This window comes from Papio anubis, chromosome 19, assembly GCF_008728515.1.
Source record: "Papio anubis isolate 15944 chromosome 19, Panubis1.0, whole genome shotgun sequence".
NCBI classification, from domain to species: Eukaryota; Metazoa; Chordata; class Mammalia; order Primates; family Cercopithecidae; genus Papio; species Papio anubis.
This window is the reverse complement of record NC_044994.1, coordinates 48,727,557-48,799,645: the sequence shown is the minus strand read 5'-3', so window position 1 is coordinate 48,799,645 and position 72,089 is coordinate 48,727,557. Positions and strand designations below refer to the sequence as shown.

The window sequence follows — 72,089 nt, the reverse complement described above, 5'->3', positions numbered from 1 at the left end:
TCAAACTTCCTCTTCTTAGGACACCAGTCAGTCCTATTGGATTAGGGACCACCCTCATTTCAACTGAATCACTTCTGTAAAGACCCTATCTCAAATAAAGTCACATTCTGAGGTACTTGGATTAAGAATTCATGAATTTTTTGAGAGGATATAATTCAATCCCTGCAGGAGCTTCTAAGGTAATCATTTCTATACTCTAAGTTAGAGTGCTTATGTTTCACTTGTTGGTCCTGCTGTTTCTTTCTTTTTTTTTGAGACAGAGTCTGGCTCTGTTGCCCAGGCTGGAGTGCAGTGGTGCAATCTTGGCTCACTTCAAGCTCCACCTCCAGCGTTCACGCCATTCTCCCGCCTTAGCCTCCCGAGTAGCTGGGACTATGGTCGCCTGTCACCACACCCGGCTGGTTTTGTTTTTGTATTTTTAGTAGAGACAGGATTTCACCGTGTTAGCCAGGATGGTCTTGATCTCCTGACCTTGTGATCCACCCACCTCGGCCTCCCAAAGTGCCAGGATTACAGGTGTGAGCCACCGTGTCTGGCCAGTCCTGCTGTTTCTACTGGCAAAGGCATCTGTCTTTCACTGTTGCTAATGACCATCTCATCTATTCCTAAGTTGTGCTGGCCTAAGAAATTTTAGAAGCTGATAAGCCTAGCTTGACTCTGCAGACACAAAATTTCAGGAGCTGAACATGGAATGGAGATACAAATGAAAGGGCCTTGATTTCAGGTGTACCTGTTTGTAACCTGAAGGCTCAGCTTATGGCCAGGAGTGGAAATAAAAGATCCCTGTAGTGTTTTCTAGTAGGATAAGATGCCATGAAATGTGGGTGGACAGAGAGAGAAGAGCCAGTGAAGATAAGTTCTAGGCCAGTTAGACAGAAACATTCTGAGAAGTAAAAATCTTGGTAACACAGAGACTGTAACAAACATGACCCATGTAACTCTTCATGTGCAAGAACAAAGGCAGAAAGAAGCAAAGAGCAGCCAGAGATCTAGGACCGACTGGTGGGGTTTGTGGAGAATGTGCTCTGAGGCATGAGTAGGGGGTATACAGTTAGGAAGTCTTGGCGGACATCCTTAGACAAGATCATGCCAGAGCCCAGGAAGAGACTCTTGTGGGGCCCAACTCTGAGCAAATCTGTGAAGTAGGGGCCCCATTCATTATACCCTTTTCCCAAACCTTTTCCTCTCTTGACCTTTTCATTCTGGCATCTTCCTTGTTTCATTTTTCTGGTATCCTCAGCTGACCCAGGGTACAATGAGAGTTGACAAATCTCTTTCAACAGCATGTTAATCACCTGGGCATCTTGTTAAGATGCAGATTCTGATTCAGAGGGTCTGGAGGTGGGCCCAGCCTGGTCCGCTAGCCACACTTTGAGTCACAAGGGTTTATGGAATGATGGAGTCCAACAAGGTTCAGCAAAAGCCTTGATCTCTCCTTTAGGAGCTCAAGGCTCAGTGGGTTCCCTGGGTTAAGAACAGAAGATGCCCCTCTTGGCTACTGCCATCACCTTAACTTTTACTAGCTGTATTCATTAGTAAGGGTTAGAGAGAAAAGAAAAATAACAATAGCGTTCTTAATTGGATCCCTGAAAAAGATACTGCATTTCCACTGATTAAGGCAATTAAAGGTGCAAACATTGCTGCTCAAAAGCTGACATCTTCAGGTGTCTCATAACAAAAATTAATATCACTGCTAGCTGTGCCACCTAGTCATGCTGTAAAGTAAATTAATTACTGCAACCAAACTAATAATAACAGTGCAGGCAGAGTTGTAGCAATCTTGTGGCTTACCATTGGAGACTGAGCAGGGACTTTTGCCTCTCTGCTACCCATGAGCGCAACCCAGCAATTGCTGACTGTAACATTTCTATTGTATGGTTTATGCTAAATATGCATATCTTAATTGCATTAGTCAAAATAATTAGCTAATATATTTTTGCATAATGACGAGGTAAGCAAATATCACCATAGCTCAGTGGTTCTTGCATGAGTAAATTTGGAAAATTAATAGACTCCCAATTTCCTAATTATCTGTCTTTTATTCCATGCTCAAACAAAGAAATGCTACTGCACACTCTTGGGCATCGTGTAATTTAGTTTGCACCTTGAAAATTTTAAAGCACCTGTGTTTGTTTTCTCCCCGTTTCACAGGAAAGTGATATAAAAGAAAAAATACAGCTCCTTCTTTTAATCACTCTTAAATTGAAATATGAAGAAAGTTGTGGATCAATACATTTTAATTTCTATATGCAAGTGGTGTGTTGAATTATAAGGTGGTTTTAATGCATCAGAAAACTACTATAAAATTAGTACAATTGCCAAGATTCTTTCCAAAGTGATAGTCCACAGCAAGCACCCAAGTTCTAGAGGAATGGTGGCATTTCTTCCTACTGTCCTTCCCCTTGAATCTAGCAATCTTCCCAGTTTTGCCTAGATGTCTCCCCATTTTCTCACACTTGCAGGACAATGGTGCATCATGGTCTCTACCTGAGGACAGTGTGGCTGAAAAATAAAGCTTGCTGCCTTGACAAACTGCTTGGCAGACAATAGCTGAATTCCTCTGGGTTCCATCTTATTTATTTGGGCCTGTGATTGGTAACCAGGCTAATACGCTGAGCTACCTCATGAAACATCTTTCTTTAACAGAGCCTGGCCATTCCTGTCTACGGTGTCAGCTCTTCCTCAGTCTTCATGAGAAAGCATATTCTTAGCATGCTAATCTAATGCATAAGGAACACAGAAATCTGCCCAAAAGGACATTTGAACAATACGCTAATATCTTCTGAAGAGCTTGGAAACATTCTTGCCTCATGCCTTCCAATGGCAGGTTTCAGGCCACCACTTAAAGGGAAGAATGTGCTGGGACCCGAAGCCACCACATCTGGATGAAATCCTCATGCCAAGCCCTAAGCCATCAGGCTAACAGTAGACAAGTCATTTAGGAGAGAAAGCAGCTGGGTGAGAATTTCCCTTAAGTTTCTGATGAGTCTTTAGATTTCCGGTGGCTTATGGGAGAGCAATCTGTAACCTGAGAAGAGAAGAGATCTTCATTGATGTCACTTTGCCTCTAAACAAGCTCTGATCGAATCAATTCCCTTAGCAGGTGCGGTACTTGTCAGGATTCCAGCCTTGAGACCACTTGGGCTGCCTGTCAGCAAACTCCATGTAGGTGTCTGGAGCAGGTAGCAGCTGCAGGATGTAACGTCCTCTGTTACAGCATTCACTTCCAGGCTCACATGAAAATCGCCAGCAACTATGAAGAGAATGTATGTAAAATTCATTTTAATTTGTGCATGTGAGTGTAACAGGCTTTAATTAAGATGGAGAAAGAGATAAAGACATGCTCAATGGTGTGCATGGGGGAGGCCATGAAATTGCAAAATCCAATTTCATAGAATGCTAGCTGGTACAAGGGGAATAAACCCAAATTGTAAGAACACACGTTGGCCCGTCAGCAAAGGGAAGCTGGACTTTGTCAACCCACGCGCCAGATTACCACAAGGGCAGTTGCACACAGGAGGCAAAAGGAAAGCCACTTACAAGAGGTGCGAACGGAAATCTTAAAAGAGAAAGTAATGCAGGAAGAGAAACAAAGGCCAAAAATGGATATGCTGAGAGAAAACCCAAAATTATTGAAGATGAAAACATACGGGGAGAAAAGTAATAGAAATTAGACCACAGGTTGGAAGAACATACCCAAAGCAGAAATCAGTGGGCACACAGATGAAGCAAATTGGGGAAGAGAGAATAAAAGACCTCAAGAATGGGGAAAATGCCTACCCACTCCTCACGGTTCAGGGCTCATCTTCCCATTGCTTCTGAGGCTTAGAGAGGTCGTGCCTGTGTCTCAGTTGTAGATACCCCTTTATCCAGACTAGAAGCTGAGGGCAAAGAAAGGAAATTGGGCATATTTTCCATCCTTCCTGTAACTCCTCAGAGTCCTAGATGAGCCATATCTTGCATAATTGTCACTCACTCACCCCGGAGCCCCCATCTGAATGAGAGAGTCTCCCACATATGATGGCAGGGACACAGGGCTGGACGTGGGCGTGCAGCAGGAGGTCAGGCTGGAGGGGGAACAGGTTCAGATTTTCAGCATGATCATGTTTGGCATGATCTAAGGTTTTTGCACTAAATTCTGAGGATAGCTGAGAGCCAGTAAAGGGATTAAAAATAGCATGGAGCACATGGTCAGCAAATCAACTGGAATAAACTATCAGTTACTGAGTAGCTAACCTTTACATGGAGATGCAAGAGTGTGAAAGACATATTATTTGCTTTCAAAGAGCTAATATTCTGAAATTATGTAAGTAAATAATTTTTTTTAATTCCCCAAATAATACAGAAGCTCTGTCTCAGGAGAGATAGAACATGATAGCATGCAAATCCCTGCCACTCAACATGTGATCCATGGACCAGCAGCATTGGTATCAGCTGGGGGCTTGCTACAAATAAATGCTGAAGCTCAGGCCCATTGAATTAGACTCGGAATTTAACAAGATCCCCAGGTGATGAATATCCTAAGTGTTGGCCCAGAAGCCTTGCAAAAATACTAAGTGCAAAGCCTTCAGTGGAGGGCAAGATTCTATGAAGGAAGAGTAATGCTATAATTTTGTTTAGTAGAGATCAGTTTTACTGTCTGCTATGAGTCTGGTGCTTTAGGAGATCCATAAAGGCACAGAATAGGTTCCTTACAAAAGTGGGGAGCAGGCAAAATGTAAAAACTGTCAGAGTTTTCAGGTACTCACCCTGTAGAACCTTAGAAACTTAGGAAAAAGGGAGGGAAACCCAGGATTCCCTAAGAAAAGGGGCTTGTATGAAAATTTAGACAGGCCTGTTTCTTGCATACCTGGACTGGAGAAACAGTTCCTACTTGCTGCATTAATTGAACTAGAGTAAGTTTTGGAAAAGGCAGAATGGTAGGAAATGAGGGAGATGGAATCCCTTAGGTATATATTCGATGTTGCAGACTCTACATGAGTGATTTTACAAAAATACAAGTTAACTAGAATCTTCTCTAGATTAACAAGATCTAGAATCAACTAAAATTAGTGGTCTACCAAACCATCAATGTAAACTTCCTAGAAGAGCTCTCCTGGCCTCATGTGGACTGCCTGCTGCCCATCTTTCTACTCTCCTGTACATTAATCTGGTACCATTGCTCCACCTGTCATGGGCCCTGCCATATTGAAATGCCAGCTATTCCCACCTGCCCCCTTTTCCTTTTGTACCCAGTGACTTTACTCACATTGTTTCCTCTTCTTGTTATAGCCCCTCTCGCCTCATTTTGCATATCCTTTGGTAAATTCGTACTTGGACTTTGAACCTTAGCTCCACATTGCTTCTCTTTTACCGCAGAGTTAGGCACAATGCTCCCTGTCATTCCATGGTGTCATGCGTACTGCTCTATCCTCCCCCTTATTGTAATTAATCGTTATTGTGTGTGCTTCATGCTAGACTCCAAGATCCTTGATGCAGTTAGGGTATCTTATTCATGTATTTCTAATCCCTATCATTATACTTTGGACTTAAGGAATACTAATTTAATGAAAAGATAAATGAACATGTGAATGGATGAATACATGTATAATGAATGGATGACATCAGATTATAGAGGGTCTCGAACGCCAGGCTAGGGAAATTGGAATTCATCGTGCAGCTGTTGGAAGAAAAATGCAGTAGTAGGGTGTGGGTAAGATGCACTGATTCAACTCACATGTTAAGAAGTAAAATAAGAAAAAAAAATGCGGAAGGAAAAAGCACATGAACAGAGAGAAAAAGAAACCTCAGTGAGAAAAGCAGCGACAAAAATCTGCAAACTTATTTTGTCATAAAAATGTCTTATCTTCACATCTGGAGACTTGGGCAATTTTAGGTGACAGAAGTGCTACATGCTTTTGTGCGTGCGTATACCCCTTGGCAGGCTCTCCAATAAGCCCAGTCAATGGCAAAAATCATTCAGTGAGGGTAGGGTGGCCTTACCTTCAAGATTACCTGCTCAAGTGTGTCCTGATGATTTATGGGTGTGATTTCGGATTGCTGCACATTTCCTCTATCATTTCCAAGATTGTTTTTACTTAGGCTATGGGATACATGGAGCACAGCCAAAGGAGGCGCCATGGTGTGGAATGCTAACAAAGGTGCGCATTGGCTCCTGTGTTGTCACCTGTTGGCCACTTGCTTACGGGTGGCCTTTTTCTTTTGTGGTTATGTGAACAGAACCTTTGAATTGCTTTTGCTTCATTGGCTCATTGCTATTTCAGAGATGAGTAAATGCACACATTTAGCAGACTTTAAATTGCCTCGGTTCTACTTTGAGCTGGCCTTCAAAGTATTATTTATTACAATACAATTATTAGAGCAAGGAATAAAGTCAGGGACTTTCATTATCGATTCCAAATTTTAGGAACCATGCTGTGAATTTGGCAAAAGAATTCTGTCTGGGGGAAGCTTGGAGAGCTCTCAAGACAGCATTCCTAATATAGGACCTCAGTTCCCACTGCAGCTTTGACTGGATGTGAGATTCTTAATTCAGGTCCCAATTTTTTCAGAATGTTATACTGGGCTGTTAAACAGCTGCTGTGTTTAACCACAGATGTGGGTGCATTTTATGGATGTGATTCCTGTGTGTATGTGTGTGCGCGCCAATAAACAAACATGTATATATTTAAAACCAATATTGACACAGTGTTAAGACTGAAATCTTTGCCGTCAAATCAGGAAATTCCAAAGTTACATTTCCTATAACAGTATCCTCTTAGTCCCTTGCACATCCTGTATATTGCACCACAGCCATTTAACTCCCAAAACACAGGGGGATAGACTACTCCAGGCCTAAGCTGGCCAACGTAAAGCCACTATGTGAATTATTTGGTTTTTGAAGTGCTTTAATTTTATGTCTTAACTTCATATTAACAAATTAAACTTTGACTTAGAAAGGCAGAAGAGAAACAAAAGGAATCAAGAAAGGTGTTTTCACTTGTAAGTCAAAAAGAGACACATCTAGTTTTATTCTTCAGTTAATCATCTTTATCCAAATGGAAGCTAAAACAGCAGAGTAAATGTTCCTCATCTTAGGCTCAACACTCATTGTTTAAACCTTCTACACTCAAAAATAGGAAACCATTTTCCTTCAAAATTGGCTTCCATTCCCTTCCTTAATGAGGACTACAATCTTGCCAAATTTGAAGTTCACAGCTTCAGTCATTTTTGAATTGCAGAAGCACAGATAAAACATTTTGATATTTTTTTGATGGAAAATATGCAATTTTCCCTATCTAGGTGTATGGTAATATTCGCAGATATATCACATCTAAGTTTAGATTTGAATGAGTACTCTGGTGTCTAAGTGCCGGGCAACTAACATAAATGACTTTTGTTGGATTATTGTGTGTTGTCTTCTGGTTACCCTTCCATCTGGTTCCGTTTTATGGCCATTATCTACTTGGAGTGGTTTGTCAACAGGTGTGGATTTGCCTGGAGACCACAGTCTGACTATTATCTGACTCTTAACTTGGTGCCCCCTATGTTCTTACTTTTTAATCTTAATGCTTATTATGTTTCTGCCTTCTTTTTTTCCTGCTTCCAAAATCTTCTGAGAGTTGCCAGATAATAAGAGACAAATTGTGCAAATTAAATGTCAGGAAGTGGTGCATTAGTAACTGAGCTTTTTGCCATCAATGGTACAGCCGATTCCTCTCTCTCTAAGCCAAATACTTCTCCAAATTGGAGTAGGCTTGATGAATTTCTTTCTTTCTTTTTTTTTTAAGTTAAAGTATGACAGCTGCTTATTTTCATTTTTGTTCATCTGGTGAAACCAGAAGGGGCCCAAAGAAGTCATTAATGTCCACTGTGTGAAGGCTCTAGGAAATGCATTGAGGGTAGAATGCATGAACAGTATTGTTCACCATATGTAGACTAGAAACATCCTTATGTTCAGGGTCCATGGGTAAGAGAGGGAGTGTGTTATAATTAACTGTATAGTACATATGGTGGACTAGAAAGTTTACTCCTTGGAGACTAGTCGAGCTATAAAATCAAACAAACAATGAAAACAGAGTCAATTAACAATGGCTCTATCAAATGTTGTCATATAGCTCCTATGGTTTGGGTGGAAGACTTGGGGTCAGAAAGCACAGGCATGTCCTGACCCTAGGCCCCCACTTTTCTGGACAAGGCAGAACAGACTGTGTCAGATGAAGTTAACAGAGCCAGTTTACAAGAGGATGGCTGAGAGACAGAGAGAGAGAGAGACTGAGAGAAAAAGAGAAAGAGAGAGAAAGAGAGAGAGAAAGAGAGAGAAGGTGCATCTGCCACTAAACCTTTCACTGTGGTTTCACTAAGGACCACTAGAAAGTCCGGAAGTGAGTCCTTCCCTCAGAGCCCATGTTCCGATGGCTATCTGGGCTCGTCTGTCAACATTGCACTTTGTCCAACAATAGGATCACTAAGAATTTCATGATCTGTTTCTGTAGCCCCATTTCCAGCGATCATGCAGCTATGAGTCTTACTGACTGAATGGAAAAATATTGGTCTGACCGGTGGCTTATGTTATGCAGGACAATGAGTATTTTAAACCAGATTAATCTGAACTTCCTCAAATCTAGACACGCTTCTGTGCTTCTAAATTATGTCCCTTGCCAAGAGAGAAGTCAGATGATGACAGAACGCCATGCCTCTCAACTCTCCAACTGCAGAAGAGTCTGGCTTTTCTTTTGAGGTAGCCTAGCAGGCTCTTTTGCATCTGATGCCTTCCAGATATTCCTTGAGATAATTTTAACAACCTCGAGAGCTCCATATATGTTAACGGATATATATGCAAAATGTAGGCTCTCCTTTTGCACTGATTGTAATGCATTCACAGTTACATCTCATCACGTTAATAGCTTGCTCCAAAGCCTTCAATGGCTCCCTGTGGCCCTTAGGATAAAGTCAAAACTTCTAACAGAGGATAGATGACCCCTTTCTCTCTGGCTCTTTTGCTTTTTCACCCTCATATTTCTTCACTCTACCCACTTTGCACTCAAGATGTTAACCTCTACTGAAGCTTTCAGTTCCCAGAGATTCTTGAAAGCCTTCCTTGACCCATCTGTTTATCCTTCCCCACCTTCATGTTTGAATTTAGAGTTCCCTGCCACATCTTAATACATCTTGAGTAGCTTGTTGCACATCTATTATAAGATTTACCACACTTCTTGTATTTGCTTGGTTGCCTTTCCTGCTAGATAATAATAACCTCTGTGAGATCTGAGACCACTGTGTCTGTCTTGTTTGCCTTGAGAACTTTATACCTAGCACCATGCTTGGCACATGGCAATCAGTGAACATTTGTTAAGTGTTGAACAAGTCATTTTTATTATAGTCATTAAGATGACATTGTATCTTTATTATAGATATTAAGATAAAGATGATGTGCATTAACCTAATGTTTCTTCTTTTTTTAAAAGAAATTTAACTGTAAAAATGTATCTAATTTATCTTAACTTTGTTCTGCTTTGAACTTTGTTGCTTTCTTCTAGCAACAAAGTTCTTCTAGAAAGTTCTTCCAGAACTTTCTTCTAGAAGTTTCAGAATGGCCTCGAGGCTCAAGATATTCAAGCTGCAATCTAAAAAGTTATGAAAGAAAAAGTCACTGGGCGTCCTAGAGAATGCTGTTGATGGTACCCAAGCCCTGGGGTTGTTTTTCAGGTAATACAAAACCTTTTAACAAAACCTTTGGAGCACTTGAATCTTTTAAGCTGCTACTAAGATGTGTTTGCTTCAAGTAAAATTCTGTGGTATAATGAACGTCTGCATGGTTAAGTTCTGGTGCACAAAGATTTGTGCCCCTAACTGAGAGACTGGCAGCTAGGAGCACACATATGAGACTTGTGTATCTCAATCGACATATGATGAAGTGGAGAAATTTAACAAGAAGAGCATAGAACCTCAAGGCTCATCCAAACTTAGCCGTTCAAGAAAGAGTAGACAGCTACTCTGCCCTCAAAGATTCTGCTCTCTGACAATTATGATATTAAAATGCCCACTGCTAGATACCCTTAGAATTCTATTACTAATTATTTCATTATTGCATTGAACAAAAGCCTTTTTAGAAGAGAAACACATTAACTCACTAAACTCATTTTTATGGATTAATTTCAGTCCAGATGAACTAGACTAACTCTTAGAAGAGAGAGAACAGGACACTGAAGAAGTGAAATTCCAATAATATATAGCCACTGTCAAGAAGGAGAGAGGGCAGGATTCAAAAGAAATGTTAAGCTTGTATGGGTATTGTTTGGCCAGAGACCTGCAATTGGAAAGTGGAGTGGCAAAAGGAACAGGATACTATGTCTCTCTCTCTCTCTCTCTCTCTCTCTCTGTGTGTGTGTGTGTGTGTGTGTGTGTGTGGTGTGGTGTGTGTAAGATCTGGAGTCCCAAAGCTGATGAGAATGGTGCCACTAGCAAGCTTCATCTCTTAGATTTTATCCAGATCCATCAGTGGTCAGCCTCATGGTTCTCCCAGTCAGGAGGTGAAAAGGGCACGATATTTAACGGTGCCTCAATTTCTCTAGCTGCCCAGCTTGCTTTTGAGCAAAGACCAGAGACCAGACTGGTATAAATTCTCAGGCTAGATTATGAGTACCAACAGGTTAATGTCACATTCTTTGATCTCTTTGCCAAAAGATTCACACAAATATCAGCTATTTCTCTGTATTTGTGGAGCACATGTTTACTCAGGTACCACCAAGTCAGGACTAGCAATATTCTGCTGATCTGTTTGCTTGCTTTTAATGCAGATAAAGTGTGCATTTCTGAGCCACATTTGTCCATTTCCTCCTTCCTCCCTTCCTCATCCCAGTTTGGTGCAGTATTTTTCCTCCTCTGATGGATGTATCAAGTATGAAGGTGAAGAAAATCCAGGGGAATAAATGGATGAAAGACTGGCTAATGACCAGTGGATTTAACCCATATTTAAAGTCTCACTTTCAGTAACTGGCGAGGGTGATACTTCTGGAGTATATGAACCAGCTGGTATTAGCAAACGTGTGAAGATCTGCTGATGGAGGAGGGGGCAGAGAAGGTTTGTGGGTGTGTTTCGAAGTCTGTTGGATGCAACTGGTTTAATTTCCTTTGTTCATCTGCTTCAGTGTTTGCAGTGATTTGAGAAGGTCGTTTTCTCCCCACTCTGACACATTCGGTAAAGTCTGCGGATACTGTGTGACTCATTAGGCTGTCAGCAGCATTAAATGTTGCATATTCCATTTACATCAGGAAAACTTCTCTTGGAGGACAATGTGGGATACAGACTCTGGTTGCATCAGAGACAAAGAGAGTCAGAGAGATGAGAAAAAAAGAAACACATGGGAAGAGGTAGATAGAGAGATACAAGAAAGAGTCAGGAGAACCAGAGAAAAAGAGGGACAAGAATCAAATAGATAGACAGAGATACCTAAGAAGAAGAAAGACATGCCAAAGACAGAGATAGAGAGCCAGACCTAGAGAAATGAGAGAGACGGGAACTGGGGTCATAATCCCGAAAGACACAATCCTGAAGACTAGAATTCCTCATGTTGAAATCCAGAAACAACAAAATCCCAAAAACGTAACTCTGGAAAAAAGATAATACTTTATTTAAAATACATGTAGTTACATTCTTTAAAGAGGATTTATTTGAGATGGATAAAAACGTGACAGAACACTGCATAGGTGACTTTGCACAATAAAGTAGGCAATGATATCATACATATTGTTGCAAACATCAACATTCAGGTATACTTACACTAAGGACTGTCACACCAGTATAACAGTTATGAGCAGACAAACCATATTCAGAAAGAAATATGTCAAAAAGTGAAATGTATAAATGCGTATCACTATGGTTGGTAATTGTGTGCACCCAGCTTTATAATTGCCGTCATCTGAAATATCATGATGGACAACCTAAGTCTTTTGACAAGATTGATCAAAAACTGTGATGGGCCATCATCGCATATGCAGTGGTCCAAAGAGCCAAGATCTTGAGACATTTTATCTTTTATAAATGCAGATGTACAAAGAGATTATCTCCTCATTCGTTGAAAAATTTCAATGTGTTTACAAACAGGCACAATACTTACACACAAAATCAACATTGTGATAATGCATTTTCATGGAGTCAAATTTGCAAAAAAAGTACGTGTACAATGAATTAGAACCCTCTAAAAGTATTAACACGATTTATACTCCCAGAGCTAAATGATGTGAAGATGAAATACATGTCGTAGCAAATTGGTGCAATGTGTGAAGGGGCAGAAGTTCTACATGATTAATTTGGCAGGAAAGATTTCTTGCATTTTTTTGCCTGTGTTTTCACTTCTGTGATCTCCAAAACACTCACTGCACTTGTATTTGGAGAATGGTTGTGGTCTACAAATGTTGTAAGTATATGCTGTCCAGTTGAAAGTCTGGTTGTTGCTCAGACATTGCAATTAAGTGATGTTCTGCTTTCACAGAACCAATAATAATTAGCTTTTAAGCTTTTATCTTTCACCATTAGGTAACCTTGTATACTGAACTTAATACAGCATTTTTGCAAGGGAACAATTTCACAGATCTCTTCCATGATGTGGCAAGGAATACAGTAAGAAGGAATGCTATCCGGCTTCCCTGGTAATGAATCTGTATTGATCAGGGTTCTCCAGAGAGACAGAACCAATAGGATGTGTATATAGATACACAGGAGAGGATTTATTAGGGGGATTGACTCATGAGATTATGGTGGCTAAGGAGTTCTATGACTGGCCATCTGCGAGCTGGAGACCGTGGGATGCGGATAGCATGTCTTGGTCCAAGTCCACAGGCTCCAGAACCAGGGTAGCCAATGGCATAACTCTCAGTCCAAGGATGAAAGCCTCAGGGCCCGGGGGCTGGGGGACTGTGTGTAAGTCACAGGGTCCAAAGACCGGTGAGCCTGGAGTTCTGATGTCCAAGGCAGCCAATTAAAAGTCTGTCCCAGCTCTCAGAAAGACCAATTCACCTCTGTATTTGTTCTCTCTGGGGCCCCTGATCAATTGGATGGTGTCTGCCAGCACTGAGGATGGTGTCTGCCTCTTCCCTTCCTAGTCCACTAAGATCCACAAGCTAGTCTCCTCTGAAGCACCCTCACAGATACACACAAAATAATGCCTTACTAGATGCCTAGGTATCCCTGAATTCAATCCAGTTGATATCTAAAATTAAGTCTACTTGTCCACCTTTTTTCAAATTGGCACTCATACACATCTTCTTAAACCACACTTAATTTCCAAATAAAGACAATAACAAGGTGATAATGCCACCTAACATGATGCAAGTGATGTAATGCAACTCTCCAGCATGCAACCAAAAACACACTAATCCCTTCCCCAGGATTTGGCGTTTGGGATTTTAACATTTGGATTGTGTCCTTTGGGATTATGATCAGCACTGGAGAGGGACTGAGAGACAATCTGAGCAACATGCACAGAGAATTGGAGAGAATGAAAACATGAGGAAAAGAGAAGAAGGGAAAAAAGGAGAGAGAAAGAAAGAAGGGAAGAGGGAAGGGGGAACCAGAGGGGAGAAGGGAAAGAGAAGGTGGGAAAGGAAGGAGAAAGAAAATATTCTATGAAGATCCAATCTTATGTATTCAAATGCTTCATGATATTTTGATATTAGGGATGACTTATATGTGCATAAGATTTTATTAGCAAGCCAAACCCAGGCACTGACTCATCATCCTTTAGAGCAATTACATGCATTTAAGCAAGTAGGCAAGTGAAAAAAAAAATGTCATAAAAAATCCCACAAAGCTCTGAAAAAAATTCATATAAAAATCTATCTCTTTGCAACAATTTCTATTCTGAAAGCTATTCGTAGGGTCAGTTTCATGTATTAAATTCAGATTTCCCAAAGGGATCTCAATGGCAACAATTCCCCCTGGAAGAATATCAAGTTGTCTCTTTCAGAACTTGTCTGTGTTGCATCTGGCTCATCTAGGCATTATATGGACATTGTGAGGTGCCAAATTTGTGGGTGTGTTCTAGTCAAGGTGGTCTTAGACCCAGGGGAGAGAAATCTACTAAAGGTAAAAGGGAGCCAAGTAATGATGTTACTGCTGCTAATCGTGGTAGTAATCATAGGCACAGCTACAATTTGTTGAGCTCTTGCTATGGGCCAGAAATCACACTAAGCCTTTAAATGCATTATTTCATTGGATCCTCACAGTAGCCTTACCAAGTAAATATATTGGGGATGAGGCACAGAAAGGTAAAGTGATTCACCCAAGATTCCCTAGGATTTGAATCCAGGCAAGGTTGTATTCATAATAACAGCTGACCAGTTAAATATTCTCTCGGAGAACAAACTGATCATTTTCTCTTCAAGGCAGTGAGAGTTCTAAAGAATTGATCAACTATGTGTTACGTTCTCCTTATTGTTCCCAGGGATTTAAATAGCGTTATAGTTGTTTAAAAGGTATACATCCACCCTGGCATCACGCAGAAAAACTCAAATATTTTGGAAGACTGCTCAGTCTATCTGCTTCATCCAAACTGGCTTGAAGTGATGAGTTACTTCATATCTAAATTGGCCAGTGGGGTTGAAAGTGGAAAACCCCTGGGCTAAATGGAGGAAGGCATTGGATTCTGGAGCTAGTCGCTGGAACTTGATTTCCAAGGCAGCATTTCCCAAAGTGCATTCCTTTGAGCGTTCATTTTATAAGATGTTACATGAAGAAAAGTTTCCAGGATCAGAAATGTTTGGGAAATACCAGATTAATCATATTTTAATAGATTTCTCTATTTCAGAATTTCTCAGAGACCGTACATATCTCTGCATCCAACAGAATTGTCCTTCCTCTTCCAACTCATCCACTCAAATTTATGCATTTCCCATTTTCGCTTGGCTAGCTCATTTTGTACTCATTATGTACCTCCTGCTTTTATTATTTAATGTTCATTGAACCCATGTTTTAATTGCCCACATGAGTTCCTTGCAATTGAGGACCTAAACTTTATTATAGTTTAAGTCTAGTACTGTGTTATTTAGATAATAGATACTCAATAAATATTTGTTCATTGACACATCAGTATATGAAAAAGTGATGTGTCTTATTCTTGTCTTCTGCCCACATTCCTCCAAACAAGCAGTTCCTGAGACAACCATTTGGGTACAAGTAGTTTATTTTGGAGGTGATACCAGGGACCCCAGAGAGGGAGTGCAAGATTGAGACAGAGAGTCAGGAAAGCCAACAAAAGTCATACTAATGAATGAGCTATGGCTGTGGCAAACTAAAACTCAGTCCTGCTGGGGACTGTCTGACAGATGTAGAATTCATGCCAGGGTTGTACCACTGAGAGGAGATGAATATGGGTTATTTTCTACCAAATCAGGTCTCTGATTGGTTGAGACTTGGTCCTGGGGTGTTAGTGATTCGTACTTCCAGCCTATGGAACAGTATGACTAGAGAACCCCTCAGGCAGGGAGACACTGGAAGCCATCAGCATGCCCCAGAAACCTTATCTGACCCCTGGGAATATGGGCAGGGCACTAGCAATGACCTCACACCTTATCCAAGAACAGCAATATTGAACCAGCTTTGCCTCTTCCCAGCAGTTAAAAACATGTACTCATTCAACCTTGTAACAATAAATGAGCAGAGTTTTCTTGCCTGGGCTAACACATTAACTCAGGTTTTCCCTGCTTTCAGAACCAGCTGTTACATTTCTCCCCATTTCCTTCGTGGAAAGTTGTCCTGTCAGCAATGTCACAATGTGATTTCTTTATCAAAGGTCATTACCGATTATTTTATAAATAACTGATGCTTCAGCAATTATCTGATTTTTTACCTTTTTAATATGAGTTTTTCATATTTTATTATTGTCATATGGTGGCCTATTTGTCTACAAAGAGGCGTATACTAAAGCCAGCAACTTTGCCTTCACCTCCCATTATTGTCTTATATTTCATTTGGCATTTTAACTATGTTCTGGAGAAGGTCATAGCTGGTTAAAGTGCTCCATCAATGGACACATGGAGATACAAATATATGAACAGCATCCTCCCCAGCTCTTCTGCTGGCCTGCATTCCTCATTCAAACAGCAGGACATGATGGCCTCCACCAGGGATGTCCTGTCCACTTTCATAACCAGCTCCTAGAAAGAAACCTGCTTGATTGTTAATACTGATTGTGCTTCTTGCTGGTAGCCCCAAAGTTCCACCTGTTGACACCTTCCACAATGGCCCAGGAGGGTGCTCCTGTTGCTATTGCCTTGATTGATATTCTGAGTAGGAATTTACCTTTTCAGTCCTGGCTCTGGAAACATTTTACAGTGGCAAGATTTACCACTTGGCACACTCTATTTAGGAATTTGTCCTCCCTACCCATATTAGCAGTTTCTGGATGCCCCAAACTGTGTCTTAGTCTTTCTTCATCTTTCCTTTTTTCATCGTACTCAGTGCCATGCCTGCCATATATAGATGCTCAGTGAAAATGGATAAAAGCACTGAACTGAAAGATGGAAGGAAGAAGGGAGTCCTTCCTGTACCTTCCCTTTATTGGATGCAGAATTAAGGCGTGTATGTTTGGTGGAATGTCTGAGAGTGTCACAATCCCCTTAGATGCATGTCAGCTGGACCTGAAATTCCCACTATTACCAAATACCACATGTTCTCACTAATAAGTGGGAGCTAAACATTTAGTACACATGGAAATAAAGATGGGAACAGTAGACACGAGGGACTACTATGGGAGCAGGGCGGGTCAAGAGTAAGGGCTGAAAGGCTACCTATTGAGCACTGTGCTCACTACTTGGGTTATAGGTTCAGTCACATCCCACACCTTAGCATCATGCAACATCTCTTTGTAACAAAGCTGCACATGTATCCCCGATTCTAAAATAAAAGTTGAAAAACAAAAATAAATAAATGAATACATTATATAAGAAAAAAGACATTTATGTCTAAAGAAGCTTTTTGTGAAAAGAAGTTTTTTTAAAAAGTAAAGAAACCAGAGAGAAATGGTGTCTTAATTGCTACCCATTAGTATTAGGTTGAACTTTAGGAAATTGTCATTTTAAAAGACTAAAAAATGGTGGCTTCTACCTAATAGCTAAGAATAATTAATACATTTATGGGAAGAAGAAGAAATAGGAAATTGAAGTTGTGATGTGGAAAGAGGAAAGCCAAGAACACTGTTTAAAGGAGGCAGGCTTCAGTATAGTTTGTAGGAAGGGGCATCAGAAAATTGAGTTAAATGGAGGAAGGAGATTATCAAAGACTTCATGCATAGACTGCAAAAATTATCTCCTTGAACTCCAAACAGTTGCCTCAGGCCACCCTTGTCACAGCAGGTGAAGGCTTCCAGCAGGTTACTACACTAAATTATGTCAGGTGTGTCCTCCTTTCTTTTATGTTTTTGTTTCTTAATATGAGCAGCTCAAGGGTGTGGAGCCATTAGGGAGAGTTGCTCTTCTCAAATAGAGGCTGTCTCTACAGGTACCTATTCCATCCAGATAATTCTTGGTCCCAGCTAAATGCTTTTCACCCATGAATATTTGCCAGTCGGCGTCATAATCCAAACCAAAAACAAATGAATAAAAGCTATGTCTATACTCGCTTTCACACTTGGAAGTACCTTAAGCCATCTTGAGGAGAAAAGATCCCCACCTCTGCAGTAAATTTTTAAGAATGCAAAGTCTAATTAGAGCAACACATTCAAGTGCCTCAAAGGCCAAACCCAACTAATTGAGGTTTTAACTTTCTAAAACTAATGGGCAATAATGTTTGGGGACCTTGATGTAACCCTTGGTTCATGTGACTCTTGCATTTTAAGAGAATTTTATAAAAAGATCCTACTGAGCAAGAGAAAGAGTTAGCATGTATCTTAGGTATCAACAAAGAGTACCTCCATTTAATGAGGTGGGTGTGAAAAGGGAGATGTGGGAGTTACACATTTAAATAGGGTAGGAAAGAAATAGCACTTTTTAGTACAGTAGGAAGGTGCAACACCCCAAGATGAAATCTGTATTAGTCCATTCCCATGCTGCTAATGAAGACACACTGGGTAATTTATAAAGGAAAGAGCTTTAATTGATTCACAGTTCCACGTGGCTGGAGAGGCCTCAGGAAACTTACAATCACGATGGAAGGGGAAGTAAACACATCTTTCTTCACATGGTGGCAGAAGGGAGAATTGCCAAGCAAATGAGGAAAAGCCCCTTAAAAAACCATCAGATCTCATGAGAACTCATCATAAGAACAGCAGCATGGGGGTAACGCCCCCATAATTCAATTACCTCCTACCGGGTCCCTCCCATGACACATGGGGATTATGGAAACTACAATTTAAGATGAGATTTGGTTGGGGACAGAGCTGAACCATATCAATATCTATATACTGGGATATTTTAATGTTTCCTGTGGTCACTTGCTCTTTCAAAAGACCGTGAAACAATTTGTGTGGATTTCTCTATTCTCTCTTGCAACTATTATTGGCAAGTGGAACTCTTCCATTCCATCATAACAAAAAAACAGAAAGATGAGGCATACGCGTATCAATATGTGTGTTACTAAATATCGCATACACATATCAATATGTGTTTTTTATATTACTAAATGGCCCTAATGCCTCACGTATCATGGTATAGCAACAAACACTGGCTTCAAGATTCAGCTCCAACACTAACGAGTGGTGAGAAATCAGATAAATTTCCTAACTCTTGGGGCCTGGATTTTCTCATGTATAAAATGACTACATTGGACTCAATAATCTCTATATCCCATCCAATTGTGCTATGCTATATTCTAGACTAGATTGCTGGTGCTGGCCATAGAATTATTTTCATTTCCAGAAAGACATCCTTGTTTAGCATATTTATTGTCATCCCATGAAAGGAGGTAAACATTTCTAAGGAAAATACTGACAAAGCAATAACCAAATAATTATCCTTCTGGCTTCGTATATTACTTATTTCTTCCCTCTATTGCACTTCAAAATGCAGGAAACGGAATCAGCAGGAATCTAGGTGCCCCAGTACTTTAAATCCATCCTGGTTTTTATTTATGAAAAGAAGGGAGGGGAAGAGAAGAGGTAAATAAACAGTCATGGCATAACTGAATAAAAAGACCAGATATTTCTGCTGGGGGAAGGGAGCTCTGGTTCCTTAAAGCTTTAATAAACATTTTGGGAAGGAAATGTCCCTAAAGGAAGTTTTCTTTCCGCTTTAGAATATCTGGAATAATGTTAACTTTTCTTGTCTTCGTATTCCTTCCTTTACACTATATCAGAATTGATTCAGAGAAAGGACTGTGCTCAGTGTATGTAATAAACATCTCCAGGAGAGGTAGGGAGGATGGGCAAAAGCAGGAAGGAGATGAAGGAAAATCAATTGCTCCGTGCTGACAACTTCTTCTTGTAATAACAGTATTCTGTCACATTGCATTAGTAGCACTTTGCAATTGTATGTGTTTTTGCTAACAGGCTGTAAAAGTGTAATCATATGAGCACTGAATACATTGTATTAGTGGGAATGATTCAGGGGGATGTGTGCTTTATTATACCAGCGTGGTGCATAATGTGTTGCTTACTGAAGTGAGACTTACCATTTTAGTGAAAGAATATTTATTATTTATTTGTTTGTTTGTTGTGGCGTTGGTGCCTTCCAGGGAAAGCTGCATGTTTCTGTTGGGTTGGGGGAGAATTTTTCTCCCAATCATCTTTCTCTTTCCACTCTGTATGTCTAAGCAACATGACCCTGAAATTGGGATAAAAAAATCACTTGGAGTACCAAGTTCCCAACCCTCTGAGAAAGCAATGGCTCTGCTTGGGTTTCCAAACAGCATTTGTAAGGCTAATATGATCGTTGCTGCAAAGCATCTTCTGCAAGGAAAGATGAAGGAACAAAAGGGGAGGAATTTCACACTTGTGTGGGAATGACTATGGATTGAAAAGATACACTCTAAAGGATGAGCTGAGAAAAAGGCAGTTAGAGACAGCATGAAAGGAGCATGTGGGATCCTTGAGAATGGATTTTTTGGCTTTAAAAAATTTTGCTAGAATTTAACTATTTCCACCCATTGTTGGAATGCATTTTTGGCATTTCTAGATGGAGCCTTTCCTGGCTACCTAGCTCTGAATTCATGTAATGTGAATTGTCCTGTCACTTATTGGACGCTGATGGCACACTGAATTGTCTGTGTGTGTGTGTGTGTGTGTGTGTGTGTGTGTGTGTGTGTTTGCCTCCTCCACTAAACAGCCAGGCCTCAAATCCAGGAACTGTGCCTCAGAGAGCTTTTCTCCCTCTCAGGACCTGCCACAATTTTCCTGAGGTGTTCAGCAAGCAGTTCTTGCTTTACTGAGCTCCACTAAAATTGACATTTGAATCTGCACTTGCATTTGATTGCTAAGGCTGCTGTTACACAGTACCACAAACTGGGGGGCCTAAACAACAGAAATGGATTATCCCATGTCTGGAGGCCAGACTCTCAGATCAAGAACCAACCTAGTTGGTTCTTTCTCAGCTGTTCCACGTTGTTCCCTAGCTTCTGGTGGTTTGCAGGCGATCTTTGGTGTTCCTGGGTTTGCAGGCACATCATTCTGATCTCCATCTCCACAGGGTATCTCTCTATGTGTGTGTCTGTCTCCAAATATCCTCTTTTTCTAAGGACACCGGTCATATTAGACTACCCACCCTACTCCAGTATGACCTTATCTTAGCTAATTATATCGGCAATGAACCTGTTCTCAAATAAGGTCACATTCTGAGATTCTAGAGGCTAGAGTTTCCACACAGAAAGTTCAATTCATAACGTATTCCACCTATGACAATTGCTTACAGTGCATATTTTGAGATCAGTAAGAATTTTCTATACAAATCAGGTGATATCCATTAACTGACAGTACCTTCCGGCACTCAGGAATATTTTTAAGTTTTAACACTGCCACTCACCACAAGGCAAGCATTGTTCCAAATGCTTTCAATGTATTACTTTCTATAATCTTCCCAAAATTATTATGGGGTAGTTGCTTCTGTTACCCTCGTTTTACAGATGAGAAAAGTGTGGCACAATGGAAATAAATAAATTGTTCCAAATGACATGAGAGATTCAGATTTCAAATGTGCACAATTGGGCTTATAAGTTTCTGGATGCTGCCTTCCAGTTAAATGTGTCATATTCCTTCCTAATTATAATTTGAATGGTTCCTTACATAGATACTTCTTCTCTTTATACAGTATTTATATTTATCTTTTATCTTTTCTGACTAGGGCTTTACAACAAAAGAATGTTACAAAGCCCTTTAAAAAGACTTTAGATCAAACAATGCAAAGGAGGCATGACTTTCTTTTGCTAGCTTCAACATGCACAGTAGGCCAGCAGAGCCCAGCTGAGACAGTGCCATCCTTTGAAATGGAAATCTCACTGAAGACTCAATAGGGAGCTATTCTGGGACTTCAACACAGGCTGATGGCAGAGTAAGTGAAGCCAGGCATGGGTGGAAATAGGGTGGTGTTGGCTAGAACTTCAAATTGCAGTTCTTTAAAGTGATGTGGTGACTTTGACCTTTATCACACTCACCTCCAACAGTGAAGTTCACATCTGTGTACAGTCACTAATACAAAGATGACTCATGTGTGTTGACCAGATATCTGAAGTGATGGATGGGAGTGAGGACCAAACCAGTATTGTACAAAAAAGTATTTCTTCCTGAACTTGAAGGTTATTTAAAGCCATATTAGGCGGTATTATTTTTCTTTAATATTTTCTTTTCTGGTTAATACTAATAAGCCCATCCTGGAAGTACCAGACAGATTCCACAAAAAATCACCCTGGTTTTCTTTGTATGTGTTTCTAGCCCTTGCATTTCCACTTCAGTCCAGATGTGGAGCTCTTAGGGTCCGAGAGCTGAGAAAGGGAACCGGGAGCATGGATCACATGCCCTTCAGAAAGTCAGGGACCACAGGTACTGGCTGCACACCAAAAATACCCACCAAGGAAACATTCTTGATAGTTAGTGCTGGTCACTAGCTCTTCACTGGGCTCCTGCGCTGACTTTTCAGTACATTAATCTTGCGTTCTTCAGGTTCTGAGGACATTAGAATTTACTATAAAGAAGTTAAAAGTGAGATACATATGCTTTAATTTATACTTTTAGAATTGCCTCATATTCAATTATATGAACTCCATTTGCTTGGCAACAATTGATGCCACATGGAGTTTCTTTTGAGATTTTCCAACACCATTCTTTCCTTTCTTTCTTTCTTTTTTCTTTTTCTTTTTCTTTTTTTCTTTCTTGTTTTTTTTTCTTTGTTGACAGAATCTCCTTCTGTCACCCACTCTGGAGTGCAGTAGCATGATCTTGGCTCACTGCAACCTCTGCCTCCTGGGTTCAAGCAATCCTTGTGCCTCAGCCTCCTGAGTAGCTGGGTCTACAGGTGTGTGCCACCATGCCGGACTGATTTTTGCATTTTTAGTAAAGACAGGGTTTTGCCATGTTGCCCAGGCTGGTCTCGAACTCCTGGCTTCAAGTGATCCTCCCACCTCAGTCTCCTAAGGTGCTGGGATTACAGGCATGAGCCACCATGTCTGGCCTTCAACACAATTCTTTTCTAATGAAGCAACAGGTATTTACTGTACGCCTATGTACTGCATGATAGGTTCTGTGGGTGAACCAAAAGCACAAAACCAGGGTCCTAACCTCACAAATCATATGTTCTTACTAAAAGTCAAAGTCAATAATATATTAAAGTTAAATCTTGTCAGAAGAGATAAACAATACTTCCACATAGAGGTTCTAGAGAAGTTCACCAAGTAATAATAAACAATGCACACAGCATATGCTCCAGAAATTCAGAGGAGGGAGTGCAGTTGTAAGCTGGACTTTTCTGGGAAGACATGGGCAAATATTCGATTTCTCACTTTGTAGATTTCCCCAGAGGATTTTGAACTGAGGGATTTTGAACTGAGGTTAATATGGAGAAAAACTTTAGGACAATTATTTTTACAGTCCTTTCAGCTTTTTATCGTTTTTTTTTCTACTTAGATTTCATGAGTGATTAGTCTGTCTTTTTACATGGGTTTTCTTTGAGTCAGAGCTTGCCGTAGCTATTAGACCTCTTCTCCAAGTTCCCCACTCCAAGAGAGAGTTGTAAGCATGGGATCACTCTTTCCATTCACTTGGAGTGGGGCTCTCAGCAGACAGGAGGGCTGGACGCAGTGGTTCATGCCTGTAAGACTTTACCAGTAGGTCTGACAAAGCCTCCACTTAATGACATACTGACATGGTGTGCTGGAAATAGTGAATTCTGTCATGAACCTATCTCGTTGCCATTATTTTTCCCCTATAACAGTAACAACGGTATTTTAATAATCTACATAAAATTTAATTATAAGTCAGTTATCTGATGTCAATAATTTTAGTGCCCTTTAATATAACAAATCTCCAGTGTGAAATATCTAACTAATAAGAGATGACAGGTGGTTATTACGTTGTGAGCCTCACCATCTTTCAGAAACACTAGCTGTGATAAGTTAAATAAACCATCCTTCAATGTGAGAAACTCCCTAGGTGGCCCTCAAGGGAAATGCAGACATTGAGTTTCCTAGAACCGGGCAAATGGTGATATCTTTGGTATGAAGAGGGAGGTTGCCAGGAATAACTGATTGCTCTGTATAATTTGAAGTTCTTAACTGTCACTACCTAATTATAGAGGCTGGGAAGCTCAGATTAGTAGAATAATAGTAAGGTTAAAGTATGGTCTATACTGTGTAAGTTTAGTCTTACTTTGTTCTTGATCCTGACCAGTCATTTTTTTTTTTTTGAATGGGTAGGATTAGTCAAAAAGGTGAATGAGAATAGGTGGATAATTTTGGCTTGACTACTATTGGAAGAAATAGATAAAAATAAATAGCCACTAGCAGTTGACTAATAAAAGGCATTGACATTTGTAAAGAAAAGATGTCATATTATAGAAGAATGTCTATTAAAAATTTGTGATATTTCTCAGCCAAAATAAAAATGTAGATCAGCTCGTTTGGCAGCAAGATCTATGTCTGCCACTAGTTTTTTGGGTGAGTAGCCATCAATCTCATGTTTCCTTGACTCCATTTAGGCATACAGTCTTCAGGCTGGCTCCACCCACATCTGTCTTGGAAGTGTGCAACCTTGTATGGGGATTATAAGAGAAAAACAGACACAAGTTACCTTAGGAGGACCTCAAACATTTGTGCCCCAAATAAGGACTTGCAGGCTTACTTGGTATCTTGGAGCCCCATAAATGGAAGTCAGACTTGGTGGGTGTGTTAGTCTGTTCTCACAGTACTAATAAATACATACCCGAGATTGGGGAATTTATAAAGGTAAGAGGTTTAGTTGACTCACAGTTCCATATGGCTGGGGAGGCCTCACAATCATGGGTGGAGGATGAAGGAAGAACAAAAGTACATCTTACATGGCTGTAGGCAAGAGAGAGCAAGTGCAAGGGAACTCTCCTTTATAAAACCATCAGATCTCATGAGACGCATTCACTATTGTGAGAACAGCACAGGAAAAACCCTCTCCCATGATTCAGTTACCTCCCACTGAGTACCTTTCATGACACACGGGAATTGTGGGAGCTACAATTCAAGATGAGATTTGGGTGGAGCCACAACCAAACCATATCAGTGGGGCATGTGGATGACCTAGAAGCTTAAGTGTAAAACAACACCACCACTCAGAATTTAGGAGAATATTGGAGAGAAAACAGGATCTAATAATCAGAAACCTGGAAGTTAGAGCAATATTTATTGTTTCTTTGCTATGGGAGAAAGACCACTTGTGTCCTAGGTCCTGGCTCAGACAGTCAAGCCATAGCAACACAATGATGAAAGCCAAAGGGATTGAAGAATTTTCTCTCTAAATTTCCATTTCACCTATAAGTTTAGATGAATCTGTGATGCATAAAGTACATTAGGGAGGAATATTTTCATTTTTCATTAATTAAATGTTTTACTAACACTTTCCAGTCATCACCACAGACTATTTTAATACTTTTACTGTTTCAGCCCATGTTCCCAACCCCCTTGCCGCCATGGCATGCTGATTCCTCTTAGAATGCCTGCCTGTCTGTGCTGAATGCCTCACCTTCGAAGGCACAGCACAAATGAAACCTTCACTGTTTCTCTGGATTGTTTGCTTTGCAAGCGTCTCAGGAGCCCTAAGGTAGGACACAGTCTGTGTTCCTCTTACTTTTGTACAAGTCCTTTCCTGATTCATCTTTGCAACTCAAACAGCTTCTCGCATATGTTAAATGTTAAATAAAAATTTTTGAATGGATAAGTGATTGAAGGATAAAGACTGATTTGGATCTGTGAGCAACCTGAACTTTGGAAATTTATTTCAAATTATAGAGACAATGTGAGGTTACTTTAACAGGGCATTTACCTAAGCCCTTAAAATATTTACATATTTATTCTCTGAAGCTGGTTAAACACACCCTTGCAAGTCCCTTCCCTCCAAATTTGTTTCATTGACTCAATAAACACTTTATGAAGAGTATAAAATATTTTAGGTCAGTTTTCATCCAGATAATAACAAATATCAAGTTGAATTAATGAATGTCTTACTTACCCCTGCCCAATATATCCTGAAGTCATTTAGGTTTTACCTCCAAAATGAACCTTAAATGCAACAATTTCTCTCTACTTGCATTGCCACCACCCTAGTTTAGTTTATGACTTAATATCTCTTCCCTGGTCTTTTGCTCTAACATTTTAATTCTCTCTCCCATAGTTTATGCCATTCTCCCATTTGTTCACTAGGCTTCGGCAATATTGCTTTTCAGTTTCTTGAACTCTTAAATAAAACAAAACAATACAAAGCAAAAATTAAATCAAAACAAATCCATTCCTCTAGCTTCAGGGAACTCTGACAGCACTTTCTACTCATCCTCATAGCCCTTCTTGTGCATTTATGCCATGATATTTTGACGAACGTGAGTATCCCTGCTAGACCATCAGTTCCATGAAGGCAGGCTGTCTGCTTTGTTCAGCAGAGTGTAGCCAGTACGAAGACAATGATTGGTTGAAGTTAAGTTGCTCAATTGATTTTTCACTGATAGAAAGAATATAGATTCTACCCATGGGTCTTAGTTTTTTCTCTCTTGGAAGAGAGAGACTTAATGAGTCAGGTTCTTCACCCTCATGACAACTGTTTAGAGGCTTGAAGGCTGCCTTCATTCACCACACTGTCTGCTGTAAGTTTATAGTTCTGTGGGTTATTCATCCCTGGGCCTTTCTGAAATGCTTTGAGTCACTTTGCCCTTCTGATCCTCATCCTCCAACTATACTCTTGTTTATGTTTTGTTATCTGAAGGTGGTGCCCAGGACCAAACAAGATATTCTGCATGTGGTCCCTAAGATACACTTTTTATCTTTTGGACCCATTTCCAGAACTTTGCAGTTATTCTTATAAAATATAATTATTTTCCTATGCTGATTTTTAATTCTCTCATCCATCAAAATTACTATCTTTCTTTGATTCATGTTATCTGCAAAATCTGTATTTTTATAAAGTTTGCTTTTCTACTGAACACCTAGTGTGTGTCAACACTGTGCTCTGTCCTAAACATGGGTACTTTGTGAGGTGTTCATAATACCTACTTTCAGGCAGCATACGTTCTAATTACAGAGAAAACTTTCGAATGCCTCAGCAATGAGGATACAGCACTATAGAAGCCATTTGGAACCGCTTCTATGTATCTATCAACTAATTAAGCAGTTGTTTTCTGGATTTTTTTTCTAACCAATTAATAACTCATCTAATATATTGCCATCTGGTTCATTAACCAGTATATTATACAATTTATAAGAATATGATTAGAGAGTCATTTTAGGCATTATCGGGTTACAAGTAATACAAACATATTTAAAGTGGCTTAAGTAAAAATAGGCTTCTAAGGACGTAAAGAATTCTGATATAATTCACTTGTAGGAAATAATGCTGGACCCCACGGAATTGGAAAACCATTAGTCAGCTGATTTCTCCATTTCTCCTATTTGGGTCTACACATACTCTCCAGATCTTCTCAATTTTTCTTACCTCTTGACTGGTTCAGTGAGACTCGTGGCTTCACCTCCCTTTAGTTTTGACTTTCCATGGCACCCTGGCACCATTTCACATGAACATACTGTTCTGGGAACCAATGCCATCTGCCTGCTCTTTCTTCCCTCCCCTGGCCTTCCCTTCCCTGGCCTTCCCTTCCCTGGCCTTCCCTTCCCTAGCCTTCCCTTCCCTTCTGGCTTTTCCTTGCCTTCCCTTGCCATCCCTTGCCTTGCATTCCCTTCCCTTCCCTTCCCTTCCCTTCCCTTCCCTTCCCTTCCCTTCCTTTTCTTTCCCTTCCCTTCTTTCCTTTCCCTCTTCTTTTCCCTTCCCTCCCCTCCCCTTCCCTTTCCCTCCTTCTTTCCTTCCTTCCTTCCTTCCTTCCTTCCTTCCTTCCTTCCTTCCTTCTATCCTTTCTTTCTTTCGTTCTTTCTCTCTTTCTTCTCTTTCTTTCTTGTCTTTCCTTTTTTCCTGTTCGAATTCTGGAAGGAGAGAATCTGGTCACTGACCTGGTGACAGATTGGTTTCCTTGGTCAAGCCTGTCCTATTGACTGAGGGTAAGGAGCAGGGAGAGTGGAATCATTGAGTAAGAAGATCTGCATCTTACAGAGATGATTAAGCTGATGAAACTGGAAGGCGAGGTTGAACTGATATGGCAGGCATGTTGTCTAGCATGCCATTCTGACAAGAACATCATCATAATTTCTCTGAAATCTAGACATACTCTATCAAATCCCCTGATGGACTAATTTAATAACATTTTCAAAGGAAGTGAGATACATTTGGCAGGACTTTTTCTTAGAGAACATGTGTCTTAGATTTTTACCACATTTTTTAAGAGACTACAGACCTTTACTTTAACAATTCATCCTAGACTCTTCCTCAAGATCAACCTCAAAGTCATAGATATGTACTATGCAGAACCAAAAATAAGATTTATATTTGCACATCTCTAGTAACCAGGATTCTTCAGTGATATACAGATAATGGTTAAACAATCTTATTTTCTATTATTTTTAGTAATTGTTTAGGTGTACACAGAGATATGCTGTCCAGATCCCCCTTCAAAGAAAGATATTTTGCTCTAGCTTGTGGCTCTCAGCTCCCACAAGGATTGTTTTAGCTTCAGAAAGCTGACTAGTTCAAGGTCATACCTTCCCAGGTGCCGACCCACATCCAGTGACGATCAAGATGAGCATCTAAAGGCTCTGCCATTTCAGTCCAACACAGCACAACTCTGATGAGCTGTTTTAGCTGTAGAGCTTCCTGAATGTCTAGCCGAGGCTGTCAGGCCTATACTGCAGTTTGACTTCTCCTTGCAGCCAACCCTGATTCCTTCTCCTTCTTTCTACAGATATTGTTGCCCAGGGTACTTTCCAATAAACATACCACAAACTAAGCTTCATTTCAAAGCCTGTTTTGCAAAAATACACAACCTAGGACAATGGAAGAACTTACTATCATATACATTGTTTTTTTGCTGGCATTTAATCATCTACTGCCATTTAACATTTCTTGACTTACCGCCTTGTGGCATGTGTAATTTCCTGTATGTCCATCTCGTCTTCCTAACTTGGGTATAAACTCTTTGAGGGAAACCTTCCGTGTGCATACTGTACTTCATTGTGCCCTCACTGCACTCTCATTCAAATCTCTTCTCTGTGAGACCATCTTTGGCCACCCTATATGAAATTGCATGCCTCCCAACCTCTGACACTCCCTGTACCATTTATTTGATTAATTTTTTCTTCATAGCATGAGTCACCTGCTAATAGATTATATAGTTTGCTCATTTTAAAAATGATTATTTTTAAATAATAAACAGGCCCTAGGCACTTAGTTGATATTTGTTAAATTAAATTGATCTAAATTAGCAAAAGTCCTCCATCATAATGTAGTAACAGTCTCCTGTTTCATTCAGGGTCCAGGCCAGAGACAGACAGCATACGTAATATGGGTGTTTGAGGAGAGGTTTATCAAAGAAAGACTTATAAAGGTGTGGGAAGGGTTTCAGCAAGTCAGGGAGGAATATTGCAATACCCTGGGGCTTGTACCAGCAGGGAGCCTTTACCATCCCCAGACCTGAAGGGACAAGTAGTGGAGCAGCTATGGGGAGCTCAGAAAGAGGGGCTATAAGGAAAGAGCCTTCTAACAGGAGCTGTAACCTACAGCAGAGAGATGCATCCAGTTTACAGTGCTTTGAAGAGATGGAGCTGGGGCAATAAACCCTCACCTCACTCTCCTCTCACACTCTGATCTCCTGCTGAGATCTCTCATTGGCTAAACTCCCATTGCTAGCACACACGGAAGCCCACTGCTACAGTTCTCAGGAACTGGTCTCCCAAGATACAGAGCAGGGTAGAAAAGGGTGGAGAGTGGATCTGGAAAGGATAACAAGAAATATCTAGAACACATCCTAACCCATATAGCTGTTGCCCTTTGGTCATAAGGTTGCCCATGGGACATGGTGAGATCTGATTAAATGGAATAGAAATGAAAACTGCTGTGGTGTGTATATGAGAGAGAAAACCTGGAAGGGTTGTGTAGATGTTGAGCAGCGGTGGGTGCAGAGAGGAAAAAGCCTTCTTTTCTTAAGGAAGGAGAAGGTGAGTTTCTGAGAGTGGGAGCGATAGCTGGAGAGAAACCCATTTAGGAATAAAGTTTAGTTTCAAGTTGGGATGCTGATGGTTTCCATGCATTCTCTGGTAGAAATTCTTAGAAATCAGTGACAGGAGAAGGCATGCTACCCTGAAGCTGCAAAACAATATGACACTATCTGCCCAAATTGGAGAAGAGCAAAGCAGAAGCGGGTATGTCTGCAGAGGAAGAACATTGGTTGCGACATTTGTCTAGCAATTGCTCTCTCCCCCATCTTTGAGGAGATTAGGACTGGTTTTGGGAGTGAGTCTGTATGCTGCATACACCTAGAAGAGGATGAGATACAATTTTGGCTCCCTGACTCCCAGACTGAATGTGGTTTCTGAGAAATTTCCTTTACATTAGTATTCAAGCCACTCTGAGAAGATTCCAAGATTGTGGGAATGACAGGAAGGTTCATCGTCCAGGATTCTGGCTGTTGTTGACGGTTTGAAGCTGCAACTGTGAGTGCCAATCTGGTGCCCTGATTTCCTGCCTGCTGGGAGTACCCTGCCGTGTCATCACCCTCCCGTCACCCAGCCACCTGCCAGTTGGCATTCGGCAGCACGTTGGAGTCAGACTGGTCCACCTTCCTTCTGGGTGAAAGAAGAGGGCTGCAAAAGGCCCTGGGAGCCACCCCTAGTGCCAGACATGCAAACAAAACTGGCAGAGTGGAAACAAGCTGAGAAGGAATGCAAATGTGGGTGTGAGACAGAGTGCAAGGGGCTGGGGAGGGCACTCTTCATTTCTGCTTGGTCGAGGAGCCACTGTTCTTTCTGAACCTGGGGCAGAGTGGCAGGGGCAGTGGTTGAAATGTCACTATCAACCCCAGCAAAGGGTGGATGTTGGACTGGAGTCAGGGAGTGGAAAACGGCACAGTGCCCTTCAGGAGTCTGTAAAGGCAGTGGGGAGCTTATGCTTCAAGTGATGAAGAGAAGAAGATAAGGAACCTAACTGGGTAAGAACAGAGTTTGTTTAAAGCATGGTGGCAATCACCTAGATGGTGGTTGAGGAGGGAGAGAGCTGCAGAAGACAGGATGCCACTGTGACATGGTGAATAGCGGTGAGGCCCTCTAGGTGTGAGAAACCTGGAAAGTAGATGGAAAGTGGTTCCCTAACTATAGGACAAAGTCCAAACCATGTAGCTTGGGTAGGCATAGGCATTTCCATGGCTTCGTTACTCTCTCTCAGTGGATGATTCCCAAGTCAGGCTGATGGAAGCTGATATTTTCCATCCCAGGTCTCAGTCCTGAAGTTTCAGATGTAATTTTTTTTTACTCAACTGGCCTTCAACCTCTGGATGCCTGGCAGGTGCTTCAAATTCAACTCATCCAAAACAGGAATCAACATCCTCATCCTCCAAAGCACCATCATCCTTAGTTTCTCTGAATTGAACTGCATTCGCTCAGGTTGTTCATACCAGATCCCAGACCACCATCATGGTGTCCTTTCTTTCCCTATCTCTATCCAGTCCAGCAGCATGACTAGTTCACTTAAATATTCTGTCTCCTCTTCAATTCAATGATCACATCCTTAGTTTAGATCTTCATCATTTCATATCTGAGTCATGGCATACTTTTCCAAGGATTCTGTTTTCCATGAGTACAATTTCTATGCTGCAGTCAAGGTGATCTTTTATTCCTTTTCCTTTCTAGCATCCAGATGCTTCCCAATAGAGTCAAATGAAGGTCATGATGTTGTGGTTGTAAAGGGAGAAAGTCGTATCACCAAGTATTATTTGACTGACTTAAGTTCAGCCATTCACTCAATGGATATTTATTGAGTTTCTTTTAGGGTAATTGTGAGAATAAAATAAGGTAATCTATGTGATATGCTTAGAAAATTAATGGCAAATTGCAAATGCTTAATAAATGTTACTAGTTGTTAGCAGCAAAGCAGCAATTAATTATTCTGTAAATAACTACTGTAGATGCAGTGAAGGTTGCAGAAATGCATACATATAATCTTATAAGCCCATAAGAATCTTAAAATTCCTAGGCCTTCTAGTCTTGACCCTCACTCCAGCCCATGTTACTGACTGATTCAATTTATTTGAAGATATCCATGGGCCAATCGCTAAGCTGGTCCTATGTTCCAGAGAAACTAGCTTTAGCCTGCTCCTCTCAAAGGATAAATGTGAAGATCAGATGAGATGGTCTCTACTTAAGCGCTTTAGTAATCGTGGGATGCTGTACAACATTGGCTGAGTTGAGGCAGCACTGTCTGGCTATGTGGCCTGAGTAGAGAATGTATCATTGCCAGTAGTGCTCCTATTTTCTTCCAGCCCACCAGCAGCTGATGTACAATCTGCATATGTTTCAAAGGCTGCTCTCTCTTTTGAGCTATTCCATTAACTGCCATTTCCTGGGCAGTAGAACGTAGTCTCTGATTTCTCTTGTAGAACAAAGATGATTGGTGTTCTCTGAGTCCAGTGAATGGTTAAGTCTTCCAGTCTCAAGTCATTTATTTTCTCTCCAGCCCAGACAGTCTCATACCTGGCTGTCCCATAAATGCCTTCAATATCTTTCCCACAGTCTTAAAAATTACGATGTTTTAAAATTATGAAAACCACATGGTATGTAATTTCACTTCCCACTCCTGCAAAAAGGAAAGAAAAGGCTGGTCTGTTACAAAATGAAGATGTTTTATTTAAGTGCCAAAGGCTTTTAAAATCTGATTGTGGAAAGTCAAGCCTATGCTTGATAGTAGAGTCTTTCATGCAGCATCTTGAAGTAGGCCTACTTTGATGTGATCACTGACTTCATGCATAAGAGGAAATCAGCTTTGGCCTGTATTACTTGGAAAATTGAAGAAAAAGCAGGGACTTGAAACTTGGGTTATCAGATAAATTATCTATTCTGTGACATCACTCAGTGTCTCCAGACCTGAATTTCAACTCTAAAATTTGAACAAATTGATCCATTTGGAGTGTTTCTTCCTATCTGATTCAGATATTTGCTCCCAGCCTGAGAAGTTGTATGCCAACTTCCTGCCAGGAACACCTTTCCACAGCTGTGTTATAAATATCTGGGGGAAAAAAAAAACAGGGGAGGATTAAATTCAAGAGTGCAGTACTAGTCCTCCCAGTGCCAAGGCAGTCCTGGGAGGCTCAGATAATAGTATCTCACATTTACAATTTAGATCTCAAGCCCACCAAGCTAGGAGGTGATTCAACTTTTTCTACCTTCTGCAGGGCTGATGGTATTTAAAGAGTTGGATGGATAGTTAGTGATAACATCTATTGGTCATTAAGTTATTGTGTATTAGAAAACATTGTGATTTTTTTTATACCATCATGCATGGGGTATACATAGGTGACTGGTAAATGTGGCTTGTCATTATCTAGCATACTTTTTGTCACTTGAGTGTTATAAATCACAAGATGACAATGATTCTGCTCCAGAGATTCTGTTTTGCAGACAACAAAATTATTTTGCACTTATGAATAAGCAGGTAGGGTATAAGACAATCTATGTGAGTTTTTTGGATACTACCTTGAAAGTGCATTTCCATGAGATGCAAGTGAGGAAGGTCATAAGTGCAAGCATATGAATCTATATCCCCTGGAGATGGGCAGAGTGTAACTATACAGGCTGTGTTAGTCAGGGCTCTCCAGAGAAGCAAAATCAACAGAAGATTGATTGATTGACTGATTGATTGACATGGGAATTGGCTCACGTGATTATGGAGACTGAGAAATGTCACTGTCTGCCATCTGCAAGCTGTAGAATCAGGAAAGTCAGTAGTATAATTGAATTCATGTCTGAAGGCTCAAGAACCAGGAGTTCCAATATCTGAAGGGAGGAAACGATGGATGTCTCAACTCAAGAAGAGAGTGAATTCGCCTTTCCTTTGCCTTTTGGTTCTGTGAGCCCTCAGTAATTGGATAATGTCCACCCGCACTGGTAAGGGTGATTTTATTTACTCAGTCTCCCAGTTCAAATGCCAATCTCTTCCAGAAACACCCTCACAGACACATTCAGAAAAATGTTTTGCCACCCATCTGGGCAGCCCCTAGCCCAGTCAGGCTGACACACAAATTCACCATCTCAGAGGCTCAGGCAGCCTTACCACCAACTGGGAGAGTGAAGCAGGAGAGGGCAGGGGCATAGAGGAGAGCATGTGGACCCTGCTGAAGACGTAGAACAGCACACGGGAAGCAAGGGCAGCAGCCTCTTGACCTTTTCAACTTTTGATTAGGGCTAATCTTGTGTAGCAAGAACTTCAAAACTGATTTGTTTATGAAGCTTGTTTGTGGTGAGATCAGAACTGGAGTCCAGCTCTACTGACGTCTAGGCTTGAGTGATTTCTATCATATACCACTGTCTGGAAGGTCAGCCTCACTGCTTAATAGAGAAAATTAGTAGATCTAATTCCAAAAGGTTCTCAAGAGGCAACGACTCTTTGCAGAACCATATGAAGCAAAACAACTCCTCCAAAACAAACTCATTCACTCACTCATTTACTCAACACATATTTATTGAGCCTCAACTATATATCAGTCACTGTCCTAGGTACTGGGATATAGCTTTGTGCTAAACAGTGCAAGTCCCTGATCTCATGGAGATTACGTTCTGGCAGAAAAAAATGAATAGCAATTATGCAAATGTGTAAATGACCTGACTTCACCTAGAAGACGGCAAAGAAAATTTTTAAAAAGTAAAGCAGGGTAATGTGATAAAGTGGGTGGAAGATTGCAGCTGAATATGGTAGTGGAGGTTGGAGGGCAATTTAGGGGTTACCATTTAATAATTTCCAAATATTACCTTCTCACAAATGCTTGCAAATTATATATATATAATATATATAATTGTATATATAATTATGTATATATTATATATTATGTATATTATATATGTATTATATATATAAAATATATATATAGTAAAAAGAGTAAGCTCAGGGGATGGAAACATCCAAAAAGACAACATAAGATTTATTTCACTTAAGACCAAAGACAGCATAGGGTCTATTATTTTCACTTCATTTAAAAGTAAGCCCACTTTTACATTTATTTTAAAATCAACCGCCTGTTATAGAAGGAAGTAAGCCACATGGTAGTGTAAATGGTCAGATCCATAAAAGATCCACCAGAAGAAGAAAACAAAGATAGGTCGCTGAGTAGAAATGCCATAATCAGCAACGCTGGGAATACAAGACGGAGCAGATCATGAGGTCAGGAGGTGCGGTTAAATCGCTAACGGTGAACCAGGTCAAAATACAAAAAATTAAGCTGGAGCGTAGTGCGCCGCGAAATCGGTGAGGCGGTCAGCGCCCGCCAGCCAGGTAACAGGTGAGACCATCAAAAAAGAAGGAAGAGGAAGGAAGAGGAAGAAGAGGAAGAAGAAGAAGAAGAAAGAAGAAGAAGAAGGAGGAGGAGGAGGAGGAGGAAGAAGAAGAGGAGGAGGAGGAAGAAGAAGAAAAAACTACCATGATAAAAATCCACTCTGAGATTTTAATATTTAGTATATTTCCTATTTTTTCTAGGCATTACAAACATGAGGATTTTACATATATAGTTTTATAGCTTGGCTTTCTGAACTAACAGCATATGATGAACATCTTTTGATATTAGCTAATACATAGTTGCATCATTACTTATCCTTCTTGCATGGTATTCGATTGAAAAAGTATACCAAGGTTTATGAAACGAGTTCTCTATTTGTGAACGCTTGTTTCTAGTTGTCACTCTTGTAAAGAGTGCTTGATGAATATCCTTGTATATATGTCTTTGCATGCTTGTTTAATGATTTCCTTAGAAATAAATTCCTAGGAGTGAAATTACTAGGTCAGAGAGTCTGCAGTTTTAAAGACTTTCAATTATATTGCACAGATTTTAATTTTCCTACCAGCAGTTTATGAGTGCTTCTTTGCCCATATGTTGGCCATTTCAGTTTAAAAAGCAAAACAGTAATACATAAAAAATGGTGAACTATTGTTTCAGTTTGTATTTACCTTACTGTTGGTGTAATGTATACTATTTGAGCTTTTTTTACTGACCTTTTGTGTTTCTTCTTTTTGATCCATGTCTTTTGCTCATTGTAAAAATGGAGGTGTTCATTTTTTCCCTTACTGACTTGCCAGAACTGTTTATGTATCCACTCATTCAAATGCCTACTATGTGTCACGCACTGTTGCAGGATCTAGTGATAGAGGATAAACAAGAAATCTTGGCTTAAAAAAAGTTATTTTCTAATTTATTTAATGGCCAATATTAATTTTTGTCAGTATAACTTTTTTGGAGGTCAAAAGTATCTTTATATTCCTCTATGATTTCATCCTGTAGTGTCATGTTCAGAAAGGCCTTCCCAACCTCAAGATTATAAAACTAGTCACCACATTTCCCTCGGCTATTAATTGAATAATTTATCTTTTCCCCACAGATTTGAAATGCCATCTTTATCATTCACTAAATTCTTAAATATACATAGGTCTGCTTTCGGATTTTCTACTTGATTTCACTGATGTGTCTATGTTGGCATCTATGTCAAATTACTGTACATATTGTGGCTTTATAACACATTTGGATATCTGCTAAGGAAAACCCCAACTCATTATTCTTCTTTTTGAAAACATGTTTGTGTGTTTATTCTCCCAGAATTTTGTCAAGCTCTGAAAAGAAATTCCATTAGATTTTCAGTAAGACTAAGTTACATTTGTAGGTTAATTTGCAGAGAATTTGTAATGATAGTCGTCATTCTTACTACAGGAATGCAATTTGTCAATATACAGGTCTTTTTATATGGCCCTCAGTAAAATTTAATCATTTTTATTAAGATCTTGCATAATTTTTGTCCAACTTATTTCTTGATATTTTATGTCTTTTACTACTAAGAATAGGATCATCTTGCCTTCATGTTTTTTTTAAACTGGTCACAATTGGTAAGTAGGAAAGCTGCTGATTTACCTATTGTTTTATTGCCAGCCTTCTTAATGATATATCTTATTAGAAGTCACAAATCAAAATGCTAGTGATGCAGTCTGGGAATGAACCAATCGGTTCAGACACTGGGTGTGAACAGTGTGTACAAACTTTCTATGACATAGCAGCTGAATACTAACTGGGATGTCAGTTCCAATACTTTTTCAGATAAATCTCCCTTTTTCAATATCTTTCATAGGTAAGCAACCATAACATGTATAATTCCTGGCCGTTTTTCTTTCTCCTTCACAATATTTTGTTTTCAGGTTTAATTGCATGTATTGAAATTGGAGCACAATCTTAAATAGAAGTGGTGATGATTGACTTCCTCATATTGCTCCTGATTGTACTGGAAAAGTTGGTCAGGGAGAGATATTACTGTAAATAATGGTAAGGGAAACTCTTATATTCTATTTTATTAATAGCTTTTTTAAAATTAGAAATTGATAGTGAATTTTATCCCATACTTTACCTCTACTTTCTATCAAGATGGTTATATGAACTGTTTATTTTGTCCAACTGATGTTGTAATATATGTTAATCCATTTTCCAAGTTGGAGCACTATTGCATTCCTGGAATAAACCTACTTGGTTATGGTGCATAACCTTTGTGTTATACATCTGAATTTAGTATACTAAGGTTTCATTTAGTATTTTTTTGTATCTATTAGGCATAAGTGTGGGATTAGTTACTATTGCACAAATTTTGTAACAGTAATTGGTATGTTTCCATCTTTTTATGCTTGCAAAATTTAAATGATGTAGGGATTTTCTGTCTCTTGAAGGTGGTTAGAACTTCCCCAAACAACAGTATGGGCCTTTTGTGTGGCTCATGTTTTAATAATTGATTTTCATTTCTTTAATAATTTTGGTTTATTTGAGTTTTCTAATTCTTCTTGAGCAAGTCTTGTAGTTTATATTTTTCTAGAAAATAATACATTTGAGATTTCAATTTAGTAAAATAGGATAACATATAGTTCCCTGATAAGTTTTAAAGTAATCATATCTGTTGCTGTGTATACTTTCTCATCGTTAATCCTATTCTTTTCTTTCTCTCTTTTTTATCTTTGGACTGGTCAGAGCATTGTTTATCTTACTGGTCTTTTCAAAGAGCCTACACCTTTCCGTATGTGCTACAGAGACATGCACATACTACATACATCATGTGGCACAAGGAACTAGATCCTGCTAGCAACCACTTGAGTGAGCTTGGAGACAGATACCCACCAGAAAAGCCTTCAGATAGGACCGCATGCCCAGCCAACACTTTGATTTGTGAGAGATGTTGAACCATGGGCACCCTGCTAAGCTGCACCTGAATTCTTACCCCACAGAGACGTGACATAATTTGTGTTTTCTGTTTCAAGCAACTAAGTTTTGGGGTAATTGTTATACAGCAATAGACAACTAATTTAGTCGATGATTGAGTCTCTTAGACATTTGTCACCCCTTTCTATTTGGTTTGTGTGGTCAGGTATTAAGGTCCCTGAGTTCTGTTGTTACAGAGAAATCAATCAACTAACACCAACTAAATAAACAAAATGTGCAAAGCAGGGCCTATCCTCTCGGAAGTCCCCTCTCTCTCACTAGAGAGAGAGAGCTGTTTTCCTTTCTCTTTCTCTCTCTCTTGCCTATTAAACCTTTGCTCCTAAAGTAAAAAAAAAAAAAGTACAATGCAGAGGTTAGAGACTCTTAGATTGTGCAACTCTTGACTTGCATAACATCAACCTTTTGTAAGTTGTTCCATAAGGGACGGAATACAGTTTTAGAGATGTGAAAATATTAGTGTGATATATGGAAATGTAAAGTATCTCAGGCAGAGATGAATATTGTGCATAGAGAGGGGAAGGCAGACGGCACTCACATGAGAGGGAAGGCCCTTCTGTTCAGTCCCATGTGGTTTCTGGTACCATGTGTATTCTCATTGCATTATCTCGTGTTATTTCGGTTTATTAGTTTTATTTTTCCCTTTGCTTTATTTCATTCAGGACTAAAAATTGACAAAGTAAGAGCAAGAGGAGAGGAACAGTTCCTAATTTAAGAAGAGGAATTTGTAATAGAAAATAAAAATGTTAAAGAAACACAAAGGCATCCACAGTCTAAATTTCATGAACTTCATTTGGGAAATATTTTTTAAATTAAAGTAATTTATGGATAAAAAGCATGAAAGATGGGCTGGGCATGATGCCTCATGCCTGTAATCCCAGCACTTTGGGAGGCCGAGGCGGGCAGATCATCTGAGGTCAGGAGTTCGAGACCAGCCTGGCCAACATGGTGAAACCCCGTCTCTACTAAAAATACAAAAATTAGCTGGGCATAGTGGCAGGCACCTGTAATCCCAGCTACTCGGGAGGCTGAGACAGGAGAATCACTTGAACCCAGGAGGCAGAGGTTGCAGTGAGCTGAGATCACACCATTGCACTCCAGCCTGGGCAACAAGAGCGAAACTCCATCTAAAAAAAGAAAAAAAAAAGCATGAAAAATGTTTTGCATCTTTGGAACTTATAGGGTTCATAGAGCAGGGTTCAGGAGGAAAAGTTACTTATAGAAATAGAGGACTGACTTACAAGGAAGATGGTGAATCATAGTTTAAAATGCATGCCACTTAGCCTAATGATCATTTAAGCAAAATCTTGAAGTTAGAAACAGGAAAGAAAGTATTGTGAACTCTTGCAGTATGAGGCTACTGGTGGGTCATGTTGGAATTTACATGATTAAAAAATGCATGTTGAGACTGCTGGAATAGACACAAACAGCAAGACAAAAGGTGGGACTATTAAAAAGAAATACAGGAGATGACACAGCACAGAAAGTCTCGTATGAATAAAAAGAGATTGACTTTAGAGAAAACATGCCTCTAAGAATATACATTTTCAAGAGTTAAAAGCAACTCCACTACTGAAGGCTGTGAAAGGTATACTTGACCTTGGGACCAATGTCCTGAAAATTGCAAATAGGAACTGTTGTCCACTAATTTCTCTGAAGAGCTATGGGTAATTTAAAGGTCTTTATGAAGTCTATGTATTTTCAGTGTACACCAAATCCATGCTTTGCAAGACCTTCTTGAACGGGACTGTGATGTAATTTGGGGAGTGTCTGCATAATTATAATCCCTTCCCTCAAGGAGTTCATATTTGGCCATGAAGAACAATGCTCAGCCAGGAGCGGTGGCTCATGTCTGTAAACCCAGCACTTTGGGAGGCCAAGGTGGGTGGATCACTTAAGGCCTGGCCAACATTGTGAAACCCTGTCTCTGCTAAAAATAGAAAAACTAGGCCGGGCGCGGTGGCTCAAGCCTGTAATCCCAGCACTTTGGGAGGCCGAGGCCCGGAGTGGATCCACGAAGATCAGGAATGGGGGCTTAATCCTGTCATGGTGAAACTGTCTCTACAAAGCCAAGGCAAGCAGAGGCGGGGTGGCTGGTCTGGCTCAGGAAATAGAGAAGCCAGGAGAATGGCGTGAACCAGAATGAGGCTTTTCACAGTAGAGCGAATTGCCTCAACCTGGTGACACAGCGAGACTCGTCTCAAAAAAAAAAAGAAAAACTAGCTGGAGTGCTTGAGTGGCGTGCCTGTTGTACCAGCTACCTGGGAGGCTGAGGTGCAAGAATTGCTTAAACCCAGGAGGCAGAGGTTGCCGTGAGCCGAGATTGTGGCACTGCACTCTAACCTGGGTGACAGAGTAAGACACTGTCTCAAAAAAAAAAAAAAAAAGTGAGGACCTCAGGTGAGGAGAGCCAAGTGCCTGGCGCAGAGGGGTCGATCCCTGTGCACCATGCTATAAAGACATCTTTCAGCCTCACAGTCTAAGAATTAGGGGAAAACTCCCACAATTAAAAAATATGTTTAGAAAATAATTTCATTTCTGTGAGATAGGAATTGTTATTCCCATTTTCCAGCTGAGAAAATCGAGGCCCTGAGAGGTGAGTAATTGCCCCAAGGTCACGAAGCTAGTGATCAATGAAGCTGGAATTGAACTTGGTTGTATGAATTCAAAATCCATGTACTTATTCTCTCTGTCCTAGTTATAGTTCTATCTCTGTCTATATCCATTTCTTGTTTGGGAAGATTTAGAGAGTGTTCTCATTTTAGAAGATTTAGATTGTGACAAAAAAGTGAACTACTTTTGGGTTTTATGCATGTGGAGTGGACATACCCAGTCAATCAATTATTTTGGTTGCTTTACTACACATACATTCAAGAGCTCTTTTTAGTTATTGCCGCTTGAAGATGCCACACATTTATTAATTTAAGCCTACTATTAAGCCAGTTAGGTTATATAAGACTGTATTTGTCTGTCCTCACACTTCTAATAAAGACATACCCAAGATTGGGTAATTTATGAAGGAAAGAGGTTTAATTGACTCACAGTTCCACATGACTGGGGAGGCTTCACAATCATGGCAAAGGAGAAGGAGGAGCAAAGTCACATCTCACATGGCAGCAGGCAGGACAGCATGTGCATCCCCTTTATAAAACCATCAGATCTTGTGAGAGTTATTCACTATCAGGAGAACAACACAGGAAAGACTCACCCCCATGGTTCAATTACCTCCCACCGGGTCCCTCCCACAACACATGGGAATTATGGGAGCTACAATTCAAGATGAGATTTGGGTGGGTTCACAGCCAAACCATATCGAGGACTATTTACAAGAACCCTAGAAGATTCAAAGGGCTGTTTACAAGAACACTGGGCACTCTCCAGAACCTTGAAAGCACATCTTGGGAGTGCTTACGTGCCGTAAGTATTGTGTAAAACTTGATATTACACATTAAACATTTGTGGAATGAATACATGAAAATATAAAATACTGAGTGTGTGAATGTTTAGAAACTCAAGTCCTACAGAGAAACTTAGTTTTTCTTCTTGTTTTAACTCTTACATGCAGGTTGGAATAGAGGTAGGTAGGAAGGAAAGAGTGAGGGAAGAAAAACAAAACATTTTGCACCCAGTGCATATTTAATAACATCATTTTACTGAAATACAATGAGGAATTAAAAAGGAAGATTTATTTTATCAAGCCAGCTAACAATTACCAAGGTCTTACTATGTGTTAAGTTTACACACCATACATAGCATGTAAGTCTGCTGGTTCTCGTATCTGGCTGGACATTGGAATTTCCTGGGAAGTTTTTAAATTATTGATGCCTGGAGTCTACTCCCAGAGATTCTTATTTAATTGGTCTGGTGTTTAACATGGGCAAGTGGGTTTTTTTAAAGCTCCCCAGGTGATGTGTAACGAACATTGAGAATTTCTGTGTAACTCCTTTCGTTCAGAGGTCGGCAAATTTTTTCTGTAAAAGGCCAGATGATAAATATATTAGCCTTTGTTGGCCATATGGTCTCTGTCACAAATACTCAATTCTGCTGTTATAGCACTAAAGCAGCCACAGACAATATGTGAGTGAGGATAGCTGTGTTCCAATAAAACTTTATTTATGAACACTGAAATCTGAATTTCATAAAATTTTCACATCACAAAAGAGTATTGTTATTTTGATTTTCTTTTCCCAATCATTTAAAAATATAAAAGCCATTCATAGGTCGAGGGCCACACAAAAACAGCAGCTGGCTAGATTTGGCCAGAGTTTGTAGATAGAAGCCAGCTTTAATTCATGTAACTCCATGATGGCAGATGCAATATTATTCTCTTTTTTATAGTTGAGGGGAGTGAGACAAGATCAAATGTCTCGGCGATTGGTTCGGGATTTGGCCATAATGCTGTTTCTTTTTTAGAAAGCACCAACATTTCTCCAAATATTACCTTTTTGGTTATTTTTGAAGTTAATTATGAGGATAATTGATGGGGGGAAGCTCTCCTTTCAACCCCTATCCTTTTAAATGTAAATTCCCAGTGACTTCAAGTTAGAATAATGTATTGTTTAATTAAAAAAAATTTTTTGAACTCTTGTTCAGCCCTCTGCTTCTCACATTGCTGGGTAGATCTGGCCTTTGATATGTTCGTTGAGGAATTTATTCAATTTAATTGAAGTTACAGTTTTTTCTTGTTCTTCATGTACCTCCGAATCAAGCAAATAGTGGTAAAATATTGTGGTCAATTATGCATATAAATCTTGCAGAGTTAATGAACATATTCTCTAGATTGTGGAATAGACTGGACACTTATCTTACTCTTTAAGATAAAATACCACATCTGTATAATGCGTTGCTAAGCTTTCTTCTTACTATACACTTTGCCTAGAATCCCATTTTCCATTAAATAATAATCATTGTAATTAATAGACTGGTTATTTTATCTCCCTAATCTGGTTACGGTAATTTATCAAAGGCATGCAAATGAATGTTAGAAAACTAGTGCATCCTTCTTTTTAAAAGAAGGTAAAGAATATAAAAAGTAATAATTATCTAGGGAATATAATAAGCTAGGTACCACTTGTAATTCACTGAAAGAAAAAAATAGAATATTTACTGTTGCCTTAAGGGCTTTTGATAGGATTAACTTACCCTTGTTTCAGGGAGTGACTACAGATAGGTTGATGGGTGACCAGTATGTATTCTTCAAATCTTCTCAAGTGCCCTGGGATGGATCAGCGGATCTCTTCCTAGCTCTGCATCCCGCATTCCTCGGTGCTGGTCAGCTGAAAAGTGCAATGCCCTCCAGGGATGCTAAGGACCATTCAGAGCTTGGTTGTTCTTAAGAAGGGTTTTAAAAACACTCTAGACTGGACATCGTGGCTCACGCCCATAATCCCAACACCTTGGAAAGCCAAGGCGAGAGGATTCCCTAAGGCCAGGAGTTCAAGACCAACCTGGGCAACATAGCAAGACCCCCCCATCTCTGCAAAAACAAAAATAAATAATAAATGAAAACACTTTACCTCTCCCTAAAGCCCAAGGGAAGAATTATTATTACGTATGCCACTCCAGTCCTCAGACATGAACTTTATTTAGGCAAGAAAAGGAAGGAGAATAAAAGGGACCAGACAGGTAGGTGACCAGGCTCTTGCATGAGTTCTGCTGCTCATTTTCAACTGGGCCCATCTGTCCGACCCTTACCACCATGGCATTCTCATTCTTTGTACTCACACCTGTTCTGCATAATCTGTGGAACTCTTCTAATACTTGGATATGATATATCATGCTGTATTAAAACAACACTGGTGAGACAGGGTAGGGGGATGGTTTTAAAGTAATGAGCTTTAAAAATGAGCTTTGGGGCCGGGCGCGGTGGCTCAAGCCTGTAATCCCAGCACTTTGGGAGGCCGAGACGGGCGGATCACGAGGTCAGGAAATCGAGACCATCCTGGCTAACACGGTGAAACCCCCTCTCTACTAAAAAAATACAAAAAACTAGCCGGGCGAGGTGGCGGGCGCCTGTAGTCCCAGCTACTCGGGAGGCTGAGGCCGGAGAATGGCGTGAACCCGGGAGGCGGAGCTTGCAGTGAGCTGAGATCCGGCCACTGCACTCCAGCCTGGGCGACAGAGCGAGACTCCGTCTCAAAAAAAAAAAAAAAAAAAAAAAAATGAGCTTTGGAGCCAGCCAGGCCTGGATTCAAGTTCCAATTACACTCCCCCTGGCTGATAACCTTGGGCATGTTACTACAATAGGGGTTAAAAGAGGTTTATAGTGAGAAGTAAATCTGAAAATGCACTGAAAGCTTCAGAATAGTAACTGGACTCAGAATGTGCCCTCAAAAAATGGAATTTATCTCCATCTTGTTCTCCTCCCCTTCTTTCCTTTTTTTTTTTTTTTAAATAATATGCTCTAAAGATTAAAGTGGGACGAGGAACCTCCCATTCTTCTCTGCAGCCACTCACTCCTTTGGAATTTTTATTTGAAAAGAGAGCAAAGAGCAAAAAGAGAAGCCCAGAAGAAAAACAGAATATGACCATGACATTCCTAACACCTTTGGTGGCTTCTCATTTTTCTCAGGATAAAGACAACACTTTTTGCTGCTGCTTTCACGACCCTGTGTGGCCTGGCCCAGCCAACCTTTTCTGTGCTATGTTTTTCGATTGCTACCCAACAAATTACCACAAACTTTGCAGCTTAAAACAACACCCATTTATTAGCTCCACAGTAGGTCAGAAGTGCAGGCATGGCATGGCTGGCTTCTCTCTTTAGGATATCACAAAGCTGAATCAAGAAACTGACCAGCCTGAATTCTCATCTGCAGGCTCTGAGAAAAGAATCCACTTTAATTATAGATTGAATTATGCCCCCACCTCAAATTCATATGTTGAAATCATAACCCCGAAGACCTCAGATGGGATCTTATTTGGAGATAGGGTGTTTATAGAGGCCATCAAGTTAAAATGAGTTCATCAAATGGGCTCCAATCCAACATGACTGGTCCTTACAAAAGGGGCAAATTATGACACAAATTCACAAATGCTTAGAGGGTAGATGACGTGAAGAGACGGACTATGATGAGATGATATAGACTGTCTGCAAGCCAAAGAGAAAGACCTGGAACAGATACTTCCCTCTTTTAGGGGCAAAAAATCCTGCCAACAATTCAATCTTGGACTTCTCGCTTTCAAAACAATGAGACAATACATTTCAGTTGTTTAAGCCACCCAGTCTGTGGTGCCTTGGTATGGCAGCCTTAAGAAATGGATAAACAAAGTCATTCTTCTATTCAGAATGCAGTTTCTTGCATTCTTGCCCTTGTAGGACTGAAAATCTCAATTTCCTTGCTGGCTGCCAACTGGGGTCTCTCTTGGCTGCATGAGGTGGCCCGTATTCCTTGCCAGGTGGCTCCCTCCATCTTTAAGCCAGAAACCAGTTGAATCCTCTTGTCCTTGGAATCTTTGACTTCCTCAGTCTCTGACTTCTAGACTCAGATTTAAAGGCTTTTGGGATGGTGTCAGAAGCACCTGGATAGTCTTTCTTCCTAAATGCTAACTGTGCCATATCATATATAACCTAACCTTGGGAGTAAAATCCATCATATTCACAGTCCCAGAAACTGGAGACCTAGAGGGATATTATAATTCTTTTGTTTTTTTGTTTTTTTGAGACAGAACTTTGTGCTGTCACCCTGGCTGTAGTGCAGGGGCACAGTCTCAGCTCACTGCAACCTCTGCCTCCCTGGGTTCAAGCAATTCTCCTGCCTCAGCCTCCTGAGTAGCTGGGATTATAGGCGAGTGCCACCACACCCGGCTAATTTTTGTATTTTTTGTAGAGACAGGGTTTTTCCATGTTGGCCAGTCTGATCTCCAACTCCTGGCCTTAAGCAATCCACCCGCCTCAGCCTCCCAAAGTGCCGAGATTAGAGGCATAAGCCACAGAACCTGGCAGGATCTTAGAATTTTTCCTACCACCAGGGCCTTTCAACTTCTGGAGTTCTTCGTGCTTCCTCCTAGCACAGCACTTGGTGTTTGCTGTTCCCTTTCTAGGGACATTCTTCATCCCTCCCCACACTTCCCTTGATCAACTTCCATTCCTACTCCAGATCATGGTATGTTCATATATTTACCCAAATATACAATGGGAACGAATCACAGTTTATCTAGAGAACTCATCACAGTTTATCACTTTAAAGTTGACATTTTTAAATTGCTATTTGGTTCATTTCTGTCCCATCCATCCATACTATAAAGCCTTGAGAGCAAGGATGGTGTCTGATTATGAACACCACTATATCCTCTCCCAGAGCAGTGCCTCACACTCAACACATGTCTATTGAATAGATGAATCATAAACACACTCTCCACCTTATTCTTTCAGTCTCCTGTACATGTTGAAACAATCAGGAACCAAAGTAGGATAGGTAGGAGGTTCTATTTTTAGGGCAGAGTAGAAGCTCCCTGAGTAAGAATTTGATATGGATCAAATGACTTGACTCCCCATATTAATTTGCAAGTTACTACCTGAACATATTTGCTGTAATTCTTAGGCTCAAGGTGCTGAAACTATAACATCATTACGTAAAATGGCTGCCATTATTGCTCCTGACAACTTATGCCACTTCCAGTGGCCTTGCAGGAATGGGATAAAGGGCAGACATTTTAAGGACAGATATTTTCAATGAAAGCAGAGACAAGGAAGAATGTGTCCTGGAAGCCTATCTGGAAGGGACACCACACTGTGGGTTTGAGGTGGCCAAGAAGGCACCTGGATGACATCGGTGTCAGATGGAAAGAGACGGTGCAGCCTTCTAGGACTCTGCTGCTTTCCAGCTCTATTGAAGCACCAGATGCAGTGGTTCATTGAAATTCAGTAATGGGTTAAACCGCGAGGAGACAACAGCTTGTGCTGCTTTGCTTTCCTCTCCACCGTGGCTGTTTGGTGGAGACACAGGGAGTGGGGGCACTGAAGGTGATGGAGGAAAATGTTTCTCTTCTCTGAAGCATCAGAACAGCTCCCTTAATGGCCTCTTATGTCTGGGTCCCAAGGTTTTCGTTCAAAATGATAATAAAAGGACACCTCAAACCTACAGGGAAAACCCACTCACATAGAGCAGCTTCGAGCCAAGCCTCTGGAGTCACCAAGCTGAAAAGAACCTGATTAATGACAGCACCTGAGATAAGTGGCACTTTAACCAACCTTAACTGTTGATGTATGATGACATAATGTCCCCTCCAATTAATGACAAGGATATAAAACACCTGTATTTAGCAGAGCAGATGCTGCTTTTATGGTTAGATGCGCAGATGAAATTGACTTCTAAAGGACCATCTATAACTTACTTCCCTATTATTTGTTTCTATATTTGTTTCGTTATGTATGTTGTAGGTGCAGGAGGAAATTTAACCCTGGATTTCACACCTGCACAGCCAAAAGGTATATGCTTATTGTAATTTACTTAAAGACAGATTCCATCCCACCATCAGGCAGGTTGGCGATGGTGATCTCCCTCATTTACTGAGGACCTTTCACACTGTGTGAACCTCATTTTTTATATATACATAAAGGTGAGCAATACCTTAAATGAGTCAACTGATCCATCCATCCATCAACCAAAATATACTGAAACCACCTGTTTAAATCCTTTGTAAGGTAAGCACAGTGTAAGTAGTTTTAAAAATTAAAATGGTTATTGCATACTAAATATATGCAATGCGCTGGATTAGGTGTTTTGGGGTTGTCAAGGATTTCTTTATGGAATTATAATTGATGAAAGGAAGCAAGACGTGTACACATGGTGGTAAATGCTAAATCTTAGGGAGAGCCACAGATAGTGGGCATCCGAAGAGCGCAGGGAAAGGAGAGAGCCACATGGGCTGAGGGTGGTGGGGAGAGTGCACAGAATAGTTGGGATGGAAGAAGAGATTATGTAAATAGCTATCAAAGGAAGAGAGGCCAGATCAGGTGGGAAGTTATACTTTGGAAGCAAAGGCAAAGGGAATGCACAGGTCAAGGCAGGGTCTGGAGCCAATGAGAAAATCATTGTGTATAAAGTGTACATAGGACAAATAATAGATCAAAGAGAGAGACTGGGTCAGGATTGTTAACGGCAATGAAGACTGATTTCCTTTCCTTTAAATTATGATTTGGGAATCATCCCTAAGGATAGGGTAAAATATGGGGAATCTCATATTCCTCAGTGAGGCTTCCACCCTCACAGTGCTGAGTTAGGTCCTAGCATGCTTGGGTGTGGACTCTTATGGCTCTCTCTGGGGTTTCTGAGGCTAGAAAGGACATTAGTGTCAGGGCTACTGCCCAGAGGATGAGGCCCAGAAGCATCCTTTCTTCTATGTCTCCTCCACTCTTTCCCCTGCCGCCTCCCCACCCCCACTCCAACCAGGCCATCTCTAGGTCTCGGGCAGCTTTCTCCTCTCTCCCTTGCTGGGGCAGGTGGCCTTCACCAGTTCTGCTTTCACTCTTGGGGCAAACGTTCTGTCTCTTTCACTTTCTTTTGTGCCTTGCTGGCAGGTGTAGCCATTCTCACATGGCAGGGTGGTCTCTGAGTCGGAGGCAGGCCACACAGGCAACTTGGGCTGACAATCTGAGGTCAAACTTCTCTTGATGAATTTGGAGATAGAATGTAAATCCCCTAAGAGCAGGCCTTTGTTTTGTTCATTGCTATATCCCTAGCACCTGTGCCTAGTGCATAGTGTATTTAATACACATTTGTGGAATAAAAAAAGAAAGTGTCACGTTGCATTGCTTTCTTTTTCCCCCATATATTTTCTTTAGGGACCTGGACAGTTGATTGGAGGCAACATTGGCTGTTTGGGGCCCCCATGCCCCAGACTTCTCTGTTTCTACCTATGAATACCTGTTAGTAGCTATTGGCATCCAATTTTAATACCCCCAACAGTAGCCACTAGCATTTGGCAACTAGCTTTTCCTTTGCTTTTCTTAGAGAAGCTATTTTTGGAGTCAGCAAAGCCCCCAAGGATAGTTTAAATTTCCTATGCCCTGCTACCTTAAGATTCCAGTCTGAGGAAAGAGTCAGCAGAGGCCACATGGGACCCATTCTCATTTCAGCTTCGTGAAGAGAAAAGGTGCCCTTCCTGCTTTTCAAGAGTATTTTCTCCATTTCACACTCACCTCTCTAACTGGACCAGACTCATACTTTATCCATGATCCATTCTCTCTCTGTCTAGTGTTTTCTACCTCTCACTATCAACAGATTACTTCCTTGGAAACTATAGACATGTTTTTCTTATCTTTAAAAAAATCTGTCTTCCTCTTTGTGTTCCAGTTGTAGCCATTGTCCCTTTCTGCTTTCCTTTATCGTCTAGTTTCTTGGGACACACACGCGTGCACACACACACACACTCTTATAGCCTTGACTTCCTCACTCTCATCTCATGGCTTCCTAATGCCTTCCTAGGTGACCAGCTTGGGACTGGCCTTACACTGTCTGGTATCTCACATTGCATTAGAGACCCTTCATGCTGTTGGAGGTCCCAGCTCCTTGTGCTGGTTCATCTTGTACAGCTATTGAATGGGATTCTAGGAATCATTATCATGTCTATCACCTATTTGTCTATTAAAATGATATTGAAAGAATTGGGCCCATGAGAAGTTTTCTTCTTTACCCTAATAGTTGTATTTTCACAGAAAGCTTCTTCTTTTGGAAAAAGGGCAAGCCATGGCTCCATGCTGTGTTATGTAATCTTAGCAGGAGTTTAAGACTTGGGAATGTTCTGAGGGGACGGATAGGTAATAGAGGATTCTCTGTGCCCCACTGGTTATCCAAGAATTATAGACTAGAATTGCACTCTACACAACTAGAAGGAACCTCAGAGACCACCTAGTTACATGAGGAAATTGAGGCCTGGAGGCTGGGATGTGGGCAGAGAAAATGTAGTGTGGTAGTGCTGAACCTGAATTCGTGGGTTTAAGTCCCATCTCTGCCATTGAAGGGTCAGTTGCTTTGCCTCTTTATGTCCACGTTTCCTCATCTGTAAAATGGAGCAATAATAGCAGCTATTCCATGGGGCTGTTGTGCAGATTAAGCAGTTAATACTTGCAAGGCTCTTGGAAAAGTGCCTGGCAAATAATAAACATGTATATTAGTGCTATTTCCCAGTATTAGTTAAACAATCATTTGTTGACAACCCACTGCATGCCAGAAACTGTACTAGGATAAGAAAATGATGAAGTCACATAATTGATGTGTGTAAGTTCCTGGGGAAGAAGAGTCAGGACACACAGTGGGGTGTGGGATCTCCTCACTGCTGCCATTAACTTCCACATAATCTTGACAAGGTGATTGTGTGTTCTGTTGTTCCAAGTGTTAGAATGAGAACTCATCCTGGTGTCCATGAGCAAGCATTGTCTGCAGACATTTCTATTTGCACATTTAGGAATAAAGGAGATGCCCAGCACTTTGTGAGGCCAAGGCGGGCAGATCATGAGGTCAGGAGTTCAAGACCAGCCCGGCCAACATGGGGAAACCCCGCCTCTACTAAAAATACAAAAATTAGCTGGGCAAGGTGGTGCATGCCTGTAATTCCAGCCACTCAGGAGGCTGAGTTAGGAGAAGTGCTTGAACTGGGACCTGGGAGGTGGAGGTTGCAGTAAGCCGAGATCATACCACTGTGCTCCATCCTAGGCTACAGAGCGGGACTCTGTCTCAAAAAAAAAAAAAAAAAAAAAAAAAAAAAAAAAAAAAAAAGACATGCATTAAGATGCCATTCAGTAGAATACTTCTAAAAGAAATGGAATGTACATGGCTTGGCCAATGGAACTAATGGAAATAATGACCTTTTTGCCTGAAGCCATAAGCTTGTTTGTCCTTTTTCTTTGTCATGGGTATGTTTAGTCTTCAAACTGGCTTTTAAGGATGTTTATTATTTCTAAGAGAAGAGCAGTATTTTCTTGACCAAACAGAGGTGCCACTTCCATGAGCCAACCCTTTAGTTCAGTGTAGTTGGAAGTGAGATACTCAGCTTTTGATCTGTTGTATTTGTTTGAGTATTTATTTTATGTACTGATTTATTTTTAATGGCAGAGATATATGGAAGTTGTCTCCTAAGCAGAAAATAAACAAATGCCCACTCAGAGATTTGTGCTCATAACAGAATTTTTGGTCTCTGAATTGGGTCCTGAGAGATTAAAGACAGCTGGTGCATACCGCAGCCGCCACGAAGCAGTGTGTTTCTGGGGAAGTGTGTTGAATGAAATCTAAACAATGCTAACTGGTCACAGACACTAATTAAGAAGTATGCCAGTAGCTGTGGGCTGCTCAAATAAAACGCTATCTTTTCTTCACTCTGTTGACACAGAGATACAAATAAGGTTCCAGAAAGATTGGAAAGGAGAGAGTGTGGGGACTGTAATCTTGTCTTTCCGGTATGTTTGCCAAAATCAGATAACACTAAGAAGGAACTGGTTCAAAACCACCAAAATGCATTGTTAAATGAGGGCTGCACTGTGTTTTCCTTAAGAAAAAAAAAGTCATAGAGCTCAAATCTTTCAAATTCTCACTTCTTTACTATCATAATTTTGTATTAGTTAGAAAGAAAATAGTTATACTAAGAATTATTTGCCATGGCTTATGTATAGTTTTACAGATGATTTATTGTGAAAAACAAAAAACACTTTAAAGAAATCTATGGGCCGGGCGCGGTGGCTCAAGCCTGTAATCCCAGCACTTTGGGAGGCCGAGGCGGGCGGATCACGAGGTCAGGAGATCGAGACCATCCTGGCTAATATGGTGAAACCCTGTCTCTACTAAAAATACAAAAAACTAGCCGGGCATGGTGGCGGGCGCCTGTAGTCCCAGCTACTGGGAGGCTGAGGCAGGAGAATGGCGTGAACCTGGGAGGCGGAGCTTGGAGTGAGCCGAAATCGCGCCACTGCACTCCAGCCTGGGTGACACAGCGCGAGACTCCGTCTCAAAAAAAAAAAAAAAAAAAAAAGAAATCTATGATAAGATAAATCTCTGTAGATTATTTCATAAAGTGGTGAAATGAATTTAAGAACCATTCTGGGTTTGTTTTTTTTTTTTTTTTGAGATGGAGTTTTGCTCTTGTTGCCCAGGCTGGAATGCAATGGTGTGATCCCAGCTCACTGCAACCTCTGCCTCTCGGGTTCAAGAGATTCTCCTGCCTCAGGCTCCCGAGTAGCTGGGATTACAGGCATGTGCCACCACACCCGCTAATTTTGTATTTTTAGTAGAGACAAGGTTTCTCCATGTTGGTCAAGGTGGTCTCAAACTCCTGACCTCAGGTGATCCATCCGCCTCGGCCTCCCAAAGTGCTGGAATTACAGGCATAAGCCACTGTGCCTGGTCGAACAATTCTGTTTTAAAGATATTACCATTAGTAAAACATTGTAGGCAAATTCCTCATTTCAGGAAGCCTAAGGGTGTCCTTGAAGGCTGAGAGTGCGTTTCTGTCTGGACACTTGGGTAGGGAGATTTGTGTCAATTGTGTAACTCTAAGAGGTAAGAGTGCAGTTTTGTCACATGGATATATTGCATAATGGCAAAGTCTGGGCTTTTAATGTAACCATCACCTGAATAACGTACATTGTGCCCATTAAGTAATTTCTCATCCTTCGCTCCCCTCCCACCCTCCTACCCTGCTGAGTCTCCAGTGTCTATTATTCCACACTCTATGTCCATGTGTACACATTATTTAGCTCCCACTTAAAAGTGAAAACATGCGGTATTTGATTTTCTGTTTCGAAGCTGTTTCACTTAAGATGCTGGCCTCCAGTTCCATCCATGCTGCTGCAAAAGATATGATTTCATTCTTCTTTATGGTTTACAGTCAGATGTTGGATGAGACATGAGAACCTGGAAGAGTCTGGGGAGCTGGGAGCAGAGCAACCATGGTGGAATAGAGGCAAAGGAAATGAACAAGGTCTTCAATTCCCTGTGTCACTCCTTGCTGTGTCCCCTGGACCCTAAGGTAGATACAAAGCTATTTTAAATTAAATGGATGAGAAATGGAGCTGATACATACCTTTGAGCCTAATAGCCCTTCTTCCTATGGCGAAAGCGGAGTTTGCTTTGTGGTGATGGTTAGAAAGTTAGTGTCTACCCAGGCCCCTGCCTACTCACCTCCTTAAGCAGCAGGGTTTTTCTTTGTCAAGTTCTTTATGACTTTCAAATCTTCTCTTTTGGAGTGAAATAACAGTCATGATTCCAATTAATACTGTTTGAGGATTTACAATGGGCCAGGCACCAAGAGCTTTACTTGTATTACTTTATTTAATCCTCACGACAACTCCAAGAGATTATTCCCATTTTATAGGTGAGGAAACTCAGATAGTAAGAGGTTCGTTCAGTCAGTCATCCAAGACCAAAGAGCAGGTAAGTGGTGGTGAAAGCAGGATCCAAATTGTATGTCCTTGAAGAAGACCAAAGTTGGAGCCTTCTAGATAGTTCTGGGAAACTTGTAAAACAGCATGACAGGAATAGAGAGGCCAGGCCAGCCTGAGAGCTTGCCTTGAAGGTCAGAGAAGGATAGAGCTTAGGTAGGTGTGGGAGAGGTGAAGCTTAATTCCGTGCCTTTCTAGGAACACTCAGCAACCAGATGCAATGTTCATGTTTATTATGTGTATTTAATGGCAGTTTGTGTTAGTTAAGAATGATTCATCCTGTATAGTATTTAATATCACCCAAGGAGGCTGAGGAAGATATGCACAGATGTTGAGAGGCAGGAGTAGTAACAGATAAGTACCCTATTTGGTATAAACCTAGCTACATCACTTAGAGTTCAGGAAAATGGTGTTTGCAACTGACAGAAGATCCAAGTAGCAAAAGTTTAAGCAAGATAGAAATTTACTTTCCTTTTACATATTAAAAATGTTTGGAAGCCCAAGGCTGGCAGAGCAGCTTCATGAAGTTCTCTGGATGTAGGTTCCTTCTCTCTTGCTGCTCCAAACATCTCAGGGTGTAGTTTCCATCTTATGGCACAAGACAGCTACCTGGACTCCAGCCATCATATGCACAACCCATTCTATAGGAAGAAGGAGTACATGGGAGTCATGTGGTACATCTACTTATGTGTCATTGGCCAGAGCTTAATCTTTGACTTTGTTATACCATTATTATGATGAAAAAATCCCACTGAAAGTGTTGCTATGAAAAGATAGCAACATGTAATAAATTATTCTCTCCAAGTACCACTTTTATTTTCATTAGACCTCTTGGATTCATAGCAGCTTCACTCCAGAATTTTATTTTTATGCAGATACCATACAAATAGGTGAAAGAACTATTTCAGGTAGATGAAAGTTTGGGGAATTTTCTGTAATGTGAAAGCACACAAGACAGAGATCCTGGCTTGAGCTTTTGGACCAAATCTCTGTTTGTTCACTCCTGAAAAAAATGGCTAAATATAGGTGAGATGCTGGTTTTTGAATAATTGTAAGATAAATTGCTTTATTCCAATCTCAGCGTTTATGATTGGAAAAAAGCACACATGTAGAGAAAAATATACTCTATGTTAAGTAGCAAAATCTACAACTTAATGAAGGGTAGAATATTTAGTTACACAGAGCCTTTGAAGTACAGAATATTAAAGCTTAAGTAAATTAAGCTAGTTACTCAAGAGGCAAGATGTTATCAGTTAAAGTTGTTTGTTGTTTTTACATTGGAAGTAAACAACACTGACGTGGGTTAACATAAGCAGGGAGAATTTAAAAAGTAATTCATTGGAAGATAAATTTACAGTGAGCTTACTGAATCCAAGAAAAAGTAAAAATTGCAGATGATCATATCTGCAGAAAATTCCCCAACAATTCATGACATCAGGAAAGACATTCACCAGGGAATATGTTGGTCTCTTTAGATTCTCCAGAATGAACTAGATTTATACATTTTCCATATTTGGGTCAATGCTCTCTAGATACAAATTTCCAGGAAGTCTGACCCACTGAACTGGGATCTGGTGCCCACCAATTGGCCAGGAGATGATGTGGTGCCTTGACCAACAAAGCTACCAAAACTGGATGCACAAGGGGTGGGGTGGTTTCCCACAGTAAAGTTGGGATACTTGTAGCAAGATAAGGGTGTAGGGACGCTGGCAGGTAAAGATGACAGATGGCTGACTACCTACATGCACAGAGAGTGACTTAACTTGAATCTCAAAAGGACAGGAAAAAACACGGAGACTCGGGTGTAGGGTGGTTAAAAAGTAATAAGACCATGAGCAAGTCTGACTAACTCATGTAGAAGTTCCTTATTTCATTAAACCAACCCCGTAGCTGCAATGTCAAAAGGATCCCTTGGTCCCCAGTAACAGAAAAAAAGCAGGGCTGAAGAGGAGGGAGGGAGAAACAGAGGGAGGAAGAGAATGAGAGGGAATGAAGTGTGTGGCATCGTGGGGCCTGGCTCTACTTAAAATTCTGAAATAAAAAACAGTCCTTCCATGTTTTTTTCTGGAAGGTGCAATGCTCTTGACTACCACTGGGCATCAACAAATGGAGCTACCTTAACATATCATCTTGGGGACCTGGTGACACATCTGTGTTGTGACAGCATCACGAGGAGCCAGTGTTTCATCTTCAGTTTGGATGAGCTGGTAAAACCAAGAGCTTTAGAGGCAAGGAGGCCTGTGAATCAAATCTCACTTGTTTAAACCTAGGAGAGTTATTTAATCACTATTTCCTCTGTTAATTTGAGGTTTCTATAGCTACCAATTGAGTGCAGGTTGAGTATCTCTGATCGAAATGCTTGAGATGAGACGGTTCAGCGTTTGTATTTTTTCATATGTTGGAATATTTCTATATACATCATGAAATGTCTCGGGGATGAGACCCAAATCTAAATGCAAAATTTATGTATGTTTCATATGCATTTTATACATAAAGCCTAAAGGTAATTTTATCCAATATTTTAAATAATTTTGCATATGAAAAATAGTTTTGACTGCAACCTGTCATGTGAAGTCAGGTGTGGAATTTTCCACATGTGACATCACACCAGTGCTTAAAAACTTTCAGGTTTTGGAGCATTGTGGATTTCAGATTTTTGGATTAAGGATGCTCCACCTGTGTGTGTCCTGACTACCTCTGAGGCCTGGCAAGCTGTGGTTCCTCCATCTGCCCTCTGACTCCATCATCTTCCACTTCACTCATGCTCACTTGGCTCCATCCGCACTCACCCTGATGGTTTGTTTTGTTTTGTTTTGTTTTTTGTTTGAGACGGAGTCTCGCTCTGTTGCCCAGGCTGGAGTGCAGTGGCGCAATCTCGGCTCACTGCAAGCTCCGCTCCCCGGGTTCACGCCATTCTCCCGCCTCAGCCTCCTGTGTAGCTGGGACTACAGGCGCCCACCACCACGCCCGGCTAATTTTTTTTTTTTTTTTTTTTTGTATTTTTAGTAGAGACGGGGTTTCACCGTGTTAGCCAGGATGGTCTTGATCTCTTGACCTCATGATCCGCCCGTCTCGGCCTCCCAAAGTGCTGGGATTACAGGCGTGAGCCACCGCGCCCGGCCTCCCTGATGATTTTTAAGCAGGCCGGGCACAATGGGAAGCTAGAGAATTATGACCCAAGTCAGGAAGATAGTTGAAGCCGGCTCATGCTGTGGGATCTGAAGAGACCACCCTCTTCCCTGGGGCCTGTCTTTCCAGAGGCCTGAGGTCGATTAGTCTTTGAGGGAATTTTTGCAAAAATGCTTGTCTTAGTTTCCTCAAGGTGCAGTACAAACTGCGGCAAACTTAGTGTCTTGAAGCAATACAAATTGGGCTGGGTGTGGTCGTTCATGCTCGAATCCCAGCATTTTGGGAGGCCGAGGCAGGTGGATCACTTGAGGTCAGGAGTTTGAGACCAGCCTGGCCAACATGGCAAAACCCCGTCTTTACTGAAAAAACAAAAATTAGTCAGGCATGGTGGCCCATGCCTATGATCCCAGCTACTCAGGAGGTAGGGGCAGGAGAATCACTTCAACCTGGGAGGCAGAGGTTGCAGTGAGCCGGATAGCGCCACTGCACTCCAGCCTGGGCGACAGAGCGAGACTCCGTCTCAAAAAATAAAAAATAATAAATAAATAAATAAAAAAAGGAAACAATACAATACAAATTGAATATCTTAAGTTCTGACGTCTTCCTGGGCTAAAATCAATGCGTGGACAGGGCTGTGCTCCTTTCTGGGAGCCTTTGGGGAGAAATCATTTCCTTGTCCTTCTCATTTGCTGGAGGCTTCCACACTTTTTGGCTCATGGCCCATTCCTCCTTCTTCAAACCCAGCAATGCAGAACTGAGTCCTCCCCATACTGTTGTCTCTGTGATTTTCTCTTCTGTCTCCCTCCCTGTCCTTATACCTTTAAGGACCTCAATGATTACATTGAGTCCACCTGTATAATTCAGGTTGATCTCTCTATTTTAAGGTCAGATGATTAGCAACCTTAATCCATCTGCCACCTTAATTCCCCCTTGGCATATAACCTAACCTAGTTATAGCATCCTGGGATTAAGACATGGTCTGCCTGGTGGAGTGGCTCATGCCTGTAATCCCAGCACTTTGGGAGGGGGAGGTGGGTGGATAATTTGAGGTCAGGAGTTCAAGATCAGCTTAGCCAACATGGTGAGACCCCATCTCTACTAAAAATACAAAAATTAGCCAGGCGTGGTGGCAGACACCTGTAATCCCAGCTACTGGGGAGGCGGAGGCAGGAGAATCATTTGAACCTGGGAGATGGAGGTTGCAGTGAACTGAGATCATACCATGGCACTCCAGCCTGGGTGACAGAGAGAAACTCTGTCAAAAAAAAAAAAAAAAAAAGAAAAGAAAAGAAAAAAAAGAAAAGACATGGTCATCTCTAAAGAGGGGCATGTTATTTTGTTTATCCCATTAATAATGTCTAATTTCCACTTTTTCTTCGACTCAGTCAACTCTCTAATATTCTTCCAATACCTTATTTTAATTTTTTCTGTTATGTGAACCCATTAGTGTTGGTTACTTCTGTCTGGATCATTTCCCCCAAGATACAGCAGGTCCCTCTTGCTCTCCTTGTGTTTGTTAAAGTGTCACCTTCTCAATGAGATCTTCAGACATATTCTTGCCACACTCCAGGATTCCTGAACCTCTTTACCCTAATCAATTATTTTATAGCTCTCGTCACCTTCTACCTTATTATATAATATGTCATACTTATTTACTATTATATTTTTTTCCAGTCTTCAGTCATTTGAACAGTATGTCTTTGACATAACAGGTACTTAATAGATAATTTGATGAATGACTGAAAAGTGTGGCTGTTAGGATTAAATACAATGAACAGTAACGACTTGTGCCCAGCTCTTAAGACATCTTCTGGCAAGTAGGAAGTGCTCATGCAATGTTCACTCTTATTTCTAATTCCCGACTATCTCTGACTTCTAGACTTCTTCATGCCAAATCCTTCGGTCCAAATTTGAGGATAGCACAAATGTTGCTAACAAGACCCAAGAAACTTAACTTTAAGTGTTTCTTTGGCTAGAAAGTAAACTTTAATTCTTTGAAAGCCACAAAAATCTTTTAAACAAGGCAGAATTACCATATTGGCCTTGTCTTTCTGGAACTGTTTAGAATGAATGAACAAATCATGCATTTATGCACCAGAAATTCGGTTTGCTTTTCCTTTAGAGTAACGGCTCTCTGCTCCTGAATGTGAGAGGCCCCATCAGCCGCCTCAAGATTCCAGGCAACTGCAGCAGCTGTCACAAAGCATCGTGTGGCATTGAGGAATGTGGTCAGAAAGCCGCTAAATGAAAAAAGGGTCTCAGGAAGGCAAGAAGGAGGGAACGGCCCTAAGTGCCATGTGAGGAATGGGGCTTTTTCAAATCAACTCCTCTAAAGAACCACTTCCCTGAATCTGTTGAAAGTGTAAAGTTTTCACCCTGCAAATCAGAGAAGTTCAAGTTTATACTCTAGGTAAAGAAGGTTTCCTTAAAGTAGGCCAGCAGCTGCAGCTCTCAGAAGAAAAAGAGGAAGACAATACATTTTCTTGCTTCGGTTCTGCGGTGGCAGGTGCACACCAAGGGGCATGGCCTCCAGAAGGAACAGGGGCTTGGCTGGAGAACTGTCAATTAATCATCCAGGAGAATGCCCTTGACAGCAGGGAGAAAACTCCCATTCATTTCCTCAGGATTGTGCTGCGGCCACTAAATGCAATGTTTCTACAAATAAGAATTCATCTGCTCCTGGCTCCGGGGGTCATTTGTTTGCTCCTGTGTGTTGTGGAACAAGACCTGCTCTGCATCCACACAGGCCTGTGCTGCGTCCTCGAACACAGTTGGTGCATTCCCATCTAGTTTTCCTCTTACTGTGCCCCATTTTGAATGTACCCCCTCCTCTCATCTCGGCCTCATGTAAATTCTATGCATCCTTTACAACCCCACCAAGTTCCACTTCCTCCTGCAGCCACATCTTTTGATTTCTTTCCCCTTTACCCTATTTTGTAAGTCAAGTGATCATGTATTATATGTATAATGATAAACAGTAAAGACCTGGCATTAAAAATGCCCCACTTTCCCGTTTACTATCTGTACCACCTTGAGGAAGTAGTCACTTCACCTCTTTGAGCCTCTGGTTCCTTATCTTTAAGGTGGGGATTTCATCTAATTCAGAGTGGCCATGAGGGTTGGAAGAGATAACCTATGAAAATTCTCCCAGGCCTCTTTGGCCTCATAATTGCAAAGTAAATAGCAGTTGAATCTGAAACTACTGTCCTCAGGATGGTTCAGACGCTAAACTAGAGTCTGGCATTTTAAAATCATTTCTGTGAGGGTGGGCAGGGGGTGGGGGATGGTTACACAAGCTCCTTGGGATGCAAGTTTTGTAGGGCAGAGCCCTTGTCAGAATGGGCTTGAGTAGAACGGTCTCCTCATTAGCACCCACTAAATATTCCACCCCATGGTTTTAATTACTTTTTTTCTTCTAGATTTACATTTTGTCTCCCAACTGCATTATATTCTTCTTGGGGTCAGGAGGACGGCTTTTACAGAATTTATGTTCCACCCAAGGTCTCTGCCCTATTAAGTGCTCGATAAATCTCCTGGCTCATGGAAAACATTGTTATGGATAGCACACTGTGAGGTGTACTTCCTTCCCTGGACTGCTTATTGTTCACCGTTCACAACATCTGATTTATATGTATGTTTCGCAATTAATTGCTATGTGCCATCTACCATTTAAAACCCAAGCAGAGAGAAATTGTGCTTATAAGAAAAGAAAAAATAGAAAGAAAAGTCATACTTTTCATGTTTATAAAATACGAATTCTGGCATTGATGTCCTTACCACACTAGAGTAAATTGGTCCTTTAATTGTTCAAGATTTCCACATCAATAAATAACTTTATTTATAAAAACTCTCCTCTTATATAAGGTGATGTCAGGTACGCTGATGCAATCAAGAAATGCTCTCTCTGGACTCTCAAAGTGGTGCCCTTGGAAAATCAGTTTAATTTGGTATTCTCACATAGGGTAGAGACAATGAAGACTGCTTAGTTGGATCTTCATGGTTGACTTTAGATATTTACCTCAATTACTGGAAATAATCACTTAAAGACTTCTAATTGAGCCTTTCTCTTGCCCTCTGACCTCTTCACAAGGTATATTATATGGATTAGAAATAACATTATTTAAGGTTTTAATGATAAATCTCAGTCTTCAGTGAAGGATCCTATAAATCTGTTTTCTCAATCCTGGCTACCCATTAGAATCACTTGGAATTAAAAAACAACAACAACAACAACAACAACAAACAAAAAAACAAACAAACAAAAAACAAAAAAACAAAAAAAAAAAACAGTACTCTGGCTGTATCCCAGACCAAATGAATCAGAATCTCTGGCAATGATATTTTCCTGAAACTCCCTGGGTGCTTCTCCTACGCAGCCAGGGCTGAGACTCACTGCTGAATCATGGAGAAAATGTTACGGAAATAGCTGCCAAGGTCTTCCTTCATTTCCTCATTATCAATAAGCCTCTATAGGATAGACACTCTTTGAATATAGTAGTAGTTCAATTGTAGACGCCAATATTTTAATTATTGGCTACTGGCTAATCTGACTGAGTTCTACAAGTAAACATGGAAATTTAGCTTCGCCTGGGTCAGAAAAAGAGTTCATTTATTCTGCCTATGTGCTCTGTTTGTGGCATCAAAGACTGTTTTGGGAAGAACATTTTAATTACTCTCCTTGAAGGATCCCTGAAAGATCCTAAATATGTTGAAAAAATCTAATTTTCCTTAAAGCGACTCCTTTCTACTCCTTTTTTCTTTTTCATAATTATTTGGTAGTTCTTAAACATTTTTCTTTTCATAAATTTAAAATTCTGTTGTTTAATTTCATAAAGAATCTTAGAGTTTTAATGCAAATGTGTTGCACTTGTAGATTAAATTGGGGTAAGAATTAAAATACTTATATAATTTATAAACACAATAAAAAAGTTATTATTGCATTTAATAGACATTTGGATTCATTCACAAACTTTACTGTTCTCTTTGCTCACTATTTTTTCTACTTATGTGTTTATTTTTCTTGCTGTTGTAGAATATCCTCAAGCAGTTCTTTCAATTAAGGTAGGATATAGCCTTTGTGTGTACAAAAATGTCTTTATTTCACCCTCACCCATGAATTTTTTTTTTTAGAATTCTAAATTGACATTTTTTTTTAACACTTGAAGTTATAATTCATTTGTCTCTGGCATCTATTGCTGCTTAAAATAATTTTGCTTTTGGCCTAGTTGTAGTGCCTTTGTAGCTAAACTGTGTTTTCTCCTAGCAACTTTTAACAATTTGTATTAATGTTCTTGCATTTCACTAAAAAGTATAACTAGATATTGTTTGAATTTTTTTTTTGGTCACATCATTCAGTGTACACAAAGACTTATTCAGAAAAAATCACAGCCATTATCTTTTCAAATACTGTGCTTCTGTTTCTTCGATCCTCTGCTTCTAGGTCTCTGTTTATACATATGATGAAACTTCTTAGCCAGCCCACATGAATGTCTTAAATTCTCTTTCATATTTAAAAAAATTACTTTATTTCTCTGGGCCAAATTCTGTGTTCATCCCTCAGTCTTATTTTCTAGTTCTCTTTGTGTTCAGCCTAGTATTTATTTCAGCTAGTTTTTTATTTCAATGACTATATTTTTTATGTCCAAGTTTTTGTTGTTTATTTATTAAAATCTCCTCCTATTTTTCACTCATGACAATGAACTTTATTTCATAATTTCTTCTTTCTTTGTGGATGTCATTCCTTCCTTACTTCGTTGAGGAATGTAAACACATTTACTATGAAACTTTTTTCAGATAATCGAACTATTTGTGTTTTCTGTGAGTGAATTCTTTTGTGGTTACATTTTTTGTTTATCTTTTGTTGTTAGTTTTCTTTCTATGCTCTGAATTACAGTATGCAAGCTCATCTTGAAGAGAGACTAATTCTAACTACCATTGCTACTCTTGTTCTTCTTCCTTCTTCTCTCTTCTTTTCCTTCATCCTCTTCCTCCTCCTCTTGTTCACCCCTCCTACTCTATCTTCTTTTCCTCTTCCTCCTCCTTCTCTTCTTCATTCATCTTACTTCCTTGTTTACTGTTCATTCCCTACTATGTCTGGCCATTTTATAATTACATTCCTACAAACCTCCATTATGGAGAAGCATGTCTTATTTTGGGACCCTCACCCTACATTAATATCACAGATCTAGTTTCCAAGCTAGTAGGCAGTATGGCCCAGGTCCTCCTTCCCTCGCTATCTGCTTCTCCTTCCAGCTCAGAGAGCAATGCAATAAAGGTTGCCAGCCCTGAATTGTGCTGCTATTTTTCAGAATGCATTTATTGCAGGGTGAGATCTCCACTGCCTAAAGTTTTACACCATTCATCAGGCACTAGTCACCTGTCTTCATTGCAAGCAGATTAATTCCTCCTTATTCCACAGGAGAATGGACAATCCTAACTATTTCTAGTCCCAACATCAAACAGGTTTTCTGCTGCCTCACTGCTTATTATTGTCTTTTGTTGTGGGAGTTCCATTTTTGATGTATGGGATATTTACTTTGTTTGTGAATCTATTTCTTTTACTTTTTTCCAACTTTTTATTTAGAAGACTTTAAATCACGGGAAAGTGGTAAGAGTATCAAATTAACATCTTAAAGTCACCTAGTTTCATCAACTGTTACCAAGTTCCAAGATTTTCTTATTCCCTCTTTTTCTCTTTTCCTGGACCATTTGAGAGTTAATCGTAGACGTAATTATTCTTGACCTTTACCCATAAAATACTTCAGTCTCCATCTCTTGAGTATAAGAACATTCTTCTGCATAACCTCAATAAGATTATCACACTCAGACAATTTATTATCTAGCACACATGCCATATACAGATTTTCCCCTAAGTATCCATTACAAACATGTTTTTGATCCAGGATCCTATTGTGGGCTAAGAATTCCCTTTCACTGTTGTCTCTCTTTATTCTCTTTTCCATTTTTTTGTGTGTATATGGAGTGGGAAGGGGCAACCAGGGGTCGTTTCATGGCATCTTTTGAAGAATCCAGGACAGTTGGTTTACAGAATGTCCTCAATTTGGATTTGTCTGATTGTTTTACCTGATTGGATTCAGGGTAAGCATTTTGTCGGAGGACCACATTGTATATTTCATATTGCATGATACCAGAGACCCATGGTATCAGTTCATTGTTTTTTTTTTTTTTTAAAAAAACATGAATTCATGGTTTTGAAAAATATTTTACTGCTTTGTTTCTCTACGTTTGGGGCTGGGAAGGAAATTCTGCATGAACTCATAGCACCATGGTGAGTGGAACTCTTAACTGACTTTTACTATTGCACTAGAATTGCATTCGTCAGGTTACATACTTTTAAAATACAATGATGAAAGTCACTTTGAAAATCTCATGTCATTTTCCTCTTGAATCCAGTAGCAGCAATAAGGAATCAAATGTCAATTTTTTTTTTTCTTTTGCAGGGGACTTCTTTTTTTCATCCTGGATCACTTTAGGATGTTTCCTCATGCTTACACTGTTGTGTTCACGATTTGCCTAAGTGTACATAACAGTGTTTTATTCTGGTCAGCACTCAGAGTGCCCTTTCTTTTTGTAACTTGCTATCTCTTTATTACTTTGCGATATAGTTTTGAAAAATCCTTGGTTCTGTTTTCCATGTACTAAATGTGTTAGATCCTACTGCTATAAAGAAATACCTGAGACTGGGTAACTTATAAAGAAAAGAGGTTTAATTGTCCTCCATTTCCACTGGCTATACAGGAAGCATGATACTGGCATCGGCTTGACTTCTGGAGAGGCCTCAGGAAACTTACAATATGCTGGAAGGCAAAGCGGGAGCACACACATCACATGGCCAGAGCAGGAGCAAGAGAGAGATGGTGAAGGCACCACACACTTTTAAACAACCAGATCTTGCAAGAACTCACCCACTATCATGAGAACAGCACAAAGAGGATGGTGCTGAACCATTCATGAGCAATATCTCCATGATCTAATCACCTCCCTCCAGGTCTCACTTCCAATATTGGGGATTGCAATTCCACATGAGATTTGGGTGGGGACACAGATCCAAACCATATCACTAATGAAGACATTCACTCCTTGACCTTGCTACTTTGCCATTCTCCCTCATCCTATTACATCCCAGAGATGTTCTCACTTTCCTCCCTCCTTGCTTTGGTCCAAGTTGACCTCTTGCAAATATTTTTCCTTGTCCCATTTCTCACTTTGTCATATTTCATTGGCAAACTCCAATTCTCATGAAATTCAATTACCAACCTACTCTGTCCCTGCACCCAAACAATTGAAAATTGTTGGGAAAAAAGAAAACACACTTGTGCTGCCAGTTCTTATTTAAAATTTCATACCACAGACCTCCAATGGGCACTCAACCAGAATTTCTATGATGCTTCCCTGGTGTGGTTGCTGTACCATTTTCTCAAACAACCACTCCACATTTTCCCCTCTCTCTGCAGACTGCCTTACCTCCAACTCTGCCTCTCCATCACCTTGTGACTTCAGCACTTACTTTATTCAGAAAGTCAAATCAAGCAACAGGTAACTAACCTACATATCTACCAGCATCTATTCCTAAGCGTCATCCCTTGGCTGTCTTTCCTGCCTCAGTAGATATATGAATGAGTCCTTGCGCCAGTGCTACCGTTACGTGTCTCTGTTGTCCTTCCCAACAAATTTTTCCTGTGGTCATTGTCGCAGTGAACTCTCTTCTTTTTCTCTCGCATTAGCTCCCTTCCTCACTGCTCTCCATTAAACGCTGTTGTTAATATGCCCAATAACTTTAATATTGTGTAATCCAACTGTCCTCCTTTTGTCCTTATCTTAAGTGACATTTCAGCCACATTTGAAAAAAGTGACCACTTCTTCCTTCTTGAACATATGATTTGTTTTCCCTCTTAGAGACACTCTGCATGCTGATTTTCCAACTACCTCTCTGGCTGCTGCTTCTCCAGCTAACTCCTTCTCCTCTGTAGGACTCTGAATATTGAAGCCTAGGGTTCAGTACTGGCTTCTCCTCTTTTCTCAAAACATTCTCCTTCTAAATAATTTCTTCCAGTCCTCAATGCTTTAAATACCATGTATGTATGAATCATGTATACACACACACACACACACACACACACACACACACACACACACACAGAGCCATATACACACATACCCATTTCTGGCCCCTTTTCTGATTTCCAGAGTTGAATATCCAACTGGCTACTAAATCTCTTCATTCAAACATTGGTTAGGCAGCTGAAATTTAACATATTTGGAACAGAACCCTTACTTCTCCTGCCTAAGCTTGATGTTCTCTTAGACATTAGCATTTCACGAAAGAGAACCACCATTAACCTAGTTTCTCAGGCCCAAAGTGGAAAAGTACTTCTTATAATTTTTCTTTCCTTTCCTGCTTACACTTAACTCATCATCAAGTCCTGTTGAATCTGCCTTGAAAACATAATCTAACTCTGTTTCTTTCACTCCATCTCCACTGCATTCACATTATACCAGTGATTCTCAACCCTGGCAAGCAAGCTTTTAAAATTTGTTTAGGCCTTACCTCAAAACAATTAAATTATAACCTCTAAGACAGGGACAGAGCCTTATTTAGGTTTTCTTTCCTTTTTTTAAGTTCTCTAGGTGATCCTTGTACGCATCTAAGCTGGAAAGCATTGCCTTCCTCCAAGCCACTATCATGCCTGTATCAGTTTGTGTTCACACTGCTATAAAGAACTTCCCTGAGACTGGGTCATTTATAAAGAGAAGAGGTTTACAAACACCACATGTTCTCCCTCATAAGTGGGAGCTGAACAATGAGAACACGTGGACACAGGGAAAGGAACAACACACACCAGGGCCTGTTGGGAGGTCGGGGTGGGGGGGCAAAGGGAGAGAACTTAGAGGACAGACTAACAGTTGCAGCAAACCACCATGACACACGTATACCTATGTAACAAACCTGCATGCTCTGCATATGTATCCTGGAAATTCAAGCAAAATAAAAATAAAAATGAAAAATAAATAAATAAATATAAAGAAAAGAGGTTTAATTGACTCAGTTTCATATGGCTGGGGATGCCTCAGAAAACTTACAGTCATGGTGGAAGGTGAAAGAGAAACAATGCACCTTCTTCACAGGGTAGCAGGAGATGGGGAGAGAGCAAAGGGGGAAGAGCCCCTTATAAAACCACCAGATCTCATGAGAACTCACTCATTCTCCCGAGAACAGCATGGGGGAAAAAGCCCACGATCCTATCACTTCCCACTAGGTCTTTCCCTCCATATGTGGGGATTACAGTTCAAGATGATATTTGGGTGGGGACACAGAGCCAAGCCACATAAATGTCTTATGCACAGCAATAGACTTTTAATACATCTCACAGCTTCTGTTACCTACTAGCCCTCAATGATTTTTCATGTAACATTCAGAGTAAGATCTATAAGCTATAAATTATTTAATGCTACCCTCTTGTTTAGGATTGACTAAGGATTTCCCATTACTCTTAGAATAAAATTCAAATTGCTAATAACCCACATAGAATACCCCTTGCTGAGCTTGCAGACATCATCTTGAACAACTCTGTACATAACTCATCTTGTGCCAAGCCAACTGACCATTCTACTCCCTTCCTACCCCAGTCTTATTATCAGCCTTGAAGTTGGCACTAGCTATTCTCTCAGTCTGGAATGCTTCTCCCCTAGATATGTATGACATTTAGGTCTCAATTTAAGTGAAATCTCATTAGAGGTGGCCAGCCAGTTTTTTTTTTTTTTTAATTCATGTCACTAACTAGGCTTTTATTTTTCACTTGGTTATTTGCCTTATTAGTCTATCTTTCCATTAGAAGAGATTAGTGACCTTTTCAATTTTTTTTTTTTTTTTTTTTTACTTAGATCAATGCTTGACTCATGATAAACCTTCCATTTCTATTGTAAAAGCAATGAATGAATGATTTGCTTTTCAGTTGAGATTCTATTTTTTAATTTAAGTTTTATTGTTATTAGTGTATACTTGGCATGATTTAAGCAATTAATTAATTCTTAAGTGACTGTAAACTCTATTTTTCTCCAGAGGAAGAGATCCAAGAAGTCATTTCAAATAGTTAAGGCATGAAGTCACTCAAGATCCAATATTCCCAGGACTGCAGCCCCCTCTGGGTTACTAATAGAGCTAAGTGGACTTGTTGAAATTATTCTTTGGACTGGATTCAGGGAAAAGAGAAACATAGGAAATCTCAGGGAAAATTGGGACTAGGTAGGGACTAGTTACTATTTGTTCTGAAACTGCGTGACCTTGAGCAAGTCACTTAGCCCTGGTAAACCTCACTGTTTTCACTTATAAAGGGGGTAGTCGGGACTGAGGGTCAACAAATTCACACCAGTCAGTCTCCATGCTCCCTACTGGCCAGCAGTGCCCCACCATGCCACTCATTGCCAGCAAGGCACGATGTGGGCTGGGAGTTATTGAAGAATCTCCTGTCAGTTATTTACAGTTGGAAAATAAGAGGAAGTCTGTTCAGCATCCGGCAGATACAATTTTAACCTCCCTGGATTTGATGAGATTGTATTGATCGGAAGGAAAGAGGAGAGGACCTAGAGACTGTCTTAGGTTATTGGAGAAGGCAAACTCACCACAGTAAAGCATAGGTGATTCTGGAATATGAGCTCCATGAGGGCAGACTTTTGGCTTGTTTAGTGTACTGATGTATCTCCAGTATCTTAATCAGTGCCTGGGTATAATGTGAACATTCAGAAAATACCTGTGGAATAAATATATTTTCTCATCCCAAAATCTTTCCCATACGGTATCAATTCAACTCATGTGTTGTACACTGTGATGTACTCTGTGATGGTCCTAATCAAGTATAAGTCTAGGTTCAATAATGAGAGAGAGAGAGAGAGAGAGAGAGAAGAGAAAGTCTATTAGTTTGAAAATTTTCACACTACTGATAAAGACATACCCAAGACTGAGCAATTTGCAAAAGAAAGAGGTTTAATAGACTTACAGTTTCATGTGACTGGGGAGGCCTCACAATCATGGTGGAAGGTGAAAGGCACATCTCACATGGTGGCAGACAAGAGAAGAGAATGAGAGCCAAACAAAAGAGCTTTCCCCTGATAAAACCATCAGATCTCCTGAGACTTATTCACTACCACGAGAACAGTATGGGGGAAACTGCCCCCATGATCCCATGATCTCCCACTGGGTCCCTCCCACACCATGAGGGAATGATGGGAGCTACACTTCAAGATGAGATTTGGGTGGGGACACAGCCAAACCATATCAGACAGATAACAAGAACCTGCAGGGAACTTGCATGATTGTCTTCATGCAGGGCACATACATGCATGCTTCCTAGGTGTGACAGAGACTCTTTGTGCAAGACTTCTAACAACGGGAAGACATTCAAGCTGTGCAAGCTGTGTCTACACGGGGGGCTGTGAACTGAACTGCTTAGAAGGCCCAGGCAGGGGATACATGTTGGTGAACAGGCTGGGCAGGAGCAATGATGAATTTAAGATCGGTGTTCCATCTAAAGCAGGCACCTGACACTCAAACCCTTCCTGTTGCAGAAATCCAGGTCCAGGATTGCCAGATGTAGAATTTTCTTTCAAATAAGTCAAGAAGTTAGAATTTTAAAAATGAAACTCTCTTGATTTTTAGAAGTTAGCATCTAATTAACTTTAAAAAAAATTTAAAAACATTGTGCTGAACAGGCAAAACACGACTACAGACCGGATGTAAAACCTTTGGCCTAGACATAGAAATTTGTTTGTAAAATTTACAGCTTTAATTTAGCAAGCGGATATTTTGAAAATCATCAGTCAGATTCAATCAAGCAACTACATCATAACCAAATTTCAAGTATTTCAAAATAAACCGTTTGACTAGACTTTGGCTGTAAAAATATCTTTTCTAAAATGTCATGGAATAAAACAACACATTCAGAGATTTCAGAACCAAAAGACATCTTACCTTCTAAATGAGCAGAGGTAACTGAAATGGGATTTGTATATATTCATAAATACATTTTTCCCTAGACTTAGATATAAACCCGTAATTTTTTATGATACATAAATAATTTCTCTCCACTTTGCTTTTTGTAACTTTGTGGTCAGAGAGAACCTAAAATAATAACATCTCACAGCATAATGTCTATTTAAAATTTTTCTATAAGTAACATTATTTAATATTTTAAAATGTGGATATTTATAGTGAGAAACATCTTACAAATTAACTGTTATTATTTCTAACAATGGTGAAGATAATATGTAGCATCTCTGTGTTAAAAATGTTTATCTAATATAACTTGACTTCAACTTGTGTTTATATTTTTTCTTATACTATTAAAGCTGTAAGATCTAACTTAGATAAAGGCACAGTAGAGATAGTAGAATAAATGCTTCCACATTTGCAATTCTTTCCATTTGATGCCAACGTAACTCAGGCACCAAGACCTTGTGGGAGAAGCGACCCTCAGTTGCCACGTGTCATTTCAGGTTATGTAAGGTCTTAACACAGTTTCCATTTTTAGCTACATTAATAAAAGGGATTGTTCATCATTATACTAGCTTAGCAGGCACAAATCACACACTGGGTCAAACCTTTAGGGGAAATGAGGTGATTCATTCTATTAATCCTTGCCCGCTGAAGTCCCGATAAATCTTGCTTCTTATGTTGAAAGGCAAAGTTGAACACCCAGAGATGTACTACCTCTTGCTTTGCTGACGTTGTTGTTGAAATATCATATTTAGAACTTTATTTGGGCCATAGAAAGTGGCTATCACTATGTGCCCAAAAAGACAAGGAAACATGCTTTGGAGGTATTGTTGAGCAAAACAGATTATTGCAAAGTAACTTGGTTCAAAATGCAAAAACTTAAGTATTGTGATGACGGAGCTCATATCCTTTCCAGCTGCTCCAGTGTCCTTTGCAGGAACCTGTAGGTTCTGGAGACGGAGTTCTTGGAAGCTGAAGTGATTGCCGCTGTCCATGAAGTAATCCTCCTTCCCTTGCTCCAGGGGCATTTCAAGCAACCAGCAGGCAGCACAGAGCATCGAGGGTGTAAAGGGGCTGCTGTTCCCACCAGCCTTTTGTGTGGGGGATGTCACCCAACAACAAGATTTATGGTGCATTTATGCTATTTTCAAAGCAGCTGGGACAATGGGTGAGAGATCAAAACTCAGAGCAGATAAAAGAGCAGGAAATTTGAATGCTTAGCTGAAGCTTTTCCAGATTCATTCCCTTTTAGACTACAAACTCAACTGGAGTTTTTGCAAGATAGCTCAAGCCTCCTGGTTCCTAGGGTTACTCAGAGCCAAATGCTGGGGGGTCTATGCTGTGGGATAGGGCACAGAGAGGGGCAATTCGAGGGCAGTGGAGATGGAAAAGAACAAAGTCTAGGCATTCTTGAATAGTGGGAAGATCTTAATATACAGATGGTAAATGCACATCTTGATTGAATTTTTATTTTCGTGTAGTATAAAAACAGCTTTGGCATAGTAGGAGAGATAATTGGAATCAAGACTATTAATAAACACTGTAATCGACAATAGAACACCTTGATGTAGGTAATTTACTTTGTGCATTATCTTCAGCAGCTCTTGGGCCTTTCTGTACTTTTTGGTTACAGCCCCACAAGTTGTCTTTTGAAGTTAGGCCTAATTAAGAAAAGGTTTGAGGTGAGACAGAGCTGGGATATGTGTGTGGTGAAGCCTGTGCATGTTGAAGAAATGGAGAATCTTATGATTTGCTTTTACAGCGGAAGGTGATGAATTACAGTAGCTATGATACATTCTTAGTTATGATAGATTCGGCAGGGTTTTTAAGTCTCCCTGAGCCTTAAACTCCTTGAGTTTCCTAATCTGTAAAATGGGAACAATAATATTGACTTTGAAGGATTGTTATAAATTAATTAGATAACATATGAAATCTAATTTCCACTTGCCTGGCATGAAGTGATTCTTAAGAAATGGTTGATACGATATTTAGCGCAAATTTGGTCATGAAGGGAAAAAAGTCATTCCAGTGAATGTTCATGCTATTCTGCCAATCTACTGGTGGATTGTGTTCCTGTGTCTTTTCTCTCATATAATATTAACATCTGCTTTAACTTATTTTTAATATTTTGTGGGGAAGTACTGGTTTGCTGATAGTTTACATTTTCTCATTTTAAAATTTATTAGTAGAGGTGAGTTTCACTTTCAAGTCAGGGAAGAATAAGAACCTTGCCAACACTAATTCAATAAATGTTTACATTTTATGTAGGGCTGCTTCCCAATTATCCCCTCAATTCTAAGGGAAAGAAAGGAAATGTGCTGAATACAGAAGCAGAATCTTGAGATGGATTGTCCAAAATGAGGCCCTCAGCTTACATGCTGATTTCTTATTTGACTTTAGCCAAATCTCTATGCCTGGAAAGAAATAGACTAAGCCAAAGCAACTGACCACTGATTTGAAGTGTTGACCACTCTTTACCTAGGATGTGTATCTGCCTAAATTGCATACATGACTTTAGCTCCATTTTTGTGTCCTGATTGGATAAATGTATTAGGTTCTTTGGAAACATCTCTTCTGCATTGATCAATTAATTTATTCATCCAGCAAACATTTCCAACAAATATTTACTCAATATGG

At 40.3% G+C, this 72,089-nt stretch overlaps 1 long non-coding RNA gene across 4 annotated transcripts; it reads left to right on the top strand.

Annotated features, from left to right (window-relative positions):
• The first annotated feature begins 27,493 nt into the window (after nt 1-27,493).
• On the top strand, nt 27,494-61,382 carry LOC103879758. Of its 4 annotated transcripts, none has more exons than XR_004180087.1 (4): nt 27,494-30,654; nt 52,762-52,902; nt 55,386-56,110; nt 58,566-61,382. It is a non-coding gene; the product is annotated as an uncharacterized LOC103879758 (long non-coding RNA). The 4 variants fall into 4 exon arrangements; XR_004180088.1 differs by lacking the exon at nt 27,494-30,654 and adding an exon at nt 45,784-47,371; XR_001897408.3 differs by lacking the exon at nt 27,494-30,654 and having other exon boundaries at nt 52,579-52,902; nt 55,386-55,521.
• Nucleotides 61,383-72,089: the final 10,707 nt, after the last annotated feature.